This window comes from Phoenix dactylifera, unplaced genomic scaffold (genome assembly GCF_009389715.1).
Source record: "Phoenix dactylifera cultivar Barhee BC4 unplaced genomic scaffold, palm_55x_up_171113_PBpolish2nd_filt_p 000277F, whole genome shotgun sequence".
NCBI classification, from domain to species: Eukaryota; Viridiplantae; Streptophyta; class Magnoliopsida; order Arecales; family Arecaceae; genus Phoenix; species Phoenix dactylifera.
The window spans coordinates 102,425-174,513 of NW_024067762.1; the positions used below are offsets into that span (position 1 = coordinate 102,425).

Consider the following 72,089-nt stretch of genomic DNA (forward strand, 5'->3'; position numbering starts at 1 on the left):
TGTGACAATAGTTGTATACAAGGGATAGATATCATGCGATGTAACTATGATGGCTTGTTCCAATTATGGAAAGTCTAATGCTACTTGGATGTTACATGTATGTACATGAAAGTAATGGCTACTTTATATAACATAACATACATCTATTGGCTTGCATCTATTGATCTAATACTCATGCTTTAATTTCATTAAACTCTGTTAACAAAGTCAAAACAAGCATAGACCACTTTTATCTCTCGTCTCTAATAAAAATCAAAGCCTAAATTCGTTTGTTTATCACATGAACAATTTTGACATATGTTATTCTATTGTCTTGGTTAGTAAGATGCCACAAGTGTCATGCAATATATGCGATTTTCGACATGGCATGCAACCTGATTTGTTAGACCTTGACTTGATCATGAAAAATATTTTGACACTTTGATGTGTTAGGTATTATATACATACGTACTTGTCGGTGACTACCAACATAGAAAACGTGATACATTCAATGACATGCATGTGTTTAGAAGACATTCATTTCTCAACCTACTAAACATGCCATAGCTAGATGGAACTCTACTAGCTACATTGCTAGGTCTAGGCCACCTAAGTGGATTCATCTCCACTCATCCACAATCTTACATGTCTCTTTTCCAGCAAGAATCGATGAGCAAAATTGTTTGTTTCTCACAAGAAGTATTTGACAAGAAATCTTCGAAATTATGTTGTTGGTTAGATAGCAATTTTATACTTGCATGCAAATTAGTCATACCATACATAACCTAGCTAGTAATTGCTCGATCTAATCATGGAAAGTATTTTGACACTTTGATATAATGTGTCAAGCACAAACACATGCACCTAGAGATGGTTGTGATCGCAAATAACTTAATGCCTCTTTAGTAACATGCCCCGATCCAGAGGGCATGCAAGTCTCTCGACCTAACGGACTTGCTTTAAAACAATCAAACTGCAATAACTACATTGTTGGACCAAGACCACCATGTGGATCTATCTCTAATCTTTCACACCTCTACATTTTTTTTTTCCCAACAAGGATTAAAGTGTAAAATTGTTTGCTTCCACATATTTGTTAATAATCGAAAAGATCCAACTAAGAGAGATATTGTGTGGGCACTCCTCTCCTATCAAACGCAATGGCAAAATGGAAATTCTACGAGCGAATCTGTCCGTTTGCGAGACCGCCTCCGTAAGGTCTCAATCCGATTTCTGTCGAACGGGAAAGCAGCAGGCGCGGAAGTAAATGCGGGCGGTGCGTGTAATAACTCTGTACGAATATCCGTATCTAAATTCTATGCGTACAATAAAGAGCGAATTTTTAAATTAAAGTATAGGGAAAAAAAAAGGAAGCAAAAAACGTTATTCCTTCTACTTAAATAACTATAAAATAAAAGTGGCTCACATAATATCCATTTAGATCTATATTTTATCCAAAACTATCTAAATATGAATAAAAATTGAACATACGATATCTATAAAATAATAGATATGAATAGACAACTATCCGATCCTTATCTGAATATCCGATTTTATTTGTAATCCTATTTAATTTTATATAACAATCACAAATTTTTTTAAAAAATAAATAACCATATTGATATACTGTCAACTTAATTTGTCAACCATTTAGTAATATTTTTGATTATATGGTCATAAAGTTTAATTATTTAATTTATATTCATATTCATATCTATACTTTCCGTATTCAATTTGTATTAATATTTAATTTAAACTTTTATGGTAGCAGATATAATTTATTTTTTTCTGAATTTTTTGCTTTGTATCTCATCAAACGGTGAATTTAAAAATAATTGAAGACATAATCTATCTTTTGTGAATATAATTTCAGCGTTTTGTCCCATCAAATTAATGTGCATTATACCCGAAAATGGTATGGCCCATTTTTGAAATATCTATACAGAATTTTCTTGCTCATTTTTAATTTTACCGATCAAAATTACAATATTTTCATTATTTTCTCAGAATATTGTTACTTTGCTCAAAATAGAAATAATTCAAGAAAATAATAAAAACAATAAAATACATTCGATTCTGAGTTGAAGCAGGGTCTAAAGTATTTTTATTTATATAAAATAATAAAATAGAAAGGAAACTAAAGAGGGTTTTATGCCGGAAATAAAGTTATTCCAGTCTCCCTTGAAATAGTTATTCCAGAGATAAGAAAGTTTGACTGGAATTGTTCCCTTTTACTTATTCATCCTTAAAAAAAAAAAAACTCCAGGCGACTTTATCCCCCTTCAACTTATACACGCACAGAATTTAATATGCGAAAGGTTTTAGGATAACTCCTACTTCAACCTCGCCGGTTTCCGAGAGAGGGGAATCTTAGTGGCATATTGGGCAAATAAAGGCAACCACGGAGCCCTAATTGGAGAGCACGCTGACGTGGGAAAAGGTGGGGTCTTAGGAGTTAGAGCTATAGAGGCCACGCAGGGAGAGGCGAGAGAGGGGGCGGAAGGGGGGTGGCGGAGCTGGCCGGCGGCGACGCGGCGGCGTCGGCGGGGAATGGAAGGAGTGGCGGTGCTGAGGCAACTCGTCGGCCAGATCCAGGAGCTTTGGGAGCTCTACGGCTCGTTCTGTCCCGATCATCCCCACCTCAATCCAAGGCATGCCCCCTCTTCTCTCTTTCTATCTTTTGAGTTTTGATCGATTTGTTCTCATTTTGTGATGGATGCTTGGGTTGATGGGAGGACGTTTCTCGGGGGTTTCTCCGTTTGGTTTTGGGGGGAAGGACGAAGAGTGGATTCTTAGTGAAGTAGTTTGTGTACTATATTCTGGTTTGGGAATGGAAAAGTTGCTTAGGTTTCGGTTATCTTGAAGAAAGTGGAGAACTTGAAGGGATTTATTTTGTTTGGGTATATTTGACTGTGGAAATTTTCCATCCGGTCTTTGAAATTTGAGGGCTTCTTGCGGTCTCCGCCTGTTTGTTGGGGCATTTTGTTGCATGATTGCGGCATCTTTCTGTTTTATTGTCTGGATAAGTGTTTGATTTCAGATTTGTCTTTCTCTTCTTATTGTTCTTATTCTTCACGGATTTTGTCTCCCGATTTTGTGAATTAGAAAAATTATTTTTTTAGAGGCACCATCTTTTAAATATTAAGATTTATTGGAGGTTTTGAGTATATTTGTTTTGATCATACTGTTTAGTTGATTCTAGGTTCATTTAGCTCTTTGCTCTTCATGATTCTGAAGCTATCAAATTCTGATAGTTTATAGATTACTGCTGTAAAATTGTTCTCGAATTCTGTAGGAAAATTTTTGCATTTTGATATGCACCCCCCCCCCCCCCCCAAAAAAAAAAAAAAAAAAAAAAGAAGAAAAAAAAAGAAAAAGAAAATTCAAACATAACAGGCCCTCTCAAATTTTTGACTTACTGTTGTAAGGGAACTTTCTAGATGATTTCTGCACCTGTTGCTCATGTCATAAGAAGCTTTTGCTTTGACATGTGCTCATTGTAGTGTGGTCAACTCCATGAGTTTGATGTATGCGTGTTGTATCAACTGTTGACATTCACAGGGGAAGTTGTCAGTTGATCTGAAGGATAATATAACTTTTTTTTTTTTTTTTTGTATTGTAAGTTGATATCACAAAGAATAAGTTAATTAGATGCATTGCCCAGCTTTTTTTTGTTATTTAAATGCTGAAGCTCTTGTTCTTCACGATTCTTTGTGATGTTCAAATAGTGTAGCATGGTTGACCATTTGCTGAACCAAAGATGCGCATATTTGTCATGCTAATGCGGTACAAATTCATGATTGGTTGGCATACTTTAATGCAGCATCATTAATTTCCTTTCACATTTATGAGGCTCGTCCCTTAATGTGTAATGATCCTCCACTCTGCATAATTTTTTTGAAGTTTTTTTTTTTCGAACTCCACTTTTGTGTGATTATTTTTTTTTACCTTACTTGATTACAACTTCGTAGGTTCTGGATTGACATCCATGTAGTATAATATTTTACATAAGCATACTTTGAGGGCCTCTGCTTTGAAATGAGCAACTGAATGCATCAGTAACAAGTATACCAAGGTAAGGGCTTATAGTTATTGACAGTATATTGCCATTGAGAACTCCCTGATGTTTTGTTTCTATTATTATTAGAAGAAAATGTAAAAATGACCAAGATGATGAAGAATAAGTAGGAAGGTAGTGGTTTCAACCAAACCACTTAACTGGTGATAAGCGGGGAAAGAAGAAAGTACCCAAAAAAAGAGGCTCCTGACAAATTTTCTTTATTAAAATTATGCATTCCATTGCCTTTCATAATCATGAGCATGCTTTGTTCTTGGTGTCACTTGTCATTGTGTTGGAATCTATCTTTGCAGAAACTCTTCTCTTCCTCTCCTTTCATATCTCCCACCAAAAGGTATGCAAGAAGATATTTCATAGCTTTCCTTCATTAATACTTGAATTATTGGATGTTACTGAGCTATCCTCTGGCTCCAGCAAACCATGTCTCTTTCAATGGGAAAGAAAAGCCAATGCTGCAAAAAGCAGCTATCTTGGCCATCTTGATGGTCTGCTAGGTGCAGCTGTCTGGATGCCTTATCAGGTTCTGTTGTGTTCAAATGAGAGGATGATTGATTTATAAATTACTATAGGGTATCTCCAAGTTGATAGTTGCCATAGCTTGCAAGTTTTTATATAATAAGTTATGTTTCATTTATAAGATCTAGCTTTCTTTTTGGAACTCTCTTCATGTTATTTTTATATTTTAAACTTATATTTTGGATTTCCTTTTCCTCAAGGTGTCCACCTAGGCACTCATTAAGCACCCAGGCTCTGGGTGCCCCCCTAAAGGCCCATCTGTCACCTAGATTCTTTTTCAAATATTGAGAATAGCTAAATTTTTGAGAGAAATTTAAACTAACGATCCCAATGAAAATTCGTGGTGTTAAAAGAAATGAGAAACTTCTTTCTTTCACCTCAAACAATTTATCCTTTGCACTTGGATATGTAACAAGTGTATGTACAATATGCAATTTGATGATATGATGAGCCCCCATTACGTCTAAGACCCATACAGACACATCACAACTTACATGAGCCATAATGCAATAGGCAAGTGCTGGCTGGTCATTATTTTAACAGTGATGTGAGGATGGAAGAGGTTTGTATGATTTTGGTGGAATAGTGGAGATAAGGAAGTTTATAATGATTGTTATTGAATGAGGACTTTCAGAAAAATGCTTTCAATGAATTTACTTACATACCACATGCAATTTGGATAGATGGAAACATGTTGCAAAGAATCAAAATGGATGGTGATATTTAAGATATGATAAAATAATGGTGGAAACTTGATTATTTCAGTTAGCTTATTCTATGAAAAACAAGTGTGCAATGGATGGAGAAGTCTCAAACTCTCAATTGTTTACAATTTACACCAATAATTGTGGAATCAAATTTAAAGGTGCAATTGTTCATAGTATGAAAAAATTCATGGAAGACAATGTTGTAAGAAAAGTTAAAAAAATGATGATAATCTTTCAAACCCAATTTAAGTAATATGCTTGACCTTGAAAGTCATCTACCTTAGGCAATTGATGATGTAATTGATGCAGTTAAGAAAGGCATAACGTTTAGAAATAAATCCTGGGGTGTTAAGCAAGTTTCAATATGCTAGAGTTATTATGTTTGCATTTTAGCTCGCATATTTCCATTAAAATCTAGAATTTAATTTGGTCATGGCTTAAAGACTTGGTTTCAGCTGAGCCAAATGAGGTTAGCTTTGGCATTTGCAGTCAATAATTTCACTTGTCCATAGCAAATAACTATACAGACTTAGCCTTGTTTTGTCCGCACTTGTGCCTATTTTATACATACTTGTGCCTGCTTTCTACACACTTATACCTTGTTTTCTGCATTGGCCAGGGAATAAAAGATGAATGGCCATCGGAACACGGGATTTGAAAGTACATTTATGGCCAACAGGCTCTGATTGTTAATTTGCAGTCAAAATAGGGGCTGAAAATTAGCTCCCTTAAGATAAATCGGGAATAATGAATGAGACATTATTTCAAACTATCATATATCATTATATCTTTTAGGACCTTTAGTTGTATTGTTTTTTGGGTTGTGCATCGAAACAATTCAAAAGTCATGTTTAGAAGATACTATGTTATTGGCAATAAAACATATGTTAGCAAAACTTTCGAGGAAGTTAGAGATTTAAGATGGAGAAAGCTTTGTCAAATAAAGTATATTTCCTCTAATAGAATCTTATGTCAGAATGTTCCCAATTTTCTCAGAAGCTGCAAACTTCAACTGAATTCTATAGAAAATGCTTCCTAACATCCAAACGAATGAATAAATGCAAATAACTAGAATAAATAACCTACATAGCACATTTACATTACATTTGGCATCTTTTGTCAATGCTGGCTGATGCTTTGTAACTGATCCCATTTTCGTATGAATTTATGATAAAATTGGAACATCTGGTTCAGAGCTTCATGAAAAACTTCAAATAATGATTTATGCCCATTTTATTGATTGGGTTCAGTGGTCTTGGATAGTGTATTGGATAAAGTCCAGCTATGCACGTGGCAAATTTAAGGGAAAACTTGAGCAAAGGAACTAAGATAGCGTCAGATGTCAAGATAAAGAGTGGAGGATCGACGGCATTGATCCTACATATAAGCAAAAACAACTATGCTTGTCATACCATTTTTCATCTACCACATGGATTTATCTAGAATGCCTCTACACAAATTGATAAATATTTTTTCCACTCCTCAAGTTTTATATGGGAACTCTTAATTAGCTGACAGAAAGGGTTTATTAAGGATTAATTGCTGGATATGGAATCCTCCTTTGTGCCCAATAAACATCATTATTTTCCCTCCATCTATAACAGTTTTTCAGTGGATATAGCAATTAATGTGAATACAGATTATATTGTTAACAATAGATTCCGAATTCAACTTATCTTTGTCAACCTATTAGCGGTCCATAATATTTAACCTTTGATGTTTCAAAAGGAAAAGAGGATAATAGCAGCTAAAAGGCAATACATCTAGTGCAGTGGATATGAAAAAAATGGGGGTGTGCTTATCAAGAATGAAAGGTCCTTGATGGAGTTTTGATCCCATCAACGAGGAATCATTGAACAATTCTGCAATCCCTTCAATTGGTGGAGTGTCACATATTCGTTGCAGGTCATGGTTCTATGAGAATGCTTCAGATCTATGCTAGAATTTCCTTGGAAAAAATTTAAATTTCATGGCACTGTGATTGTAGGACTGGAAGAGGTTCAGGTCGGCTCTGGATGACCACAAATCCAAGAATTCAATCCAAATCTGAGACATTCACTTTTAGTTTAGATCATTGTCTATAATAGATCAAGTTCTAAAACTAGTGTCTGTTGGGTCCAAATGGAACCACTTGGTCTAGATTTGATTATGTGCAATCGATGCCTAACTGAACTCATATTCTATTTTGTCTGGATTGGATCTCCCCTTTTAGGTCCTTTCCAAATTGTAGAAGCTAGACCTGGACATGTGTGCGTGCGTGTGCGTCCATTTGATGTAAGAATTTTACCCCATCTGACCCATTAACCACCTTTTGTTCGGTGCAATTTGGTCCATTCGAACCTTATGGTGGTGGTTCCAATTCGACAAGTTAGAAGGCCCAACCTGATTGGATTTTGGGTCTTTATTTGAAATCTGCACTCAACTGCTATGAACTTTTGTAGCTAAGAATTCTATTAGTGATAATGCAATGCATCACCATAGTATCACGTAACATTATGATAAGGCGCAACCATTTTTTAGAATAGCTCCAAAATAATTTAAAACACATCAGGTGCATGTTTTTATATTTTTGTTGGTATATCACATGATTAGTTTCATTTTTTTAGTTAGTGCGACTTTTTCTTATAGTTTGCCTCTACTTAGTTAAAATTGTATTTATCTTTTAAATGCATATGCACATAGGATTTTACTAATGCAATAATTACAATTTTCATTTCTTGTTCTAGCAAACAAATAGTCATCAAGTCCTCCTCTTTTTGTACAACATATACAAAGAAACCCATCAACTGTGAAATTTTTAGCGAACCTCTGAATGATAGATGTTTTATTTATGATTAGTCCCTTTTTTTCCTATCCCCCATAAATCTATTTTTTTAGTTATTCATTAGAGCAATATGATACTGAAGTTGACCTGAGGCAATTTTTTGGATCTATTATGACAACAATTAAGTGCCCCATGGACCCTTCTTTTATCTTGGAAAACCCTTTACTGGCTGACAAAAACATTTTTTTTGTGCAATCTAGTGCATTTATATCTGAATGTATAAGTGCCCATATGGATCAACTTCCTCGGAACATGATATCTTATTACTTTTAATTTCAAATCACAGGATAATTCATTACAATTAATAAGATCAGTTTTGATGTCTTATAGTGGTTTGAAAGTGTCTGTTATTAGCTTTGTTTAGTTATATTCAATACAGATAATATTGCTAAGGATCACTGTGACCCCATCAATCTTGACTTTTTGGAGCTGGTCTATTAAGCACTCCCTTTTTTATGTACTTTTTCTATATGCATGTAGGTACATACTTATGTATATAACATCCATATATCTATATCTGTCTATATTTATGTATGCATGTGTACACATTTGTATTCATGTATCTAGGTATTTATGTATGATTGGAGGTCCACCACAAGTATTATCATTATATAATATAGTTCTTTTTAATGAGAGTTTAGGTTTAGGATGTAGGATTAGATGTATGTATGTACATACACGGGGTTTGAGCTCCACCATGAGTCGTAGGATTATATGATTAGGTTTTGCCTTTTAAATGAGAATTTAGATTTTGGTTTAATGACATCATCAATTGATGGCTGCGGCATTTGAGATAGGTCATGTCTACAGATGTCTAGATCACACCTCTTTTGATCGTGTGGGGCCTGCATGGCTGCATCAAGTGCTTGTGGGTGCAGCACACTAAGGGGAATGGCTCTATTCTCATCACATGGATATGCCTCATTGCAAGGTCCGACGTACCGGTACCGGTCGGCGTACCGGTACCGGTCGGCGTACCGGTACCGGTCGGCGTACCGGTAGCGGCCCGGACCGGTACGTACTGGTTCCATACCGATCCCGTACCGGTCTGTATTTGTTTTCTACGGGTTCTCCAACGATAAGTTACCGGTACCGGATTCCACACTGATCTGGTACCGGTTCCAGGCCGGACCGGTACGTACCGGCCCGTACCAAAGAGAAGGTGACTCTTAGTTTGCTAGTGGATCGTTGGTAATTATATTTTTGGCTGCTGAGATCTATTATCTTGCAGCTTACTGGCTTTGTATTTGTTTTAACATCTTACAGCATCCTTCTTTTTAGTTGCCCTCGTTTGTGAGAAGTTAGCATGGTAGGTTTCTGGAACACTTGCTTGATGTTGTGCTGGTGTCACTGTTGGGAGTTACAAGAATTTCATTGGTTGGACAATAATATTTCTAAGTTGTTATAATAGTTTTTGCACAAGAATTTCATTTGTTTTTTTTTTTTTTGTTCAAACGGTTCCTTTTATAGTATTCTTCTTTCAGATTCTCAAGAACCCTTATGTTTGTTATTTCTTTTCTCTTCTACTTTTCCTAGTCGCATAAATTGTTTACATCCTTTAAGTAATAGATATGCAGCTATTTTTTTGTTGCAGTGGCAAATATTATTTTGCTGGCACAACTGAATATTGGGTTCAAGTCCTCTCGAGCAAATAGCATTAAGGTTTTTGATCTATTTGGCGACAGCTGACACACAACTTAATATGTTCTTTGGTGGAAAGTTAAAATGGATAGCATTATCGACATTTTGGTAACCTTTGTTGTAGCCAACTAGAAATTCTGAGATAGATTGTTTTAAGTTGTTTCACAGAGAAGTTTAAGAAAAATTTTTCCATGAAATTATTGCTCCTACATTTTGATATTAAAGAAAAGTAAATGGAATATGGCCAAAATGCATATAAGCATGCGATATTTGTGAAGTAAGTACTTTAGCTTAGTGGGTATTTGTTATCCTTAAAACTAATTCTAGATGCAGAATTCCTGTACTATGAATGTCTGGGTCTTTAACTGTGGACTGTCACATAATTTCTAAGATTAAAAGCATCCTAGTCTTTAAAGTCTAGGCAACACTGCTGACATTCGTTAATGATCAAGATTTTGAGATTTGTATGTGTTATCCACTATAGGATTAGTACAAAGACTCATGTAATGATTTATGAATGTGGGTAAAATGAGATGCTATGACACAGCATTTGCAATAGATAATAATCTCTATCAATCTCTTAATTCTACTTTTTTCATCAGCCTCTCAAGTAGTATCTTCTCTGACTGCCTATTGATGTCCAAGGCTTAAAGACTGTATAGCTCTTCCTTGTAATTATCTGGTGAAATCTTCAGAAGTTTAATACTTGTTCTCCCAATACTCTGTATTTCTTGTCCATCATTTTGGGTGTTTCACCACCTGTAAACAAATCAAGTCTATTATAGCATGTACTTAACCTATTTTGGATGGTGTGCAAAGTCTGATTAATGTTATGTTCTGATCCATACCTTCCAAGCAATGATACAGAAGTAACTAAAAATTTCATATTACACAGATTGATAGAACTAAGGATTCTGGAAATATGGATTATTATTTTGATTTAGAGTTGTTTTATGAAATGTAATGCAGGCCATAGTTAAGAAGTCTGCCTTCTCTACCTTGAGCTAATCATATATTGAAAGATAAGAGCAGAGGTTAATTATTCTACAAAAAAAATGATATTATAATTATGTCTTATTGGGAAGTTCATCAGAAGATATTTCTGTTGATTTCATTCAGATCTTCATTAGAATTGTCACCGTACTAATTGTTGCCGTTGCTGTTGGTGTTGTTGTTTTCATTGTTGTTATTATTGCTCTTATTGTGATAGTTATGTTGTTGATTTTGTTTACATTATCCTTTGGTGCAACTTTTTTCACCATTTGAAGGCATGAAGGCATTATGCATCTGTATTGACTAATGTCTTAATTCACAAACTTGCCTTTATATGTGCTATTTTTATTTTTCATTTATCTTCTTGAATAAGTTATAGATGTTATTGATTCCTGAGGTTGTTTATGGTATATGTATGTTTTTGCTTTCTTGCCAGAATGCAATCAATTTATTCAATTGATTATACTACATCTTTAGCACTTTACTTCAGGAACTTAGCATAGTTACTATCTATTAATTTTGTCTTTTTTCCTTGTTGTTTTGGTTTACTATAATGATTATCCTGTACTTCACTAATCTGGGAGTCTCCATGTATTGTTTCTTTTTTTTCCTGTTGATTTGAAATATTTGAGCACAGCTTGGTTTTGGCCCGGAGTCATGAGAAACAGTCTAAAGCTATATTAGGTGCACTTATGCTTCTTCATATGTTTATCAGTTTTTACTTTTGTAACAGTTGGCTGTATAGGTATTCAATCATCAGTTAATATACTGTTGCAATAGGAAGAAACAAAATAACTGATCTGAGTATCTGTTGAACACTGATTTTGAACAGATGGTATTTACTTGATCTTGATAACAGCTCAGTGGAGGATGATTATTGTGGTCTTATAATGGGAGAGAAGTCTGAGTACCTAAAGATGTTGGAAACTAACAAATCTCCACCTTGCAAGAGATCTCGAAGAGAAAAAAATCGTGAAAAGTCACTTGTTTCAAGTTCAACTGCGATGGAACAACAAATATGGAAAGAATTTCCTGAAGATCTTTATGAAGGTGTTATTGCAAGACTTCCGATAGCCACATTTTTTCGCTTTCGCTCTGTTTGCCGAAAATGGAACTCTTTATTGACCTCAAACAGCTTCTCCCAGCACTTCGCTGAAGTTCCTCGTGTGCATCCATGGTTCTATACAATAACTCATGAAGATGTGAACAGTGGAGCCATGTATGATCCTTCTATGAGAAAATGGCACCACCCTTCCATCCCATTTCTGCCTGCAAAAATGATTATTCTTCCTGTGGCCTCAGCTGGTGGTCTTGTCTGTTTCTTGGATATAGGCCACAGGAACTTTTATATTTGCAACCCACTAACCGACTCTTTCAGAGAACTTCCACCAAGGTCTGTCCGGGTGTGGTCACGAGTGGCAGTTGGGATGATACTAAATGGGAATACAGCCAGCAGTGGCTACAAAATAGTATGGTTGGGATGTAATGGTGATCATGAGATCTATGATTCGGTACAGAACAGCTGGACACGTCCTGGAATTGTTCCACCAAGCATCAAGCTCCCGCTTTCATTAAATTTTAGGTCACAAACTGTATCAATTGGTACCACACTCTACTTTATGCGTGCTGAACCAGATGGCATTTTGTCATATGATGTGGCCACTGGTGTTTGGAAGCAGTTTATCATCCCATCACCGCTGCACCTAACTGACCACACACTTGCAGAGCATAAGGGGCAGGTTATGCTTGTGGGTTTGCTGTCTAAGAATGCTGCCACATGTGTCTGCATATGGGAGTTACAGAAAATGACTCTCTTGTGGAAGGAGGTGGACAGAATGCCAAACATCTGGTGCTTAGAGTTTTATGGTAAGCACGTGAGGATGACATGCTTGGGCAATCGAGGGTTGCTCATGCTCTCACTGCGGTCAAGGCGGATGAACCGTCTAATTACATATGACATGTCAGACAAGCAATGGCAGAAGGTGCCGGACTGCATGCTTCCTCGTGGCAGGAAAAGGCAGTGGATTGCATGTGGCACTGCATTTCATCCATGTCCCACTGCTTTGGCTTAACTGCTTTCTCTGACTCTGGCGATAGGTACAAATTATAGCCTTCTAGTGTGTGCATTACTCCTGCTGATTGTTTTACTGGAAATTTTTTCTCTTTTCGCTGATGCTCTAGATATTGAGTGGTTACAATAACCTCTTCTTTGGTGGCTGCACAAACGAAACTGACATGTTAGCATGTTCACATGGTTAACTAGCTGTCTTATCTTTCCCCATATCCATTTTTCTGGTTCCTCAGAATTTTCATGTCTGAGAAAAGGTTGCTGCAGTTTCAGTAATAAAAGAGCACCAATCTTATCCATCTTGAATATGCCGTGCCATTTAAACTATGTCTTCTCAGGGAAGCTTAATATATTGATACAGTATGTTCCTTAAATCTTTTAAATATGCATCCATAGTAGAAATGCAGTATTTTGAACTATGCTAGGATGACTGCAGTTCAGATTATAGTTTTTTCGGTATGTGCAGAATGGTCGCTTCAAAGAGATAAGAATTTATTCGCTATAATGTTAAATAATAATAATAATAATAAATAAAATTGCCTTGCATAGTATATAGTATTATTATCAATAGTAATATACATTATTAATTAATATTTCAATAATATCAAATCGATAATATTATTCTTATTGTATGAAAATTAATATATCATGTCATAATATATAATAATGTACTAATATATTATATGATATTTCCATATTTCTATTAATATAATAAAAATATCATCATTTTTATATATTATAACATTTTCATCATATGATACATAATATAATAATTGTAAATGTAATTATGTTCTATCAGTAAAATAATGGTATCATACAATATGTGATATAACATGTTAAAATGGGTTTTTCTGCATATTTGTCTCCATATTTTTTTGTAATTGAATATTAATCCCTGAAAACTTTATATTTGCATATTAATCCCTGCAATCTATTTTGTTGTGCATATTAGTTTCTGCTAGTATTTATGAACCAACTTGTGCTTAAGGGTTACCAGAGTTTGGAAATGATGAAGAAAACCTTTCAAGAGGGTTGAAGGAGTTAGGTTGTTTTCCTAATGTTTCGATTTTCCCTCATCTCCTACTCATTTTTTTTTTTTTGAAAGTGTTCTCCTAGACTAAGTAAAGAGGTTATTTTACTAAGAAATAAAAGTTTATTCAACTATCCTGTAAGGCAAAACAGTCATTAAATCAAACTTGTTGATAAAGTAACACTGTTAGCGAATGAATAAGGAATATTCAGCTCAGGTCTAGTTTAGTTAATTTGAGGGACTTACGTGCAATGGGTTATAGGATTGCGGGGATTAATATGCAAGTATGAAGTTTGCAGCAATTAATTCACAAATATGAAATATCGTGGGAATAATATGCAACAAAAAAGACCCATATAATATATAATCTAATATATGTTATGATAATATAATTATATAATGTACACTACAATAATATAAAAATGTATCACATCACTATAATATAATATTAGATATGTAATACATTCTATACCTTCCATTGCTGGACTGCCCCTTTCAAGCTCCTTTGTAAAGGGACTTATTAGAATCTAATTGAATTGGAAGATAAAAGTGGAAAAGTAAAAAAGAACAATTGCTCCACAACATAAGAGGGAGGCTTTGGCATTTGAATCCTCGCTCTTCAGTGTATGGATAAATCCTAACCATCCATGCTTTCTTGCATATGCATCACATTAGCCAAATACTAGTTATAGCAATTATATTATAATAATAAACTATTATTTATTATAAATTGTTATGTAATATTAAATTATGAAATTCAAAAGTACAATTTTTCTGTCACGTCTAGTCAAACAATGTTTTTCCTTTTACTGCAAATGCACTCACAAACAGCTGTCAGGTAATTGAAAATGCAGTAATACTAAATACATGTAATGGTGACGTAGATATTCCCGAGTAGGGACTAGAGAGGCCCTTAGTCTCTCTAATTTCAAGGAATCACAGTAGATGTTGGAATACACTAATGTAAAATGCTTCAGAATATGGCTTCTGTTTTTATTGATTTTATTTGCCAGTATTCACAATTAGCATCTAGTGTTTGCTATATCAATGTCTTGTTTATTTTCAACTCATGCCTTAGAAAAGTGGGTGATTCCTCCGGAGGGCAAATATCACCTTAATATACACAGTCTTTAGATTTCTTGCATGAGTTCAAACTGCATAATCAATGAATAGTTGATTTTATTCCAATCTTCAAGTTACATGGGAAGTATCGCCACAAAGAATTGTAGGTGGCAGCTGGCTGTAAGATTATGTCAGACTTTAATGAATTAATCTGATTCATAAAGTCATCCATAGACATTGGATGCAACTTGCAGGTTTCGACAATATTTAGTGCCTTTATTGCATGGCGCATTTCCCCAATGGACATCTCATTCTTCAAGTTTTGGATCATATTCTCTATGCTTTCTGGTTCAAGTGGCAAGTGCTTTTTAAAATCTCCAATATGTTAGATGCTGCTGGTAGTTTTTTGATTCATTTTTTCACCCTAACAAGGTCATAAATTGTCTTCGTTGACATCTGACTTCTCTAAGAGTTTACTCAGAAAGAATATGTGGCCTATTTAAAGTGTTCTGAGTACATCACTTATTACAATTTGCAAGTCTTGTTTAGCTTTGATAACAGTCCTGTTGGATACATGCTAGTTCCATTGTCAGAAAGAATAAGGCTTTCATCCTGCATCTTAGCCTTTCAACAGTCGCTTTTTCTTTTGCTCCCTTTTCTATATGATGTATGTCAATTCATGTCTATTTTTGCCAAAGCGACTAGATCTGCAGAGAAACTACAATTGTCTTTGATTTTTGTGGATGATTTTTTGTTTTTATCAGTTTTGTTATAACGTGTTCTAGCTGCAGGTACGGTAGAGGTTTCTTTCCTTATATAAAACCAATTTTTATGCCAAACTAATGCTATCACTGGTCATACAGGTTTAATGATTCCAAGACTGCAAACACAAGCAATTCATGTTTTGCGGAGGGATTTGATCTTGCCAGCTTATTGTCAAATTTAATACATTCTTACTCAAAACTATGGTTAAACTCTGAGGTATACTTATTGCCGGGCCCTTGAGCTCATGCCTGGATTTACTTAATGTCCTAAGCAGAATAAATGGGTTAAATGAAGCTGACATGTCAAATGCTTCCAAGGACAATCTTTTCTTTTGTTGTAAATGCTGCTTTAAGACATCCAACTTTGTTTCCTAATAATGTCTGTTTCATAGTTTCCTTGAGTTTGGAACCATGATGGTAGAGCCTACTTTTATCTTCAGTTTGGCTGGTGCTCTTCCAAATTTCCTGCTGCAGTAGATGTTGCTTCATGGATCAGTTTCTGGTTAATTTTACTTTCTTGAGTCATGATGCTTGCATTTACAATTTGCCTTTTGAATTATATGCATTTTAACGGATGCTTGGTTAATGATTTTGACAATGACCCATTCTTGTCTGTGGAAGGTTGTAATCGCCTTTCAGCTTAATCACATTCTTCGCAAACTATGGTTATGATGGCTGTAATCACATTCTTTCTTGGTAATGATCCGTTTTAATGGTTTGGTAATCCAGCAGGATTTTGGATGGAGTTTTTTTGCTGGATTCGTGGACTGAGAAGTCTTGTTTGAGCATGTCTCGTATCAACCCAACACCCTCGCTTTTCTCAGCTCGAATCTTGTGGATGGGTAATTGCGGATAGGTAAATAGAATCCTCTTTTTTTTTTTTTGGGGGGGGGGGGGGGGCTTACAAACTAGTAAGTCCAGGTCCAAGATGGGATTTCGGCAGGCTTTTAGAAGATCCAGGTTGTGCTGGGAGTATAATTTCTGTGAAATATCCTAACAGGCTCTCAATATTATTATTTCCAAAGAACATTCCAAAGCTTCCTCGGGAGGAACACAGGTTTGCTAACCAAAGATAACTTAGAAATTAGTGGGCTTCCATAGGTCTTCCATGATTAATTCTTGCAGCCGGTCCAGACTTTCTGTAAGGTTATAAACCTGTTTCTCTGAAGAGACCACAACTCCTGTGGAGAATCTGCATGGCAGCTGCTCCTGTGGTCTGATTCGCCTATCTTAGCCACTCAAGGTACCATCTTGGATTCTGGCTTGTAAACTCCTATAGATTCTTCTGTCCAACTGTCCTAAGATTATGGTATTGAACTTTGGTAGAAGATTGGTAGTTGAAATTTTTTGTGGTCATACCACCTAATCTTGGTCTAGATGGTATAATTCATTTCTACTTTAGGTAGGGGGGAAGCATTCGATTCTAAAAGGCATAGGAAGTTTGTTTTGACTATGATTTATACCTAGGTCCTGGTTTTCCGAGCTTGGGTGAAGAGAGATGGGTATGGAGTGGTGGGTGGAGAATAGCCCTTCTCAGTCTCAAAAAATAAAACAAAATAAAACTTGATAATGGTGTGATGGAGGACTCCCAACTCTGTTATACATATCTGCAGCAGCTGTGCAAGAATGTTAATGTATGTGCCCCCTAAATCCATCGTCTCAAAGTCTACGGTCGGTATTCCAAACTAATTCATTCCGAATTAGCTCTCGTTTTGTCTTGTAGATGTTCAAGTCTCTTTAAGATTTGAGTCAATAATAACTTGTCTCTTCCTCTTTTCAGCCTGATTGTCTGAGAAACATTCAGTGTCTGTATCATACTAACTCATCGATCACATGATAGTTGTATAATTGAAATGGCCCTTCAATATGATAGCCATGATTTCAACAATCAGACGTAGAAGTAAAATATAATGAAAAGAATAACCAGAACTGAAAACTTTATCGTCGCCATCGGAGAAAATAGCGATTGGCTTTACATTATCACTATAGTCAAGCCTCGATAACATGAATACATGACAAGGCCTATTATGGACCTAGACTACTATATCATCACCATTATAAGAGATGAGGAACTGATGAACCGAAGACATGATAATGTAATTAGTATGGATTCAACATTTACCTAGAAATGCATCGTAGCTGGCCTTCGTATTAACCACAAAGAAGGTTTTCAATGTGACTTTGTTTCCATAGTCTCTTCCTCTCCAGTGAATTTACTGATTGTCAACTTTGTATTTTACCTAAATTCTTAATAACAGAAAAAGATAATAGATTAGATATGGAGTCATTATCGACCAATACACGGTTACTGATCAACCATCCAAATATATGTTTCACATACGAAGGCTTTAGATGTTTTGCTAAATTTACATGGGGTTTTTTTTAAGTACAATTTTATTGGGTCCTAATGAAGATTCCAATCAGTCAGACTAGATAAACTGCACTTATGGCCTTTCTGTGGGCTATATTTGAAATGGAGCTTACCGGCCTTGTAGTACTTCTTCAATTTACACGGGCCCGGCCCTCCTGAGACGACAAAAGCATGTTGGTCATGAAGGATTTTTTACAGCCTTACAATGACTGGTACTCCCTCCATCTAATTCTTCTTCATCATCCTCTTCCACAAGAAAAGTAGGACAAGGGTCGGCATCCGTAGCTTTCTTCAAATTCCCCATAAAAACTTTACCCAACTTGCTGGATTCTTCTTCGATAACGTATGCTTTCTCTGCATGCATCTTGCTCTTCCTTTCTGCTGATTTGGTCCTAGGATAGCCTTCAAACAATAATGTAAGGATATGTACGGGCGTATGTTTAATTCCACCTCGGCTATGCACTGGGCGGATCTTAGGTACTTATACAGGGTCAGAATCTAAATAATACCTTCTTCGCTAGACTTTTCATATGAGATTTTAAGTAGTGACAAATTGTATTAAAGTAAACCCAATCTTTGACGTATATGGTCTAGGAGATATTGCACTATGGGTCCATTAGAGCTGACCATGGGTTGATCATGGAGTTTGTGATTAGATTTGATTATATTTTGACCCTTAACCTGGAGAGGACGCTAGGGCTTAAATGGAAGGAGTATGTGAGAATTTGTGCAGATGTAGGCCGACATCAACTATCTTCTTGGCTAGCCTTTTCGTATGAGGTCTTGTGTTGTGAAAAATAACTAGTAATTTCCAATTTAATAGCAGCCACCTGACAAAAAAACCCTTCTTTTCCGGGCCCATTTTATTTCTAGCTTCATCCATTCATACAAATTTAAGGGCGATGGGTGTTGTTAAGAACTTGGGTTATCCATGAATGAGGTTACCTAATCTAGATCTACATCATCATCCCCAGAGACCATACAGCATCACTAGATCTTCATGCTCTTGAAATGATGGCCAATTCCTGTATGAGTCATGAACAATTGGCTTCTTTTCTTATGTTGCTAAAAGCCTTGCTAGATGAATTGGTCATGTCATGTTTTCCTTTTTTTTAGGTTCCTCATTCTTCCCCTCCTCTTGGATTGGGTTCCTGAGGTCGTTAGGGTTTACTGATGCTATATTGACTGCTAGAGTCTTAGGGAATGGATCACTCTCTACTCCGAGTACTTCTTTATCTTTCTCGGCCTTAGAAAGTTTCAATAATTCTCACTGGATATTGCCCTCTCTATCACATTTCCAAAGATGACACAATTGTTAGTCAAATGGATATATGAATTGTGCCACTCAGGATATTCTCTTCCTGCTAATTATTCTACAGTAGGGTATTGTGTGGTTTCTAGGTAGGCAGATGAATTGATGATCTAAAACATAGTCGAATGCCTAATTTGCTCTTGGTTATATCGAAAGTATAACATCGCCTGGATTTGTACAGAGATTTCTTTCTCCCAGGATGCTACAATAGCATCAGACTTGGCCCTTGACAGACCATCACAGCTATAAGACTTTTTCCTATTACCTCTGCTGCATCGACTTTGATAAAATCGAACTCACAAGTTGTCCTTAAAATAGGCCCCGTATGATGCATTTTTTTCCTTCACATTTCCTGCTGAAGCAATGCTTCATATCGAGAAGCACCGGTCGATAACTAGGTCACTGAATTGAACCAGCTTGTAACTTATAATTGAGCCTGGCTTGCGCATCTACAAGGACTCACATTCAGCCAAAGTTAAGCAAAATCTTTGTCTGAATTTCTTAAACTTGGCTATAAAATCTTAAGCAGATTCTCTGTCATTGATATAATTTACTCTGAAGCCACACAGATATCTGAGTTATTCCTATAAAATTGAGATGGAACTCTTCTTTCATTTCCTGCTAGGTATAAATTAAGTTTTACTGAAGGATATACATACCACTGACAAGTGGCCACGGCTAATGAACTAGGAAGTAATTGTAACTTGCTAAAATTATATCCACTAAGTTCACCATATCGAACAGCCAATCGAGCAATATGCTCAATGATCGACTACTTCCATCGCTAGTAAACTTGGTGAAGTCAGGGATTTTATAGTTCCTAGGATATTCATATATCCTTTAATATTTATTAGGATATGGCTGTTTAAAAACTGGCTAATCTAGCCTTCTGAGAGCATGCCCAATAAATTCAAGTAATAACTAAATCATTTGTTCCTTATTCAACCCTTCAGCGGGTGGAATATCATACAACAAATTTCAGTTTAAGAGCCATATTTGACCTGTTTTCTAGCAGTCTTTGTTTCTCACAAGTCTTGTTATGCCCTCGCAGGATAATCGATCTCTTTCTCATCAAGATCAAAACTATCAAAATTCTGCCTTTTGGGCACAGGTCGAGAAGGCCTCCTAATCTCATTTATATTGATTTCAAGAGTTGGTTGCTAAGAAGCACAAGAAATTCAATTAATGCTTCTCTCTATAAAACCAAATCTTCTAATTTGGTTACATTCATGGCCTTGTGATCAAGAAACTTCTATAAGTTGCAAGTCCTTTCCTTGCCATTTTTTGTCAATGACCATAAAATCATCCTGGTTGAGATGATACTGATGCATCATTAATTGAAGGGTCAACAAGTTCCATATGATCATTCTCTCGTGAAGTTTCAATTGGCTTATTTCTTAGAGTTTCTTTGGCATTCTATCTTACGATGTCCCACCCGGCATACCAAAAAATGTTTTCTAGGAAAATAAACTATGGTCGATTTGGCCTCTGGCGTGCCAGATTGAGCAGATGATCAATGGATTTAGTCTATCAGGAAATAAGGTTTGGTTTTGTGGACCTCGCAATTTCCAACAGAAGAAGATTTACACAAAGAAAAAGAGCAAAAATGAAAATTATAACTCACAGGTAAGAGAAAGAGGCTAGCAAGACTGATTAACACAAGGATGATTGGGTATAAGTCGAACAATTTCTCAGGATGGAATGATCATCATGCCAAAAAGGAGACAGTTGTTGAAGTGTTTAAGATGTCCTTTGATCATGGTTTCATTGACTTTTAAACTCATTAACTGCAACATTTTAATCTCAAACAGCTGCCCCAAAATCGTTGAATCTAGGTAACATCCCGAACTGCAGTCAGTTCTTGGAATTGTTTCATTGCTCGTGCTAGTCCTTTGATCACTTGTTTATTTGCCTTGAAATGATTACTGGATTAATAATCAATCAATCATAGGGTTTCCAGAGAGGGTCAATTTGTGCTAAAACTTGGCTTTAGAACTTAGGGTGAACAGTTAGAAGGAACAAGAAAGCAAAGCTGAAAGATAGATTTATTGGTGAAATAGTTTTGAATATGCCTTCTTGGAGGACTGACTTCATGGATCAAGGTAGCATATATTGAAGCTGGAGAACATTTTATATCCTATAATTTTTTGTTACAGGTAGCCTGAGTTGGATTGGGGATTGGAACACGAGAAATTCAATTCATAAGCATTGCATATTGTATAAGAACATAATAACTAAATATCTAAAACAGTTGAGCAATCCATTCCATGTAGGATTGGTTGCCAAACAAATATGACTTGTAATAAAACCGAACAAATAAATAGTTAACTACATAAAATTTATCACTAGAACCAAATTGATTTAATAAATTCAAAGGGGAATACGAGACGTACAATATTTATTTCAAGTTGATTTGGTTCAGACCAGGGCAATTAGTGATACATATCCGATCCCTTATGAAATATTATCATATTTTTGTATACGAGACTGGTCCAAAGAACTGTGGTGGAAATAGGATATGGATATGTTTTGGGTCGGTTCTAGATTGGAAGGAAATCAATTCAATCCTTCTGTAGAACTAATAAATTGGCAAAGTTTCTCTGAGGCATGGTATGATTCTAGGACAAAAAAATGAGAGACAATTCCCAAACACAAATTATGAGCCAGAGATTAACAAATTGACAAGTTTTTTTCAAAAATGCCCTAGATTAGATTTTCCTTTAAAAAAAACACTAGATTAGAATCTTTTCACCATTGCAAGAGTACAACAGGCAAGCATGGGATAATGGCAGACATTATACAGCATTCAACAACTAGTAAAACTAGCAGTCTTTCACATTACAAAAAAGCTATGCCCACTGCCATCATCTATATAACACCTATTAAGATTCGCCAGAGTAGATTTCTTCACAAGAAAAAAAAAAATCAACTGGGTACCATGTGAACTTTTTTAAGAGGTAATGATGCCATAAAACTTCTCAGGTTGCAACTCGAGCTCATTCTAGTTAGAAGCTAAACGGCTGAGATAGCAGTCTTCAAAGGAGAGGCTAGGCCGACAGCAAGGATCAAGTGTCATATGGAGAAAGGATTTAGAATCATTTCTCAGAGTCTTTCAGATATATCTCTGGAGCTTGATCAGATAACCAAATGATAGAATAGCAAGCACAGGACATGAAGCTCGATCAACTAATAATAACAGCTAGAAAGTCAGATACTAAGAGGCTTCCAAGTATTCTTTTACAGGTATAAATAGGGGCAACGATTTGATAATCTGGTAGTTGAAATGGTAAAGAGATGATAAAGGACATAAAAACGGATTCAGGAAATGAACTCAGGCAATCAAAGGATGTGAAAGATGATATGTATAATGCTTCAGATAATGCTATCTTGGATGGGGAGGCCTACAAGTTTGCTGGAATTTACATAATTGTGGTATTTGAAAGTTGGGCTTTTTTTCTTCTTCCCTGAGAAATAAAAGCAAATCATGTTATCTTCATGTATCAGGCAAAGGAGTATGAACCAAAAAATGGGAACAGGGAATTTAAAGGTTGTTTTATTAATATGAGATGAGAAATCCAACCAAAACAAGAGAAATCGACAAGAATAAGATAGACTCTCTTCCCACACAATTTATATTTATGGCATATTTATCAGAAAAAAACGACTGGATTTTCTATAAACAGGGCATAGTAAAACAAACAGCTTCTCATATTCTGCATACATAATCAATAGCCATAACCATCAAGCCCGGTCTCGATTATCTGAGACCAGCTGCATCTCCACCACTAATTCTTACTGTATAACATGCACTTCATGATCATGATAAAATTTGTATAACAACATCCTAATGAAACTTGCATAGTTTTTCAAGTTATGACTTACAAGAAGACTTAAGAGTCTCAACCACTGCCATTTTCTGCATGCTTACAGACAGGAGGGACTGAGCCCACTAGTATTATACCGACCATTGACCAAGATGACAAGGTCCAACATTCTGCTATATTAAAAGTTCATATAGAATTAAAAGGTAAACTAGAAATATAGAAAACTGTAAATATATAATCCAGCTACAGGCCCTATGATTTTAATCTCCAGACATTCAGATAGAACACCATTGTCAGAGCTCTTAGCTTGTACTATCAACTCCCCACAAGGCAGAAAACAGCACAGGCCAACAGGCATTCCCTGGAATTTTCCTTCCATCTATAGCAGCTTCAGCTGTTCAAATAAGCCAAATAATAATAATTAGCACAGAAAACACCTTGGCGAGAGCATAATTAAACTTTGACAAAGCACGTCTTGCAAAATCTAAATAGTGATGTCCCTCTGTTTGGATTTAATCTAATTTGAATACCAGAAAAGGGAAACAATTAGCAACCCTAACAGAAGTAACAAGTGTATAATCAGAAAAAAAAGTAAAAATAACAAGAGCAATTAATTAGGTAAAATGTTTATAAATAATTACAAAGCAATTGCCCATCATAGTCCTATGAGAATGGAAGTTCATCAAAGATAATTGGAGAGTCCAGAGTATGCGTTCCACTCAGCTTACCAAATCTCAAACTTATAACAGTTGAACAGCAAAAACAATAACCACAAATACAATTCAAAGTGTACCTATGTATCCAGGTTAAGATGCTCAAGCTGTATGGTGCCTCTATCAAGGTTAAAATTCCCATCACAAATGCTTGTGATCACACAATTTTGCTTGAACTTCCCTGCTGTGGGCTTGTTTATACAGTCAATGACACTACTCTTCCATCAATGCTAGCCAGATTAATGGCTTGGATTTAATTTCAGTGCAGAAATTTGCCTCCAAATGGTGCAGGTTGTTTCAATCAGTGCCCGTGAACCAGTCAATACATGACAATTTGAATTGAAACATTTACTCTTCTATTATACATGTAAATACAATTTTTTGTCAAAAATCATGAACCTGATCGCATATTAAATGAAGACTTAAGCCATTAAGTCATAAAACTAACTTAATAAGTTTTTTAATAAATATTTTCAAACAATAAAATTAGAAAAAATAAATTTTCATTGGAGAATATCTAGATATATAAAATGTTCATATTAGTGAAGTGGGCAGATATAACATTCAAAATAGTTTTGTATCTATTATAGAACAATTCTACTATCTTATACCTATTTTCCTTTTATTTCTGTAATAAAAATGCATGCAAATGGTTACGAGAAAGAATTGAAAAATGCAAATATGTTAAATCATCCATAGTACATATCTAAAATTTAACAACTCTTAAAGAAGAGTTCTATTAATGACATATAAATGTCCCTTTTTTTGTGACTAGCTTCACATGTGAGAATTCATCAATTTGATGTGCCTCAATAGTTGAGACTATCCTTGAGTTTCTATGCATGCTTTGATGATACAAAATTTCTAGCTTGCATCCCAAAGTTGTCTTATAATCTCAAAATGTTAGTTGTTCCAACCAAGGAATGCCGTGCTGGTCGATACCAACTGTACCAATACGGGAGCATACCAACTGAACCGGTACACCTGCTAGGGGGCGTACTAAACTGGTACGCCTGGTACAAAATCCAGTTGGGCATACTGACATAGCAATAGATTGGTACTGGTACAGGGCCCGATACTAAGATGGCATCCCTTCGTTCCAACACTGTAGCAATTTAATTTTAACAATTTTCAACATCTCACTGTAGTCATTTAATTTTAATGTTTTCACTCAATATCACACATGATTGATTGGAACGGGCATACCGAACCTTTACTCCCGATAATGGGCCAATTGGGCATACCAACATAGTAATAGATTAGTAGTAGTATGGGGTCCAATACCGAGATGGCATACATTGGTTCCAACACTGTACTAATTTAATTTTAACATTTTTCGACATCACACTATAGTCATTTAATTTTAACATTTTCACTCAACATTACACATGATTGATTGATGTAAATTTATCCATGACAAGAGTTGCTGAAATTGTGGGTTACAAGAGGGCCATGGTTTAGTATGTTTAGTGCCAACATCATGCAAGTCTGAGACACTTGCAATGTATGATTTAACTGAAACAAACATGTTCAGATGCTCCAAAGCCAACTCTAGATCATAACTAAATTAATAACATTCAATATACTTAAACTATTCCTAGTCTACTTGTGCATACACATGATAACCTTAACAAGGTAATATTCAGAGTGGACCGTGCCTCAATTGGCAACCCACAACCAGGTAAGAATTTTGCAAGCATGCAGACCAGCCTACCCATGTTCCAATAAGTTTCAAAGTTATGTCGCATCAATTAACCCATAAAAACAAGCTACTTTATCAAGCCATAAAATGTTAAAGAACTGCTGTGACTAAGAGGTGGAAACAGCTAAAGTTAAACTAAACTAAAGACAACAGTTTCTACTTTATTAGTTTACCAGTTTATGATATTGTTACCATCAATCTTGAAGCAATCAACACATGTTCAAGTTGATAAACAAATCATACATCATATACCATCTTTAGATACATAAAACAAGCATAATGCACCAAACTGCAACTCTAAACCACAAACTAACATCAAATATAGACTACTTCTAAATGGTAGCTTTCTTCATCTTTCTTATTGGTAAAATATATGAAATATATCAAACTATCTCGTATTTTATTAAATTTTACTCACTGTTCCACACCAATGGTATCAATTATTCTTACAAGATAAATATCAACAAATTAAGGTTTTCAGTGCACTACTGCTTAGTATATACAAATTACCAACTAAATGATAATTCTATTAGATATCTGAAGCACAAGAATGCATGGGCACAAGAAGCCAAAGGGGTGGGAAAGATAGTTCTTTTTTGTACTGCACTGATAACTTCTAAAAAGAAAATGGTCTAGCATAGCAGGAGAAACACTAATATACAAGGAGAAAAAGCGAATATGCTAACTAAAAAGTCTTGATTTTGTTTTAGATACATTTTAGGTTATACATAATTGACTATTTAAATCTCGACTCAGTCTGGATTTTTTATAGTTCATTGGATTTTATAACAATTACAGGGGATTATTAAGATTCCTTAAATAATAAGGTGTAATTACTTTAAGTTTCCATATTTAGATCTGTTCATTTGGAGAGATCATGAAGAGATAATTTACAATTTCTGTATTAATAATTCAACTTTTCAAATAAGTTGTGAAAGTCTATCTGTTTCTTCTAGGGTTCTCATTGTAGGAAGGTACCGGTGCTGCTAAGAGATTTACAGTGAGAATATTAAGACCAGTTAAGAAGAATGGAAAGGACCTATTTCAAATTAGTCGGAAATTTGTGCCATGAAAGACTGCTGCTTGGAGACATGCAATTGTGAAAACGATTATTCACTACATTCTAAATTGCCCTTGCAAGGAAGTGATTAATTATAAAGATCACAGACTAACAGTAGTCCTCAAAATAGGAACCCTTTCCATTTGTTGAAACATGATGTGCTTATTATGTTCCATGGAGTAGGCCTTTTAATCCAGTTAGACAGTAGCAGAAACCTTCTTTATTTTCCTGGTTCTAACATAATCTTGTTCACAGGCCTTCTAGTCAATTCATGTTTTGCCATTGTGATTGAAAAGCATAGCAACATGTATTGTCAATTATTTGAAGATGAGAATAAGATAGTCAATTACTTGCATAAAAGGCAATTGAACACATGTTTGCAGACCAAAACTTTATTCTGACAGTTATAGTAGGAGTGCTCCTTCACATACGCACATTAAAGCTACTAGTACCTAATTAACCCTCATATTGCTACAAATTAAAATCATTGTGATCGATATGTTAACCAGCTACCTGCCTATTTTGACGTATTCACCAACATGATACCTTGGACCAATACTATAACAAAAAGGGAAAAAAAATATCGTACTGTTTATCAATATGAACATCAGAACAAGAATAGCAAGAAAAGACTTTTCCTTTTTAAGTGATGTTCTCAAACTAAAATTTTGCACTAGCTGCAATTGTTTAAAAAATTTCCCACAAAATTGAATGGGAACATGATACACACATAAAGGTCGCATGTGGATCAGATTAGCACAAGGAAATAATTCATAATCCATTTAGACAAACAAACATGTAGGAATTTTGACAGTATTTAATCGATCTTCACATTGTTATAAAATTAATGATTAATACTTTCAGTGTATGAATTTTCAAGGATTAACACGTTCACATGTTTAGGCCTGTACGTGTCTGAATCTTAATTTTATGAACTCACTCAAGAGTCCATTAACACTGAAAATCAACATTCATTGTCAAGCATTAGATGCCTAGAATTTCCAGAGCCTCAATTCAAAATGACTTTTGTCATTTGCATATGATAATATTAACAAAATATCAGTAAGCTAACCTGAGAAAATACACCTTATCAGAACAAACCTTTTAAATGCAATGTTTACTTTTTGGCCAAAGTTGGTCCATTTTGGCTGAATCTAATCGGTTTCAGCCAAGACCAAACCAAAACTGACCCCCAATCTCATGTTTTGGTCAGTTTCAGCCAAAGCTGACAAGTATCAGTCCAGCTTCAGCAAGTTTTGGCAAAAACTGATTGAAACTTGCTAGAAGCATTTTTCTAAAGCTTTCTTTAGATGTTTTCTATCATATATTTGTCATTTTTTTTTTTAATTTTAAGTACATAACTATGTAATACCAATTTCCAAATGGATTTTTTTTCTCTAGTTAAAAAACGATACATAATAAATATAATTCTTGATGGCCAAGAATTCTAATGATCCTTGTCCTAGTACTTCACAAAGTTATTCTAAACAAGTAAATACAATACATCGCAAAACTAATAAGTTTTATATACAATAAATAAAATATTTCATAACTTCTTGGATGGGTAGGAAGTCATCTCATGGTTATCCTCATCTCTATTAATACTTCCACTCACATTGTAATGATGATGACCGCTATTATTTGTGGGACTCACCTTGCAATAGCATGTGGTGTAGAATAGGTAAACCTAATTTATTTTATACTCCTGTGTACTTGTCTTGTTAGTTAATGCTCGATTTATTAATATTTGGTATCTTACTTGAGGGATTGGTATAATCATATAATATGTTTAATGCAGATTCAACATAGTTTTGTTTCAGTTTGAAACTATCCAAAATTCCAAATTATATAAGTTATGATCCTGGATAACTTAAAACACAATGATTTGCCTATAACTTCAGCCAGAAACTACCCGACCTATATTATGAACCTAGATAACTTAAAATAACCAGACTAATCATAAACCATAGCAGCCCATAGCACTTCAATATGTTGGTAACAGCATGTTTTGGGTGTTCTCACACTTGTAAAGATGAATTCAAAAGCTGAAATAGGCATTAAACCTCCTGATATGACCCTTATATGATTTATAATTATATCTCGAATTATAGTTAAATCAAATCTCAGATCTGGAAGTCCCACCTAAAAGCTAGTCACATCAACTTGCCCTCAATCCACATTTTACCTTTCAAATCTTGTTGGTTTCGATAATTCCAAACATCCCAGCCTTCCTTCTCCAAGATCTAAAGGCAGAAACCAGCCTAAGGATATCGTACAACAGGACAACCAAGTCCTAAACTTTGGCTAATTCAATCAACAACTTTGGTGCACCCAATTGGCTCTATGGAGAAGTGCATTGATGCATCAAAATACTAGGCTATCACAAGCCCGTACTTTAACATGATCATCAAACTTAAATTTACTTCAAAGGTTACTGATCGCAATAATTGACCATACTTCACTTTTAGATCTTCAATTGGATGAGTGCATCATCAATTATTGGATCAGTTCCAATGTGGAAGGATGGAAAGCAATGTACGCCATCTCGATACCGATCCCCGTACTAGTGCCATCCTGTTATTGTGTCAGTATGCCTAGTATGGGGACCAATTTGATGTTCCGAGTGTCAATACGCCCCCCTAGCATATTCTAGTTCGGTACCAATATAGTACAGTACGTCTCGTACTGTCCGGTACAGTAATGTATGCCGTATCTTGACGGAAAGAGTGTACAACAATTATGTCCTCAATATTTTCCCAAAAGCTTGAAAAACTCATTTATCCTCAATAACCCAAAGACAATAAATATATTAATAAATGGTTTTAAATAAATAGAAAATAGAAATGTAAGGGCACTATGTGTTCAGAAGGCAAAGCATGTGCTTTAAGCATTAAATACATTTCCATGTATTGTTATATAACCTTCCAAAATAATCTAGTTTTTCGACCAACCTTCATATAGCAATTTATTAGTATATCCTCAAGGGACTTTGTATTTTGTCTTCAATACTTAGTCAAAAGCTTGAAAAGCTTATTTATCCTCGATAACTGAAAAAACAGTAAATGTATCCATATGTATTTATAAATGATTTTAAATAAATAAATAAATAAAAGAAATGCAAGTATATTATGTGTTCAAAGGGCAAAGCATGTCATTTAAGCATTAATACATATCCATGTATTGTTATATAACCTTCCAAAAAAAATCAGAATTTCCTAGCAATATTCAATTATTCATGAATAATTGTATTACATATTGTCGAGGCTACATATAGTTTCATGCCAAAAAATACTAACAGAAGGCATGATTTGACGTGGTGTAATTGGCCAATCCTAGTAATCATACCAGATCCAGTTTTATTCTGCAACAACTCAAAAACCCAAACCTATTGATGGACAAATTATAAGTCAAGTCAAACCAAGCCCAAAATGAAGCCCAATCCAAATATGCCTAAAATAGCTTGTCGAGAGTCTCAGGCTTGGGATAATTTAAACCAACTCCAAGTCCCATCTGAATGAGCCTTTTTAAGGCTCAAAGTCCCACGTTAGGATAATTATCTACCCTTCCCTCTTTGATTACACCAGGGCTTGAACTAATTAGGCATAGACAACTTGCTAAAGCTTGAGGCACAAAGAGACAAGAGAGAGGAGGGAAAGGGGGGAAAGAATAGATACATCAACCACATCAACTAAACCTATAAATAATATGAAATGGATCTACCCTTTCTTCACCTATTTTTTATGCTGCATTCTAGTTCCTTGTTTCTAAAACTTAAATCTGTCACCTTAATGTGGTTTGATAAGTTGAGCCAGGTTGTTCTGAGCTATGGATGTGTGCTGACCATCCCTTTAGTATACATAGTGCACATTGTTTTTGCAATATATGCTGATAGCATATAATCATAACTGGTTTAGCTCGAGGCATATGGGTGCCAGAAAACCCAATGCAGAATCCAATGCCTCCAAATCACACCATTCCTAGATTGACATGTGGGGTGAATGTGCATTCATGGGGTCATTGGATTTCGCTCCAAGCACCAGTGGCACATGTTTGCCTCCTGAAGCAAGGCAAGACGAACATAATGATCAAAAAATAGTGTTAAAAGCTATGTGCGAGAATGAAGCATTGCTAAAACAACAATTTCCATTCATTTCCTTTTTTAAAATGAAAAAGATCTAGTATAGGAGGAAGACCACGCAAAATCAGATGAGGCGGGATTTGAACCTGGGTCACTAGTATCAACATCAAGTGCCTTTACCAACTGAGCAAGTTACCCTCATCGCTGAGCCAAAAAAACAGTTTCAAAAAAAAAAAAATGGGAAGTTTGCCTTGTTATCAATCTAATTTAAAGAAAAGATGTTTCATTTACTGGATGAAACAGAAATGTCAAGTATTAAATTGATATCCTAATAAATACAAATGTTAAGCTCATGGCAAATATAGGGAAAGTACATATTATCCAAAGACATGAATTGAGTTTATTGACAAAATGATTGTTTAATTGTAACCAGAACAATATCGCATGAACTAAAGACAAGGAGATAATGTGTGTTAACTACAAACTGATTGTTTGGCCAACTACACTATACATTGTCTGTGGTGTTAGTGTTCACGTATAACCTAATTTTGGTACAAAAATAAAAGTTTAGAAGATAGCTTAGGCAACTCCTAGAAAGAACAAAAAGTCATGACCATTTACAAGTTGAAATAATAAGGCCTAAGTCATGGCCAGGTACGCCATCTTGGTGCCCCATACCAATGCTACCTTGTTACTATGTTGGTACACTTGGTATGAAGGCTGATTCAGCATATCGAGTGTTGGTAAGCCATCGCATACAAGTGCCGAACCATTATAGTATAGTACGCCTCATAACATCCAGTTCAGTACGCCCCGTAACATCCGGTTCAATACAATATAGACTTTTGACTTGTTTATAAATAAGTCGGGTTCAGATTGATAGATTTTTGATCATATCTTATATCTGACCAAACTCGTATCTAGTTTGACTGACCCGATTGACACCCCTAATATGAAGCAACCAAAAATATCAACATAAACTACACGTTGTTGTTGACATGTAATAAAGCTCTTGCCAACCATATAAAACCTATCTTTTATTCTTTCATGAAATCATGACACCAAATTGCGAGCACTGACTTTCCTTGTCTTAACTCACATTTCATGTGTCCTTATAGCTATTCCTTATTGCTGCATGGATGAGGTCCAATATCAAAGGTTTGGTGTAAACAGGTAATAAATCACATATGAACGGGATCAAGGTCCGCAATCTCGATACCGAGTACCATATCGATATCATACCGGTTCAATACGGTATGATCAATACAGTATGGTACAATCAATATAGTACGATACGCATTCCGAACCAAAATAACCCTCTAACCATTTTTCACACTTTTTTATCTCGGTACATCTCGGTACAAAGCGATACAGAGCCTGTGTCGATCCAAACTTGAGTTTTGTACTAGTTCCCACCCGATACCGTACAGTACACCTTGTACCGAGCAATAGCGGCAGTATGATAGTCCATGCACAGGATAATATTCCTTCCACTTCCATATATGACTATAAAAGTAGAGTGATCAACTAACACCTGTCATGCATTTCTCTCCCAGCCCGTCCCTCAAGAGATCTTTCGTAGGAAACTAGAATCCCATAACCCAAAATCAAATGTTGAAGGCACATTGTCCATAGCCTATACTTGCAAAGAACCTTCCAGTCAAGGTCGGCCGAACCAGACCGAATCGCCCAATTTGGCCCATACCGAGCCGACCTGGTAGGGGAGCGGGTCAGTTCGACTATTAAATTCGCAAACCGGTTCAGTACGGTATGACCAATAAAGTACGGCACGATCAATACAATATCGGTATGTATGTTGTACTTTAAATATATATAATTTGTATTATTTTATATTTTTCATCTTACTAGTTGATTTTAGGATATTTCATGTTGCTTCTTGTAGCATGGAACGTCTCACCAATCATTTTATTTTAAAACAAGAAGATGCATCAGTTAAGTTAAACCGAGATCATAGACACATCAAAAAATATTAAAAAAACCATCAAATTAGACTTAAAATTATTGAAAAAGTTGAAAATGATTGATTATCAATTAATTAAATTTGAAAAACTCAAAAAAAGGCATGCCCCAAAACCGGCACGCCCAAGCGTACCGTGTGTCGGTATGGTACCGAACCGGTACCGTACCGACTCGCCCGCTAACTCATACGGTTCCGATACCGATTCGCCGGATCTTGCTTCCAATTCTCCCAAATATTTTGCAATTCATCAACTTTCATTTTAAATGAATATAGATAAAAGTTTGATTAATCAACTTGATCATTCCATGATATCAGAAACTTCCGGTGCTTGTGCTTCGTTCTTTCCATTTTTGCCACAAACGGCCATTAAGACATTTAAAAGACCCGCAACTCAATTAACAGCATTGTCAACCTCGAAAATGAAGATTATCATTTCATATTTACTTTGCAACCACATGACAAAGAAGTGCTTGATCATTTGACCCTCCTACTAAATTTGAGGGAACAAGAATAGAAAAATTTGGTGTCATGTCTAATACTCCAACAAGCATGACCATGTCATGGGACATCTGTTACGTCACTAATATATTCAAGTACATAACCACTACCATACCCAAGTAGTACAAATCCCAACCCATCTAATATGGGACACTAATGCATGCAGATAGATCATGGACACGGATACATGAAGTCCATGTGGCTTCAAGAGCACAATGACCACAAAATTTCTTTCCTTTTTACTTTTTGGGTCATAACATGCACATCTGTGTGCTGATTCTAATAAGCATGTCAAGACAATTGAAAGTGAAAAAAGCTGCAAATACATAGGGATTCTTGTGAGCTCCAACCTAGAGATCTCTTGCCAAGCATTGATGTTACAGTAAAAATTTTGAGGTCTAGCCTCTACACCCTAGTGCAACTCCATGCCTAGGAAGCCATGCAGAAAGAGGGGCGCATCACGTGGGTCAGTCAACTCTGTTCTTGTGCAACTCATCCAACAGATACAATTGGGGAAGCGAGAGATCGAGCAAATTCCACACACTAAGTTTTCCACCCAAGTTGGACATTCCATCCCAAGAAAATTCATAAGCCATAAATAAATGCCTGATGGTGCGAAAGAGACTATTGCAGCAAACAGATGACACCTTACAAAATATCGGATTGTCAGCCAAATATTAAAATTTTACCATAAAATAGGAGGGAGAGACCACCAGAATTGCATAACGGCTCTACATCTATTCTTTTGGATTCTTTGCGTCCCTTGTTACCCTAGTTCCTCTAAATGTTTCCCCAAAGAAAGACACGTGCAAGCACACACATAAGCACGCACAGTTTACCCATGAAACAGGATGGAGAGACCAACCAGGCTTGGGCAATGGGCTCCATGTTTTACAACCATTGTTGCCCTAGTTCCTATAAATGTTTACCCAAAAAAGACGCATGCAACCGTGCAGGAAGCACTCACATACATGCACGCAGACACATTTTATCCATAAAAAAGGAGGGTGAGACCAATCAGGATTGGAGAACGGGCTCCATACCTCTGTTCTTTTGTGTCATTGTTCCCTAGTTGCCATAAATGTGCCCCCAAAAAGGGCAAGCATGCAAGCACGCATGTGGGCAGATTTACACAGGTATGTGCACACAATAACTATTATCTTTGGAAATACTGCAACCTTTTAATCAGTAAATCCATCTTGGCTTTTAAATGGAGAGAAACAAGAGAAGTACAACAGCAAAAAGAAAGTGCATTAATCAAGTTACATTAAGAATGAAAAGAATCTTTATATTAGACAGGTAAATCATAGCCATCTGCGCCTCTTCTAATGTGCACCGCAGGCACCCAAAACTAGATTAGCATAACTAATAGCCTTAATTAGAAAAAACAGGTACTGCTCAGCTTAGATAATGAACTTCATGTTTACACATGTAATAGCAGGCTTAATTCAAGTGCCCCTTTATAACAACAACAATAGAATATGTAAAATTAAATTTTAATAAGAGGAGAAGGTAATAAATACTAGCATTCTTGTACATAAGGTAGCCAAGAAAAATGTTCAAAAGGAAAGGAGTACTATCCATCAATGAGAAACATGAAAGGGAAGTCTTAGACTTTTTAACAAAATAGAGCGCAGATAAAATATTGTAAACATACAACCAATCCAATATACAAAATAAGTAAACCATTTTTAGCATTAAAAGCTATTATTGCAAACAGAAGACCTATGTCCATATAAAGTATAAACGACACAAGTTTCGACCAAATTGTTGACCGAGTTATAGACCGGAACCTTAAAACTTCTACAACAAAATAATTCATAACATCTCACCTCATCCTTCGTGCTTAACTACCCATTAATGTGATGGTAGAGAATTTAAGGAACAGTACAAATTCTAATAAAGTAATACAACCTTAAAGAACCACTGAAGGAACAAATTTAAATATTACAGTCAGTAATGTGCTTTGATGTTGTATATGAAATCAAGAAGTATGACTTAAATTTAAACATACAAAGCAAAAGGATGAAACTCTTTAAAAAAGTGCAAAGAATTTAAGCAATAGGATACATGAGGAAATATATACAGCTTCGATGTAATGCAACTGAATAGCTACAATAAATACAGCAGTCAACTTACCAATCATAAAAAGCTCCATCACCAGAAGAAACACCATCACAAGCTCTGCCATCAGTGTTTAATTCCACCATATGGATTCTATGAACTATGCAAACCTAAGCTATCTTTGTATCATAGAGAAAATTTGGGGTTAGAGACACCTATTGAAAACTGTCACAGGTGACTGCACATAGACAGCTCATCCTGGCACATATTCCCAGTAACCAGCCAAAAAAAGTCGAAGAAGCTATACAGCTCTGAAAAACCAATGAATGTAGGAATGCTTGCAGTATGAATTGATGCTAGAAGGTCAATAAATGGACCTAGATAATCCAGTATTAACTGACTGGTTTTTCCACAGATTACATAACCTTATCTTCTTGAGTTTCTGTAATTACCTGAAGAAGTTCCAAAGGAGTTGCTGCTGGGTCAAGCTCATGACAACCCTTTGGTGCATTTTGACCTTCCTCACCTGTCAGCACATATGAAGGTACCTGATGTGAGAAACGAAACATTTCTTCTCTAGGGACCCTCTTTGCTTCTCTTGGGTCCACGTGCCGACAGAATACTGTTTTAAATCCAGCAACTTTGACCAAAGGGATGACAGATACACCTTGTTCCTCATTGTAGTCATCAAGTACCTCTACCATGTCGTATTGGTGGATGACTCCATCAGGAGTGTTCTCATCCCAATCAGCAGACCAGTTTCTGTAGAGGGCCCAGATCTCCCCTTTCCTTGGAAGAATCTTAATCAAGCCACGTGGGCCTTTCTCAAATTTAACTCTATGTGAGAAAATATTGATTGTATCATTGGTTTCATACCTTCCTACCCTAAAATCCCCACAAGATTTGGTAAAACCTGAATCAACCCAATTAAGCGGCCCAAATTCTCTATTGGCCCTTGAAGTTAGAAAGCTCAGGCGGGTTTGAAAAGGCTTCAAAGAGGTGACTTTCTGAACCATCACGTAAAAGCGGGGCATTCCATCGTCATCATCATAGGTTGCCCATATCTGGTCACCTTCAATAGATTTTTCTGTTCGATCTTTATCAAAATCATGAAAATCTGGATCAGGAACATGAATTGTTACTGATTCACCAACCCCCTTGCCTGAATCAGCATTTAAGTCATTCGAGGAATCCTTCTTGCCAGTAGCTGGTTTACCCTTGCTCCCAAAGTCAACCAAGACATCTTGATTGGCATTACCATAAACGACATCCTTAATCTTTTCTTCATCATTTTCGTTTAGTTTTTGTTTCTTCTTTGCTTTTTCTTTTTCTTCCTTTTTTGCTGCTGCAGCAGAATTCCACTCTTCTAACTTTTTACGGATTGTAACCTTGGTTTTCTCAATCAATATATTCCGAATATCGAGTTGGGAAAACTCCCTCGCTAAGTTGAACTGCCTGGAATTAGTTCTGGATTTGAAAAAATCTCCAGTGCCTCCATCAACCCTTTCCATTTCAGAAGCACCCACTCGTCCTGTCTGGGCCCCTCCATTATCATTCCCAGCATCCTCACCAATCCCTCTTCGTTTCCTTGTAGGCACACTGTCATTTGACCCTGTATAAAGATTTCCAGACCCACTAGCATTCCTCTTGGAGGCATAGTGCTTCCTGCGAAGAGCCTCTTCCTTTCTAGCAGCTGCTTGTGCCTCTTCACGTTCTCTTCTTACTTTCTCATATGTCTGATGGACCACGTTTGCAGCCTGTGCAGCAGCAGCTGATGATGCAGTCGCACTTGCAGCCCCCGCTGTTCTAGAGAATGGGCCCCACTGGAAGTTTACGTTATTGTATGAATCAAGATGAACTCCAACTCCATGCTGGAAACCACTGGCTCCCATTCCTGGGGTGGAGGTACTTTTCCCAGGACCATAAACATTTTTTCTTGTAGAATTATGTTTGGAATTCTGCTGACGCTGCTGCGAAGCCGACCAAGAAGTGGAAGAGTTTGGTCCATTGGTTGGAAACCCAGTTTCTGAAGCTAAGAAAGGCTCACGGCAGTTAGGACAGAGGAGATTGTGATTAAGGTATACTCTGAGGTACTCATACTGCATCTTACAACGGTTGCATGAAGTCCAGAAGGTATTGGGCTTTGTTGGCCGAGGAGGAGGCGGATTAGCAGTCGGTGCTGGACCAGAGGTGCCCTTCTGAGCTCTTGCCATGGATGTAGCACTGTTAGCAAAATTGTAAAAGCCATTGCTATCTTTATTACCCAGAGAAGTCTTCTGCTGGAATCCTTTTACATTTCTCTTCTGGTCATACAATAATCTCTTAGTCTTATCAGATAGTACATTCCATGCCTCGGAAATAAGCTGGAAGGCACCTTCAGCACCAACAGATTTGTTCTTATCAGGGTGAAGCTGGAGAGCTAACTTCCTGTATTGTTTCTTCAGTGTCTCATCATCGGCTAAAGCATTGACACACATAATCGCATACCAATCCTTTTCACCAGGAACTTTCACTTCTGAAGCAAGATAGACATCTAGTGTTGCGATCAACTGGCTGATGCCCTCAAGTGATGGAAAGAGATTCTGCGCCTTCAAGGCAAATTTTTTCGCACCTGCTACGTCCTTTTCTAGGAACTTCTTTTCAGCGATCTCTTTTGCCCTAAGGGCCTCATCTTTATTGCATTCCATTCTTTAACCTCTTTCTGGCTCTAGAGCTTACAATAGTACTGCCTCCCAAAAATGCACCACTTACAATCAACTAGAGCTCAACTTAGAAGAGGGTACCAGCAGTGATATCAGTAGATGAAACCAAGCAGTGCCAATGGTGCCATCAAAACCTTAATTTGAGAAACAAAACAAAATAGGAAAAACACTCATTAGAAGCACAAAAATTGGATCTCTATGAGTACCAAAGAGACGAAGAATACATCAAAATTCAATCTAGCTCCTGCCCAAATTCATCAAAATCCTAATTCTGCGAGGATGAAATCAAAATTCTAAAGCTCCTGAAACCAGGACCAGCCAACGAAATACTCAAGGTTTGAATTTTTTTTAATCAATTAATCGCTACGATAACGCATGCATGAACTCGAAACGACTAACATTATGGAAACTAGAAAGAACTCGAAGGTGCTACAAAATGAAAAGCAAATCAACGAATCCTCGTCATATCCACGAACCAAAACCGAAATTTTCAAAAGATTTTGAGTTTTAGAGCACAGGAATGTTAGAAAACGGAAAACCTAGGCAAGAACAAGGAAGGAAAGCGAAGAGAAAGCAGTGTGAACTCCTCAGAAATAGACAAAAAGCTCAAAGAACATCATGCAGAAGATTCCAAGCTGTGGAGCTTAGAGTTTCGAAAGGCACTCACAACTCCACGCACCGAAAAATTCCAGATTCTGGAGACAAGACATTGAAACCCTAGACGGCCGGATCTCGGCTCTCCGGCCACCGCCGGCGGCGAAAGTACACTCCGTAGAAAGCAGGAAGGAAGTAGATGCGATCAAGATATTACCTGTTTAGAGAGAATCCACACCGTCGGAGGAATTTGAATCGCCAGGCCGCCATGAGAAGAGCTCCATCTCCAAAGATTTTCCCCCCAAATCTGAAATTAGGGAAAAAAAGAAAATAAAACCCTCCTCACTCCTCTGGCCTAAACACAAGAAATTCTCCAAATACCAAAATACCCCAGGAAGAAGAAATGGGAGGAATGTGGTGACAGTGGGGTTTGCCTTCTGATTTTTAAAGCATTTTTTCTAAACCTGACCAACCCTAAAAACCCTAACTAGGGTTAATTTTTAACCCTAGGAGTGGGTCCCACTTATTGCCAAATATAGTAATTTATTTTGCAATAAAAAGTTTCAAAAAAAATGATAATGTATTTGTCTTCATTTTTAAATGTATGCATACTTCTTTTTAAAATATAATATAATATTATTGGGATGCAACTTGTGGTTATTGGTTATATTATAATTATTATACAATTTATTGCATATAAACATTTCTTTAAACCTTTCTAAGAAAAATGTATATATCACAAAATCTTATGTGAGGGATTTTTTTTCAATTTATAACTGGGAGTAAATATCCATGTGGGACCCACATCAATGAGGTGGTTCAACTGTAGGGAAGTTCTAAACACATGTAGGAATAAGGTGAGGCTTAGGTTCTTAAATCACCATTGTTAGGGTTAGCGCTGTGGTTGGATTACCTAGGATATGAGGTTAAGGTACTCACCTATGTGGGTTAGGCTAACTTGGGTTGGAGGAGAATTATGTGGACCATCCAAAAAGATGCCCCACCCCACCATGAGGGGTGCCCATGTGTGAGCTTATTGTGCATGGGACCCACCCCTTTTTTCACTTGCTTCAAGAAGTCTCTATATTTTCACATTATAAATTATTTATTATTTTTTATTAGTAGATATATGCACCTTAATTATGGCCTTCTATATACATTATCAATTTGTGCATGAATTTAATGTTTTACCTATTAGAACATGACACCATATTTTTATGAATATAGTTGATATCATTTTATGAGATATAGTTGAAATACTTCATGAGATATATTTAAGATACTTTTGTAATTTTCCTCTATCGATAATAATGGGTGATAAGCATAAGCTTTTGATATGACCAACAAAACCGTAGTATGTTGCTAGCATAACTTATTTTCAAGATATCTAGATTAATCATACTACATATATATGACGTGTCGAGCTGCATGAACTAGTATCAACTAAACCTTCTGTATCCTGTTATAAAATGGACACATGTTATACATTCAAAAGGTTACTAGGCCACATGTCGTCGAGACGACAGATAGCAGCATTATGTTCTTATCCTAACTATATCTACCTCTCGCAGAAGATGTGATGCATTGTGATATTCATTTTTGTAGTACTAATAGATGAAGATGAATATTGTATGAGTTTTACACAAGTTATTCTAATATAATGCAATACATAAAAAAGTATGTTGAATTGCATTTACGTTTAAAAATATTATGCAAATTTCTTAAAACACAAAATACTAGAAAGTTATTTTAATGCCTGGATTAATAGCTTGACATTGATAACATGTTGAAGAGTTTAATGAACAATGCAGGTTTATACAATAACCCCTCAAGCTTATTGTGTTAGTAGCTCAAGAGCTGAATGTTGATTTATTTGAGAAGACAAGCTGAAGTTGGTCCAAATTTAGATTCATTTACTGGCAGATTTTCATATGATGGGAGTCTCCACTTTACCACTACTATAGGCATATGTAATTACTTCACTCAGTAGTATTGCAAGTGAACCTAGCAAGTGCAAGCTTGGTGTCACAGATGCACTTGAAACCACTGCAGGTGAGATTGCCTGTCATTTGTTGCCCACTAAAGCAACAAATGCTATTGCTACTTTATGAAGACTAAGATGGTTTTCATTTTTTGTGACTGCTCTTATTCTATCATAGTGAAGTGTGAAGGTGGAAGTCTAAAACCAGCCTTGTCCAATGATAGATCTCTGGCCTACTTCCAACAAATATTCTATTGCAATGTGCTTCTGCTCTTGTTTACATCACTACATGCATGGTACATAGTTTTGCAATATAAAATAGCAGCATCCAGCTTGAAATCATTTTTTTCAGGCCATTGAAGCATAATGGCACCGGCTTCCAAGCCTATGGCTGGAGCATTCCACTTTAATGAACTCTTCTAGTTGGTGAATAGGCATTTCTACTTAGAAATTAGTATAACATTGATCAACAAAATTTTCTTCACCCAATGTTTACTTTTTTATATTGCTTGACCATACTGCCTGACTTCTTATGTTTTATTTCAAAGAAATTTCATTCAGAAATATTATCGAGCATGTTTATGATTCAAGTTCGGTTATTCCATAGCACTCGTGACATCGTGTATTTTCTAGTTAGCAAGCATCAATAACAAATGAGAGTTGAGATAGCTAGTCTCATTGAAGGATGCTCCCAGATAATACAACATTCTGAAAAATTCTGGTTGAATGCCAGAGAGGAAAACAGGAAGGCGTGCCATTTCGAATTGCAGTTATCATTGCATTCGATCGCCTTTATAATGCAAGCTGATCAAGGAAAATCAAAGAAAAAAGTAGTGGAACATGACACTTATGATCTTTATAGCTAGCATCTAACTTATGAAGGAGGATCAAATTGACCAAGGGACAAAAGTATATCAATGTTGACATGACTTTACCATATAATGATTCTACTTTCTTCAAACAAATGGACTTGATCGGCTTGGGGAATTGATGGCAGCAACGGTTGGTGATCTTATGACTCAACACTCAGCAAGCCAGAATTATCACTCAAGTGGAGTGAGTCAATAGTGATTACTGTCTGTATGATCCTGATAACCAATATTAGTCGCCGTAAGATAAAATTAGCAATGGCTGCTCCTACCCCCATTAAACTGAGCACAATAAACCTGGAAATCTTCTAATGCATTCAGAAAGTTTGATCAGATATATCAAATATACTTGATAGGCAAAAGCCTAAGCATAAGATGCAGAAAAGAATATTAAATGATTCATGTTCCACTCAAAAGCTGTAGCACAGGTTACACATGAACAAATAATCCCAAACACTGAAAAACAGAGACCTTACATGTGGAGGTACTGGCTCCATAGCATCAAAAAGAACTAATAATACATAAATTGGATTAAACCTCAGGACTTTGTAGAATAATGGATGAAAAGCAATAGAGAAGGTCACATTGTAGTCTCAATTGATCTCTTCTTCAAGATAATATTCACTGAACGAAGGCCCCCAAACATATGAGCTTGGGCTGAAGAAATAGTTACTTCCATATATAAGTTTTCAATCATTGCCAATATAGAAAAATCATAATCTCAAACACGAGATTGCGTGCTTCACAATAAAGAGAGCTCATGTGAGAGGTTTCTGATAGAGGTGAGCATAGACGATCTTGGTCCTATAAACAAGGATCATGCTCAAGATAACTGCAACTATGCAAAATCCTGACATTATCAAGGAAGAAAGGAAAAAACATACAGCCCCCTCACATTTTAGTGGCTCTTCATCATGAAGTTGTACTCCCAAAAGCATTCTCCAAAATGTGGATCTTGTGTTATGGTGCATGTGTGCTTGTTTTTCAGCTTCTTGATCATAAATACCACTAGCAATTAGACCCGAGAATACCAATGAACCAGCAGGGTTAGCCACTGTGAGGAAATTGTACAAGGCTCCAAAACTTTTCAAGCCAAACAACTCAGAGGCAGCAGCTGGCACAATAGCCCAATGAAATCCATATCCAAGTCCAATCAGCAATGTTGCAATGTATATTGTTCCAGGCCAACCCATTGCAAAGAGGAAGTGTCCAAATGCCATTAAAACCTGAGCCACTGCCAAAGCCACTGGCCTTGGATATGCATGTTCTCTGGAAAAGACACCAGGAAAACTATCAATTATGAGTTGAGCAGGCTTTATGTTGAGTCTCAATATTCAGAATGTTAAAAATTACAAGAAAAATTATAAGAGTTTTAGGTCATTCAGCATGAGTGAGTGAAGGTTCCTTTCAAGCTCAAACCTTCACCTAGTGCTGACCAGCATTCCTCCTTTCAGCTTTCACTTTCTACAATTTTAAAATTTCTAAATAGAAATTAAAAAAAGAACTATTTGACCATATTGCTTTTCAACCAATTTAATTTAAGTTGTTTTATGTTAACAATGTTCAAACTTCAAAACCTCTTTTAGGTTTCCAATGGTATACTTGTGCAACAAGAAAGGACCAGCCCACCCAGGCTGATTTTTTCCAGACTCGGACTAGGGTTCTCAGCCCATTAGAGCAAGTCCTAGGCAGGTATTTTAGGCCTGATATAAAATCTGGCTGGGCTTGGGCTTGAGCTTCGCATTGTTTAACCTGGCCCGAGTGGAGGTATAATATAATCATTTTATATATCTTTTATAGCTTATATAAATCTTTTCAACATATATAATGTACACTATATTATATTATCTTATCAATTCCTCCCTCCCCATCCCCCACCTGGCCTCCTCTCTCTTTACCCCCATCCCCTAATCAGCCTCTTCTTTCTCTGGTCAGGACAAGCCAGGTCTAGTTCGACTTTCCTCGAGTCAAGCGACCTAGTTTCACTTTCCTCTGATTAGATGGATTAGGCCGGGGCTTCTATAAGTTGACCTTGGCCAGGCCTGGGCTCCAAATTCCAGGCTTCAGGCTGGGTCAGGGTGAGATCAAGCCTGGCATATTCGATACTAGACCTAAACCCGACCTGACCAAGCAAATGCTCAGGTCTATCCAGTGGTCACCTCCTATACAGAAGAGATGCTACTTTTGAAAGGCTTTCTTAACCATTAGACTTTAATTGATCACCTACTTCTATCCAACCACAAACCTCGACCTTTTATTGCAGTTATCTTTTCCCAATTTGTGTCTGTTTGGAGTAGGAAACTTTTCTTCGATAGCTATAAATAAGGGTTGAATGTTTGGAAAGCCAAAACAACACTTAATGGCTAAATACAATATAATTTTCAATCTCTTAATAAAGTAGATATTGATTTTCACAAGAAAGGCAATGATTTTCTTATCATTAATTAGTTGCAAAAGGAAATGAAGTTTGATCAGCTTTCTCCTCTTGGTTTTTTTTTTTTTTTTTTTTTGCTTCCTCTATATTCATATACGTAGGCTATCGTGAGGGTGCCGGATCAAAGTTGCACCGTCCATTACACATGTACACAAATCAGTAAGTACTGGGTTATGACTACATCTTGAGAGTAGGGACTAACTCTACAAAAAGGACAATGTCAATGATGTGCACCTCAACACAGGCTGCTTTCGAATCATGTTTGTTATTTGTTTTAGTTTCCTAATTAATTTGATATACAATAAATCCTAAAAACCCTGAAAAAACCATTATGTTTGACATTCTTAGCCCAACTCAGCCCACAAACCAGACTAAAGTTGCACCAAGTTTGAGCCTGACATATTGAAGCCCATCTTACGCTGGGCCTGGTCCTGATAATTTCATTGCCAGGCAAAGACCTGGGCCCACCCCCGTGATGGTGGGAAAGAAAAGGAGATGTGCAACTCTATCATTTGCTATGGAGGCAGGGAACCATGAAGGAGTTTTGAGTTTATTCTAGTGCTCGTAAAGTTAATTCATGTTGGCAAGTTAAGACAAAAAAATTCAGTATTGACTTTTTTGCAAATAATAACATAGCATTTTAGCATATTTTTCTCAAAAAAGAATACTAAAACATTTTACAACTGAGTTGCAAGTAGATAAGCAAAAGTATTTTAGAGACACAAGCAATTCAAGAGCTAATCTGGATTTTCAGTCTTTTTGTAAAACAAACAATAATTCATCTTTATGTTAATGCAGGTTGATTTAAAAATGCTGGAACAAGCTATGTTTTATGATTATGGAAACATCCTACGATACACTCAGAGTTCATATATCTGGCCTAATTTGGTGAAGTGACAATCATACCTTGCAATAATCTCAGAAATATAGCCTCCACCGATGCGGCCAAGAAAGTTCCAAATGCTAATCATGGATACGAAAATATGAGTCTCACTGTAACCCAAAGATTGGCTCATTTGACCCAAATTGTCAATCACTGCTAAACCGGACCCTGATCCCAACAGTAGAGAGAAAAAAAGAAGCCAAAAATCTGCCTTAATTAGTGCCTGCATCAGGGTGAAATCTTCTCCTCTATGAGGACCTCTCCTCCTTTTCACCCTCACAGCTCCTACAGCTGCAGCTTGAAACAGTCTTGCTTGCAACTGTGCAATTCTCTTCTGCCTCTCTGATGCAGGAAGTAAGTCAACTTCCTTGGGCTTTTCATCTTCAACCTCACTCAAAATAACCTCATGTTGTTCTGTAGATTCTCTTGATTTACCTGTCTCTTCTTTCTGAGGCACAGGTAAAAGAGACTCTTGAGCAGGACAAATGTCATCGAAATAGCATGTTAATAGCAAAGGTATTACAATTGGAACTAGCAGAAGAAAGAATAACACCACTGTGCACAAGGTAGTCACAGTTTCACTCAAGCCAACTAAATCTTCAAGAAGCATGACACCCATCAAATAAGCAGCCAGGAGCAAGCACACACTGTAAACAAACACAAAACTGGAGTTATCCAAAGGTCGCACTTGTCTATGGCCTCCAACAGGCCTGATTATGAACATCAAAGCAATGACTACCATCGTAGGTCCAACTGCAACCATAAAGATGAGAGCTGCATGATCTGGTTTATGAATCATGGCGTAAATTTGAGTCAAAATAGCACCACTTAGACCAGCAAATCCCTTTAGGATACCCACTACAGGTCCCCGGCTCTTGGGGAAGTTCTGCACGCATGAAACCAGTGCAGCTGTGTTGAAGTAGGTTTCTCCATTATTGCCGACAAAGATAAGAATGCACATCTGCAAAAGATGCATCAACTTAACATCAACAAACCAAATAGAGCTCAAGATGAATACATGAGGAAGAGGAACTGCCAGACTCCAAAACGAACACAAATCCTAAGTAGCATTTGGAGGTTTGAGAGATACAGTTTCTGATGGAGAATGCCTTTGTCAACTAAATAGCTCATTATAAAGTCAACAAACATAGAAAGGCTAATATATTTAAAAGATATAAGTGCAATAAACTTCATGAATTTTTCTGAAGGAGTCCATAATAAATAACTCTAAGATACAAGTAACAGGAAAGGTATTAAATTCTGAATATAAAGACAACCAAACTAGAACTTTATTGACACACAAGAAAATATCCATATTTAGCTCCAAGGACTTGCGGGGAAAGAAAAGGACTGAGAGATATCACAGTTGATAAGGAAAATAGAAACTAACTACTTGCCCAAGAAGCATCCATATGTACAGACCAACCTATGTTAACATGAGTGAAAAACCAACGAGCCAACGACCTTATGTTAAGCAAGATTTTGTTGAATGAGTTGTTTTAGCAATATATAGACAAGTTTTCAGACAGAGATATACAGGTCGCAAGCATGAGCTAAATTGGCAACATTAAGCATGGATTATGACAAGAAAATGGGACACAAATTGTTTCAAGGGTGTCTTCTCAGAAAAAAGTTGTTACAGGAGGGGCAATGGAATGATGATATGCAGAAAGAGCTTTAGAAACAAAATCAACAGTACATATACTGAAGAGAGTCCTCAATACAATTAGCAAAAAGAGAGAGAGTACTTGATGTATATAATCAGTATAAATGATGATTGTTGTTCCATCACCAAATATGCAGATGATCATATAGCTTATTGTCTCATTATCAGCAACACACATGAAAGGTCCATGCAGAACAGCAAATAATCTAGTCCATAATCCCGACAATGCACAAAAAGGAAAAACAATCGCTGTTGCAGGGCTAGGAATCAAATGAAGGCAGTAATAGTATTGTTCAATAAATGGTAATTGATATAGAGCAGACAAGACTTGGTGATGCAAGCTTATACAAAAACTAGACGGAATATTGATTTCTCAAACAATATCCTTAAGATTAATAATGAATAGCAATAATATCCACCAAATCAGCAATACAACACAGAATCTTTCAGCTAAGAAGAATCTGAAAAAATCGAGAGTGCTTCAAGTACTTGGAGTAAATGATTCTGGCTGTTGGCCAAGTGGCCTAGTTCTACCATGAAGAAGACACTCAACAATGTATTTTATGAAATTCATGAAATGTAATAGATACATGAACTGCAACTCGATCGTCAGCGCAAATAATTCCATAGTAAGTGAATCAGGTTATGCATGACAGCAGGACTATAAGTACAATATGGATTATCCAAGGATTGATGTGCCGGTACCGGTTGTCTGGTGGCACAGTTCGATAAGATACTGTGCTGTTCCATGCCAGACTCGTACCGACACAGTAAAGCAAGGGGAGAGTGAGGGAGAGGGAGAAGGATAGAGAGGAAAGAGAGATAGAGAGAGAGAGGAAGGGCGGGAGAGGGAGGAAGGGGGGGAGAAAGAGGGAGAGGGAGGGTGATGGCCAAAGGAGGCCGGAGAAGGGCCGGGGAGGGGCAGAGGAAGGGCTCTGCCGTCCTGTTCCCCTATTTCATTCGAAAAAAGCCCCAGGGGGCCCTTTTTTATTTTGAAAACTTTAAATAAATTTTAAAGTTACATTATGGGTTGAATATAAAACTTCATTCAAGATTTGCACCTTCATGGAACCCTCCTTAGTCAAGTTACATGTTTCATTTTATTATGTATTAGAGCTACACTACTAAAAGGGCCTCTCCATGCATGTATATTTTTGTCTAGGGTTTGCTGACTATCTCTTGTTTTGGGGCTTTCATGTGCTAGGAAAATTGAGAGCTTTATATTGGGGATTCTCTCCTCCTTTGTACTCTTCAAATGTTTATAAGCTTTCTCTGATCCTCTCCACCCATGGATGTAGACCATATTTTGAACCACATAAATCCATGACTCTGTGTGTTTCCTCTGTTTGCACTACTAACTCTATATCTAACTTCTCTGCATAACACTACCAAACAACACCAGGCTCTTTTATCTTCTCTACAGAACTTCCCCATTTAAGTCATACAATCAACCATTCTGACAAAGCCAACTAGGGCATAAAGAGAAGAAAACATACTTATGGGACCATCTATCAGTTTTCTGTCAATTATCACGTCCCAAGAGTCAGAGTGGCTCCCTGAGGTTGGAGGATTTTAGCTTAAGAGATGAAGCAAGAATTTGATGGACAAACAAAGAAAGATTTGATCATGCCTACCATTTCAGAAGAATCAGATAAAAACAAAAGCATATGGCAAATTATGACTACCATAACCAACCACAAATTATATCACTTCTCAGTGCAACACTTAAGCTCCGGAATATACAATTATTCCAACATTACTGAATTTTTCCACACTCCCCACCCAATATCCTCTTTAAGATCACATTCATTCTTTGTTAATCTTATTATTATGTTCTGCACCACTGAAATACATATAAATAGGAAGTTTTGTCTAATGAAGATTTCTTTCATGCTTCAATATGCAATGTGTAAGGACCCATACGAGCGTGTGTTTAGTCCCACATAGATTATTCGCTGGGTAGATTTTGGATACTTATACAGGATCAACGAACGCAAATAATAACTTCCGGCTAGCTTTTTTGAGTAAGATCCTGAGTTGTTACAAATGGTATCAGAGCGGACCCGGCCCATAGCCTGTATGGACTAGGAGACACTGCAGCACGGATTCATTGGGGCTAACTACGGGCCGATCGTAATGCTTATAATTAGATTTGAATGGATTTAAACCCTTAATCTGACGAGAATGTCAGGATTTAAATAGAAAAGGTATGTGAGGATCCGTACGGACGTGTGTTTAGTCCCACATTGATTATTCACTGGGTAGATTTTGGGTACTTATATAGGATCAAGGAATCCAAATAATAACTTTTGTCTAGCTTTTTTGGGTGAGGTCCTAGATTGTTACAAATGAAAATAGTAATAAGCGACACCAAAATGAAAATATAAATTATTAAACTTTTTTTCAAACATCCAATATAACTCAATTAAACCAACAAATATTTGGATACACATGCATTAAATATCCAGCTTATCAAAAGAGACAAATCACGACATACCAATAAAACCTTTTATTCAGTATTGGTTTTATGTGTCTCATCAACTATTTCTCATTATCCCAATTTCAGGTTCCATAACAATAATTTTTCCGCCTTTGGACTAACCAAGATCACGACCCAATCCAAACTACTAAACAAAATTTTATGCGTAAGCCCGTGGAGGCTATCCCACGCATAAGCTAGGCTATCCCACGTGTAATCCCGCGAAAGCCATCCTATGCATAAGCTCGTGGAGGCCATCCCACGCATAAGCCCGAGGAGGCCATCCCATGCGTAAGCCCGTGAAGGTCGTCCCATGCGTAAGCTCCTAGAGGCTATCCCATGACGAGGTTAGTCCAAACTATATCTTATTTGTTTGGTTTGCATGTTATTTTTATCAAATCACTTTCTATTTACACAATGTATTTTTCATAAATTTCAGGTATTATTGTTCATCTAATCATGTTTTCAATATCTAATACATATAATGATTGTACAAGTATGTTCGTACTAGAAATCATATAAAACATACCATCTCATACCAAACCAAATCCATCAATATAAATCTCGCAATGCAAATCTCATGATGCAAAACCAACGGTATAGATTAACAAACATGTTATATATATTGATGATCAAGTATAGAAATTCTTACCTCTACCAAAGACTGACTAAACACAATAATTATGTGAGAGCCCGTGCGGGCGTGTGTGTTTAGTCCGACATTGATTATTCGCTGAGTAGATCTTGGATACTTATATAGGATCAAAAAATCCAAATAATAACTTTCGGCTAGCTTTTTTGGGTTTGGTCCTGGGTTGTTACAATAATATCAAAGCGAGTCTGACCCATAACCTATGTGGAATAGGAAACACTGTAGCACGGATCCATTGAAGCCGATCATGGGCTGATCGTGATGCTTGTGATTAAATTTGAATGAATTTAAACTCTTATTCTGACGAAGACGTTAGGGCTTAAATAGAAAAAGTATGTAAGAACCCATGCGGGCGTGTGTTTAGTCTCACATTGATTATTCGCTAGGTAAATCTTGGGTACTTATATAAGATCAAAAAACCCAAATAATAACTTCCAGCTAGCTTTTTTGGGTGAGGTTCTGGATTATTACACAATGACCATACATTGCACTGGATTTATTACCATTTCCATGTGGCTAGCTCAAAATCTAATAGAAACAACCTCTTATATCTCTATATAGTTTATGCTTTGGTTAAATTCCAAAATAGTGATTTTCCGATGTTTCTTTGCCACTAGGTTGGATCAAATTTTTCATTCCATATCTATTTTGATACAAATTACCAATCACCACTAGAATAGAAAATGGACAAAATACTTTCTAAATATCAAAAAGGGAGCAAACAGGACAAGTAAATTGCAGGATGGAGTTACTTCAACAAGCAACTGAACCAATCATATAAAAATTTCTTTGGCACAGAACTTTCAAACAGCAAAAAATTATGGGGACACAAGAGGCAAAAAATGCAATAATAGACCAATTTCTCCAGCAAATCTACAACATTCAACAATATTGAAAGCAAAAAAATTGGTTAGGCTCAACTAAGAAACTTAGTTATAGGTGAAAACCTTATGGAAAACAACTATTGATGAAAGATTATCCAGATGTACCAAAAAAGAAAATAAAAAATTAAACGGAACAGCACCAATCATAGCAGAGAAAATTTCAGTGTCTATATGAACATATGGGGGGGGGGACCAGAAAGAATGCAAACCCTTTTTCCTTAAGAAATAAGAATATAAACATGAAAAATAGTGGAAAAAGACTTCCATATTACAATTAAAACAAATTCAAAACCAGTGAATGTCTTTGCCTTTTGGTATCCATGCACATCACAAAATTTCTTTCTTATGTAGCTCAATAAAAGTCGTCAAATAGCCAATGACAACAAATCGGCATTCAACCTTAAACTAATTTTTTTTAGCACCACACTGCATTGCAGCTTCCCAATTTGAATCAGCTTTCTATTTTTGGAAAAAAATTAAAGAATTTTTAAATCAAGACCAGAATTTATTTACCCAGACAAAGCCCCACTAATTGAAACAAAAGAAAGGTCATAAAGAAATAATTCTATCTACGGGGAAAATCTGCAAGTGCCAAAACCATATTAAGATATATAGAAACTACTCGGAAGTCCAAAAAATGAAATTTCTATTCTTTCTTGAGAAGAGAAAAAATAAAATCTAAGAAAGATGCTAATGTAATACAACAATTAACAATGCACAATTCAACAGATTAAAAGATCATTAAGAAAAGCTGCCACTTCCATTAATTGATGAGCAACATTATACCACATGAGAAAAATCAAATTACTTTACTCAAATTCAATTAAAAAAAGGAAAAGAACAAACACTTTCCAATAGCAGAGCATCCAACAAATAACCGAAGTAAATATTAATTTACCCAGAAGAAAATCATAACTCCTCATATTCATGTGCACAAAAAGAGCATATCAATCTATCAGGAGAATTCCATCGAATCCAATAACACAAATTTTACTTAAGGTGGAAAATTGCAGTAAAAGAAAATAAGTAGCAACCAAAATATGAAGACTGAATGAGAAACCATTTAAATAGTTAATGGATATAAAAATCATCCATTTCCACTCACCACCCAGAGAGGCAAAACAGGAACTCTCCCAGTGACGATGAGCCAAACCCATCCATAACCGATCAAATTCTGCAACGCCCCCATGAGCAGCGCCGCCCAGAGGGGCAGGATCTCACAGAGGGTGCCGGCAAGGAACCCGAGGCTGTCGCCGAGGTCCTTGGCCACGCCGAGGCTGGCGAGCTGCCGCTGGTTGTAGCCGAGAGAGCTCTTGATCACCGGCGAGATACTCCCGAACAAGTAGCCGATGCCGGCGCAGGACTGCATCCACATTGCCGCCACAAACACCAGCCATCGGTTGTTCAGGAACGACCGCAGCTTCCCCTGGAGCGTAATCATTGGTTCTCGGAGTGGAGGGCACCAAATATTGAGCAAAGATTAGATCTTTCGATTCTTTTGGAGCTCCTTCGATTCGAAAGAGGGGAGGAAAGGGCCCAAGTCGGATCCTTTCCTCCTTCTTTGAGCTTTGGAAGGATTTTCGCACTCCTCGAATAAAAAGGAGAGGCCTTTTGGGAGGTGACTACCTAGATATTAATAGAGGCAAGACAGAAGGACAAGAGGTTGTTGGGATTTAAGCGAATATTAAAACAAAATAAAGGAGATATGGCAAAGAGAGTTCTTCTCCTTCACATATCTGCAAACCAGAGTTCGAGCTTCAACCAGATGGAGGATTTGGTAGGTTTAATGGAAGAAATCAGGAGTTTCTTGGGGGACAAATAGGAGTAGAAAAGTGGGGAAGCAGAAGCAACAGCTAGGAGAGGAGGGATAATGGATGGTTTCAACTGTAGGTACAAATAACATCCCTTGAAACGGAGAAACAGTAGAATTATCGAGAGAGAGAGAGAGAGAGAGGGTGGGTGTTTACAAATGGGATAAAAAAAGGATTTTACAAATAACCCCCTTAACATATTTTTATAAGTTTTTAGTCTTCTTCCTACTTGCGCACATGGAAAACACCACGCCATGGGCACTTTTAAGCAAACAGGAAGGAACATTAATAACTTATTGCCACCGTAGTGCAGGCATAATGATAAATAGGGATGGCAAAACTTGAGCAGACCAACAAACTTGCATGAACCCGCTCCAAATAAATAAATATAGGTTAGGAGTTTTTCAATTCAATTTTGAAATAGGTTAACTAAAATTGACCCGTTTATAAAATGGCCAGTTTAGGTTTAGCTTTTGAACTGGATTAGTCAAGTTAGTTGAAATACATCAGGAGGATATCACATTTTTTAAGTATAGTAAAGATAGCAACATTACATGCATTAAGGTATTATTTACATCATATCAAAATCACTAATTGTGATCTGAAAGCCGATACATAGGGAAGGTGCAGCCCGATGCATCAAGGATGCAGGCTGAGTGACTGCAGTGTAGATTGAAAAAGCGAAAGTTATCAACCTAGGATGAGACCTCTTATAGAGTGGAACTAAGGAGTGGCTAAGCAGAAGTTATCACTACTCAATACATAGATAAACAACAGTGTTATCTAGAATATGATAGTAGTAGAAGAGAAATGATTGTCATGCATAGTGGTCCACGTAGCACAAGCCATCGAGTATTAAAACTGAGCATTTACGTCTATTTTGCCACTATCCAGAATATGGAAAAGCAAAACAATTATCTAAAATATAAAAGCAGTAAAAAGAACATAATTACCACGTACAACAATAATAGCCCATGTGATACATATCAAAAAGTACAAGTGTTAAAAGTTAAGTAGTGATACATATCTGAATAGTTAGCAGGATCCCTTTATAAAATTTAACATAGATCATTTGCTTAAAAAAATAAAAATATTCTTTTCAATTTGGATAATTAGATGTTTCTCCTATTGCAAAATCACCTTTTCATTGTTGACTTTTACCTCTACAGTGTTAGCAAAAAGTAAATAAATTATTTGTTCATCTTATTTACTTGCATAATTCAACAAGCATAATGTAGGTGCTCTAAGAAAGATTGCTTTCTTTGCGACATTCCTTCTTCCTATGTTGAGATATCAAGTCCTTTCTTATTACTTCATTCCTTTTCATAAATTAATCATTTATATATTTAATATAATCTCATTTTAATGAAACCTAACAATCAAATATTAAAAGTATTTTTTATTAAAAATATAGTTTTCAAAAATGCTTCGGTTTTGGATTTGTAATTTCTTTTTAAAAAAATGACCCACTTTGAACTTTATCATCATAAGAATCATGTCTCTTTACTCAAATGGATGCATTTATATATATAAAAAAAGTTCTCCCATCTTTCAAGAAAAGTTGATTTTCATTGAAAAATTTCCAATTCCGTATGCACACGATTCTTCCCATGATTGTTGCCTATTTTTCAAGTAATCTATTTTTAGCTATATAGGTCCATCGCACCTCTGTTAGTTTGTGTTAGCCATTCAAATTACTTAATTGTCGCTAGTTATCAGGTTTTCTCTTTCTAACTCTAAACTATATTTCATGTCAAAGATAGTTTATATTCTTTCTAACAAATTTGCCTTATATATTGCTTTTCAACTTAACTTGTTTCTAAATTGGCCATGACTTCATTCCATTAAAAATGCTATTTTGTTCTATTTCAAATTAATTTTGTCTCACAATAATATTCATTACTTCAATATAAGTATATGTTCCAAGTTAGAGTCCTCCATTCATAGTGAAACTTTGTAAAGTTTATCTCTAGATTATAAATCAACGTTGAACCAAGCCAATATAAGTATGAACATTGGTTGCTTCGATTGTCCTACCTTGTTGTTTAGCAACTAGAGATTTTAGATTTGACTCGTGATGATGTATTCTAAAATACTGGGAGTAGATAATTATAGTGCGGGTGAGGTCAATATTCCACTATCAAAACTAAAACTGATTCAAAAGACTAGATAAGGCTTAGGGAACTTTTCCATAAATTTAAATCTTAAGTAGACTTGTAATAGAAAAAAAAAAAAGGACTTGCTGCACCTAGAGGTGGCAATTGGATCCGGTCAAGTTTGAGACGGGTCGGATCAGACGCAGTTCAGATCAAAAATTCATCAGCTCAAATCCTACCTATTTATTAAAGAAATCAAAATTTTAGATCTGAATCCGACTAATTTATTAAATAGGTAAACTGATCTGATCCATATAACTTATTTATTAAACAGGGCAAGTCAGGTTAATTGGATTTTTAACAGATTAAATGGATTTAAATAGGTTAACCAAGTCGGGTTAAACAGGTCAGAAACAGGTCAAGCAGGTTTTAAATAAGTTAAAGAGATTTTAAACAAGTTAAATGGGTCGGGGCGTGACCCGACTCAATTATTAAACAAATTAAAATAGATTAAATGGATCAAAGTCCAAACATAAACCTAATCTTTTTAATAAATAGGTCTAAAACGAGCCGATCCATTTATGGTCTAAATCCGTTTATGTCAAATCTAAATCTACTTAAAATAGATCATTTGTGGGTCGATTGATGGGTCGGATCATAAATTATTACTTTAGCTGCAGCAATGGTCATGGTCATGGAGATATAGAATTACAGTTAAAGAGAAGGATAAGCCCTATTGGACCATTTTATAAATTTAAACCTTAAATATACTTGTATGCTTAAAAGACCTGGTCATAAATATACAAAATGGTCCCTAATTTGGTTCCGATTAGAAGGTTACAACTTTGAATACATTATTCTTTGTGTACCCCAAAAAAAATTGTGGCCACACATGTGCGGCACGTGGTGTTTGCCGGAAATAAAAAATAAAAGATATCGCTGTCGGAGAGCCGTCGGCCTTGACGGTGATGCGAAGTCTAATTTCTCGCCCATCATCTCCCCCCCGCCCCCCCTCCTCTGAATAAGATAAAATATCCAAGATTTTCACTTGGCCTACGTGGCCTCCATGTCTGTGTCGGGTGGGACCCACACACAAAGCTGTTCCAACTTTGCTTGAAGACTCTTTCTCCACCACTAGATTGTGCCTTGTACGTAGAGTGCATGAGTTCTTGCGGCCACGTCACAAGGTGGTGTATTTGAGCAACGTGAAGTCACCACAATATTCACGTGTACGTGGCATTTCACATGATTACTCAAACGGAAGGTTAGGAAGGAGCTTTATGATTGTAAAAATGGTATTTTTCATGAAATAATTTTGGCTGGCTTTAGCGTACAAGTTTGACAAATATAATTATTTCTATGTTATGCTTTACTTTTTTTTTTAATTTTATGAAAAGATGGTTGCCTATCAATATTCAGTAAGGGAATGAATTACAGCAGTCATAGGTTATGGCATACTCTTATTTCATGAAAGATGTACGTGAAGTGAACTATTCTTTCACATGATGACATTATTTATATTTAGTATTAATTTTTATGGAGAAAAATACTTGCACTCGATAATAATTTCAAAAATTATAGCTGAATAAAATTAGAATAATTTAAGATATAATTATTTTAATAAATATAGTTTTTGATGTTTCTGATTTTCTTATTCCAAACCAAGCATACTTTATTTCTTTTAGTGGACTTTGCATATAAAAATCTTTTAATTATCGACTTTGCAACAAAATATTCTTTTGCAAAATGGTACATATTTACGACGATGAAACAATGTAATTTAGAGAAAATACAACAACATCCTTTCAGATTTGGACGAGAAATCACATTGATCTTAAAAGTTTAATAATTTTTAATTAACTTCTAAAAGTTATTTTTTTGTATCAATGTGACTCGGTCATCTATCTCTATTAGAAAAATGCTACTACGTGATCATCAAATGATAATTTAATATCTCTGTTATTCCTAAAATACCCTTCTCTCTGTTGACAAATGAATTGTATTTAGGTATCATCAAGCCATTTATTTCTCTTCTCTCATATTCCACCATCCATTCTTCAAGTTTGTATTTTCTTCAATCTTTCTTTTCCATTTCATAATATCTTTCATTTCTTAATGCACGCTTTCGCATTTAAAACCTATTTTGTTTCCTTCAATATTCTCTTCTTAAAAGCCATTTATTTCTCCTCTCAATATCTACCATTCAGTCTTCAAGTTTTTATTTTTTTAGTCTTTCTTTTCCATGTCCTAATCTCTTTCATTTTCTAATACACACATCCTCTTAATATATTTTTTGAAGCCATTTAGTATCAATTATTACAGTAAAGCAGAATGATTTTAGCTTTTTATCTCACTTATTGACCAGTTACAAAATTCAATTTTAAAACTTCTGTCATTAAAGTAGAACGATTTCGATTTTATATTTTTAAAATCTCATTCATTTGCCTGTTACAAATTTAAAAGAAAAATATTACACATTAAAACTTGTTAAATATGTTGGAAATTTTGAAAAATTTCTATTTTAAAAGAATTAATTTTTAAAAGGATCCTTATCCCCTTCTCTTTTTTTTGTTATTTCAAAAACTTTAAACTACTTTCTTTTTTCAGTCCCACGTTGGAAATCCATCGATAAGAAATGTTAAGCCTATCAAGTGCTTAAACTTTTATCCAGTATAACCTTATAATTTTTATACAAAACTCTAACCAGACGAATGTAAGAGATCCTTGCATAACCAGCCAACCTTCTTTCACATGACATCCTCTGTATGCTGTATCAGAGAAGCACTTGTTCACTATTAGGTTCAACAAGGGTTTGTGATTATCACTCGAGAGCCTTATCTGGCTCTAGTAATTCAGAAGGTTGAATTAAAGTTTTGTGAAGTTGCTTTAATAGTATGTTCTCTACCCATGAATTCTCGCAAAAGCGAGTCCCCTTCTAAACTCTAAAAGTGACTATGTTCTAAAACGGGCCAAGCGATTTACAAATCTCTCTCCAAATCAAGAAGTGAAAGCCAAAAAAGCCAAGACACCTAAATCTAGATCCTATTCTTCCATGAGAATAACAACTTATTCAAACAACCTGCTTCTTCGTTAGCTAAGAACTTATATGTCTACTTGGATAACAAAAAACTAATAAAATCATCGAGTTTTTGTTATCCCTAATCCAACTTTCCCCTTAGCTTTGAATGAAGTTCTAGCCGACAAGATAGCCTTTTTTCCTTTCCTTTTCATAAAAAAGCTTAGTGAAGTTCATCGATTTCGGAGATGACCCATTTTGGAACTTTGAAGTCTGCCATAAAATAAGATCATAAGGATGTATCTTTTTGCCAAATTCAAAATGCATGATTGAAAGAACCAAAATCTTGGAGCTGTTCTCTCCTTCTTCATGGTGGGTTATTGTTATCTAATTCAAATGCTCCAATGCAAACTCTATTTGCGTGTCCAAGATTCTTTGCTCGTTGTTTTTAAATTGATATAAAGAAAAGAGCATGTGAACGTTTCCTTTATGAAAAAGGCGGACAGCAACGCGTTTGACCATTCAAATAGGACAACTACGATGACTCAGCGGCATATCAAAATTTGGGCCCCACATTTTGTTAACTAATGACTCATCTTTGTTTAAAAGGTCCACACACAGTCCCATCAATATATAGTAGCGTGAGTTGGTGGCCCACAGAAGGGAAAGCTGTGTAGAATAAGCTAGTTCATGCGTATTTTTTTCCAGGACAGATTGGAAAAAAACAGGATTGCTTTGTGATTGTAAGTATTGGAAACAAGCGTTCATTATATTACTAGTCCATGCACATATTTAGACCATGATATTTTATTCCAACTATGAGTTTTTCATGGTTTCATAAAATCTCAATTGCAGAGTATTTAATATATATTGGAATGGTCCTACTTGTGGAATACATGCTCTCAAAGTAATGAAGCCATTGATCACATTGCTAGCTACTTGACCAGGATGGGAGTTGTACTCATTACTGCATTATTTGGTTGGAAAGCACATTTTTGCTCTTCTCTGTTATAAAAAAGGTTTTGCATATATAGTTTTTCTATTTGTTTCTTGTCTCTGGGGACCTGTTCACTCTTCTCATTTTGATCTTTTCCCTTTTCTTTTTTGTCCCTTTGTACATTCTAGTTATTTTTTTTTGGTGAATGTACTTTTTAGCTATTACTTGATTAATTTCACTAGGCTCAGGCTAATTTGCTAGATAAAACAAGAAAAGTCATAAGAAAAATCTACATTTATATTAACAAAATCTGCACTAAAGATGAAAGCTGTTAAGCTCATCTTTGTGTGCTGTCTTGACTCCTCTCTATATTTTTCTTTAATGGTTGGAGGGTTACTCCCTGCCCTCTACCTCTATCCACCCACTACACCAAGCCCTCTACCTCTACTTTTGGGACTGAGTATTACTGTAATCAAGGGTCAATGCAAGGGCAGATGCCCTGTAGGATTGAAACCCCGCCCCTTGCCTAAATGGCCAAGGGTCATGCCATCCAATATAGAAATTTTATCTTAATTAACAGACTAGGAAATAGAACATCTCTTCTCTATATGATGTGTTCCATTTCCTCTATCTAGCTTTCTTCTTAAATCAATGCACCTCACTTCCTGAAGACAAACAAGAGAATTCCTCCTCTTGAAATTTGCGGTTCATATTTCACAAAAAAAGTTGTATTATATATACATATATATAATTTAAAATTTTAATTAGAGAATAATTAAAGTCCACAGATCCTTTCATATGGATATAGTTTAGGTTTATTATACAGTGGAAGTTGAGCTCCACTTCCGACTCACATATAATAATGCACAACAAACTTCAAAATTTGGACAAGCTGGTGATGAGCATGTATATGTAGCACAGATCATATAAGTGAGCTTGATGTAAAATAGTTTCCACTTTCTAGCATCCATAAAGGGCACTCTTTTACATTTGTCTATGTAGGGCTAAATATAACCTTGCACATAATAGTAACAAAAAAAGGTCCACCAATGCCATATTCTATTTTCCCTTCTCCTTCCATTCCCCCCTATAACCATCATTAAGAAGCATATTAATCATTTTTCTTTTAATCTACTTAATTTAGAGAAATTTAAAAGTGAATTTATGAAAAGCTAGGGCATCATTATTAAATTACATGAATTTATACTAGATACATACATACATACCAGATATAGTAGGGAGATCACAAACACATGCTTCCACCTTGTATAAAATGGAATTATCCTAAACTTGATTCTTGTTTTTTTTTTGCTTTTGTTTTTTTTTGGTCCATTATAGGGTTCAGCTGAACAAAAGTATAAAAAGTATACATCTCATACATCATAAGTTATGCACCAAGATAACAAAATAAGTAATTTGCATCTTGAATATTTCACACCATAGATTCTTTGTTTGTCGTTACTTTCAAGAAAGACTATAGAACGATTATGACACCAACACCACTCTATAGCCAACCTCTTCCTCTCCACTTGGCCGAGGTCCACAACTCTGAGCAAATTTAGCCTAAACTTGTAGAACATGGTACTAAATAGTAGAGGCTGAAATGAGGGTCAACACTCTTCAGAATCGAACCTCCCTTTGCCTTAAGTGGAAGGGGTATTCTTAGACAATAAATATTGACAACGTAAAATGAAATGAACAAGTGAGGGATCTTTAGAGGTTTTGAATATAAAAGTATATTAACTCTGTTAGAGCACATGTAATATTTTGAATAAGCTTAACTTGAAGTTGGCTCAAAAAATACAACACGAAGCTTGCTAATCCTAAATCTGATGTTTCTAGCATGCATACTGCTATTTTCATTCGAACAATGTTAGTGTTTTATATATGGAAGTAAGTGCCTATGTGATGGTCAATCTTATCAATTCAATGCTACGAAGAGTTGTGTATTCTCATTCTATTGAGAATTTTCCTTATAATCGGTTTATCAACACCGAGCACTCTAATTAAGAGATAGTTTCATAATTTGGATTGGCTTAGTTCTTGATTTATTTGATAAATTCCAGAGTTAGAGAGCTAGTATTTTTATATTATTTTTGTTATAGTATTTTTTTGCACATATACCTTATTATATATTTACCATTCAAAAATTATTACTATATATCCCTTAAATCATCCTGTTTTTGCAAATATAGTTGCCGGTCTCATTAGATTTTTGGTTGACATCATTAACAAAAAACTATTTTGAGTATCATTTGATACTATTATTCTTTTACCTCTGAAAAATTTAATATTTCATTGTACTGAAAAAAGAATTTTTTTATATAAATTTTTAAAAGGCACTAATGAAAAAGGGTGATAAAGTTATTTTGTACTTAGAAGAACGACCATCTGTGGATGACTAAAGGGAGAAAATTAAGGAGTTCTAGGGATAAATATTGAAAAGGACTATTGCCCTTTCTCAGCTAAGACATGCTGGCCTAATAATCCAACATCAATGCTCAAATGGTTTTGTTAGCAGCTTAGAAATTAAAATTCCCTATAGTGAAATACATGAAACCCTATGCCAGGATTACCCTATGGAGACCTAACTTTTTTTTTCAAAATCTCTAGTTATTCATGATTTCTGATCATGTATCTTCTTTGCTCCGACATATAGCAATACCAGAAAGCATTTACATCAAGTTCCTTTCGATTCGGAATTGGATACTTTCACTTAGTATAATAAATCAGGGCATTCTTACATCTTTAAATTTCATGACTATCCAAACTAGTTTCTAGCAAAACAATGTGATAACAGTGAGTGATGTTCATTCTCCAAAAATTAGTCATGTTAACTACTATTCTATTAAAAAGCCAAAAAACAATGATGCATGTAAAACAAGATATAATGTTGTTACTCTTGTTGATATGTCCAAGCCGAATCAAGTTGTTCTGGTCCAAATTACAGCATTTAAAGATATTGAAACAACACCAAAACCAAATTAAGTTGGATTCAGGATCTGATCAGATCTCCAAACATAACTTGTAAATTGCATGCAAAGTAGTGGGGTAGTCTATGAGCACAGCTTGGGCGTGTGATTGGACTAGATAAGAGCGGTGGCAACCATTGGAAGAGTGGCATAAGGAGAAGGCCCTATAAAGAAAAAAGCAGGAAGGAACATATTTCTTGCAAGTATGCCAGGAGGAAACAACCAAGGAGATGAGGGCCATTTGGTGGATACAAATGGCTTATATCCCCTTCTGTGATTTTTTTTTTTTTTTTTTTGTTAAGCTTGAGGAAAATATTCCTCCTTGACTGCTCCTTACCCTTTCTTCCTCCAAGCTGGTAGCTCGAGGTAGTATGATATGTATAAATTTATAAGGAAGCTTTACATTAAAAATAAATGTGAGACTACTCCTTAGCTTCCCCTGATCTCTTTCCATTCATATTTTTAATATGAATCGAAATCTTAGATTGATGTTCTAAAAATTTATATGAATCTATGAATTTATCCTTACTCTTCTTTGTGGACCACAACTGAAGCTGGTACCAAACTATTCTATATTTGAATAATGAACTTTTGGCACTCAATGCTTATCTAGTTTGAAGTTTGCTTGCTCAACTTATCAGACCATGTCAACCTATCTATCTAAATTGTCATCTTTATTAGCCGAAAGCCAAACATGAAGGAGGCTAGGACACTTATCTTGTGGTCAGATGAGAAAACTGATATTTGGTTGGTCTTCAGTGCAATTAATTAAACTGTAAAAGTAAGGTTGACTCAAATCTTAATCATGCATGGTTATTATCTAATCTATGTATTCATTTTTCTTTTCTTTTCCTTTTTTTTTGGGGGGGGGGGGGGGGGGGGGGTGAGGATTTCATTGTTATAGTATTTCTTGTTTAATATATACTAGTACATGAAAACATACAAATACTTGTTAGCAAACAAAAGGATCGAGATTTGTTGGCAGCAAAGATAATCAAGTGGAATTAATAAAATTTTTGAAAGAGATAAGATTGGTCAAAGATAAGTATGAAGAGTTTGTCAGGTAATTGGATATGAAGTATATGATATTTACACTGAGAAAAGTTTAAAATTGAAAATTCAGTAGTCATTTGAGTGCAAAAAAACATACTCGCTCCTTTTAATATATATCAGTAAGGTAATATATAGTCTGTTAGCTTGTCACATTAGATATCTTGCCCTTTCTTCCCTCAATATGGTTTGAGTTTTGCTACAAAATTTAGCATGCATGCATATCAACTTTCCACATTTGCTCGAAGTTTATATCTGATCAACAAAAGTACAACAATCCAAACACTCAATCTACAAAATTTTTGATGCCTTGCAAGATGATTGCTTGAAATTTTTGAACAAAGTTTGTGATACAGTTGATGGGATGACCATGAAATATAGCGTAAACAATGCATGATTTGTAAACATATCCAAGCCTAGATTCAGCGGGATCGTGCATAGAATAGATATAGCCATGGCAGTGTCATGTCGAGCTATCTTGTAATAGCTCGATACATAAGACTTAAAAATTAATTTTTTTGACCATTTAGCTCTAAGTTGGAAACTCGAAACATTAACAGTTATTTCTGTTGTAGTCACAAATATGACCATGAACTTACATGAAGAGCCACATGAGAGTTAAGTCACAGTTCCATGTATTTTTAGGGTCTCTTGCCGAGAGTTCTAGTTTGGCTTTAGATTACACAAGGAGCCATGAGAAGAGTGGCCTCATCAAGCCTAAAAATCTAGCAAGTAGTAGGCCTTTGGAAAGAACCTTGGTGGGAGCACAAGAAAGGGACTGTTAGGGGCTATGAGCTATTGTTTTTATAGTTGTTTTTGAGTTTCTCTATGGAATTGGTGCATAAAATGCATCTATCAACTCAATGAAAGATAACTATCAATTATTTTATGGCATCCAATGTCATCACTTCATTTGCAAATCTTTTTTTAGTATTCTGATCCACCTTAGATCTAGCCCATATTGTAAATGTTGGCATGGTGTCACTACAAGAAACTTGGACATTAGCGACGCTTTTTTTGGCTATTAGCGACGCTTTTAAGCATCGGTAGAAACCATCCCGACGCTTTCCAAAGCGTCGGTAAAGCGTCGCCTATGCTACAGTGGAAAAAATATTTTCCGACGCTTTTAAAAGCGTCGCTAATTCCAATTTAGCGACGCTTTTAAGCGTCGCGCTTTACCGACGCTTTAAAGCGTCGCTCTTTACCGACGCTTTAAAGCGTCGCGAATTACCAACGCTTTAAAGCGTCGCGAATTACCATTTGCCAAAAAAATAACCAATTGTGGTCTGCATCTTCTCCTCCCTTCAGAAATACAAACAACCTCCTCGATCAGTACCTTTATTTCATTTGTGCGGAGGGGTTGGGTTTGGCTATATAAACAGTTATTTTTTTTTCAGATCTGCCGATGTGGGACTAAAATAAGGTGATTTTTTGGATTCCGACGACGCTTTTAACGATGCTTTTAAGCGTCGTTATTTAACGACGCTACAAAGCGTCGTTATTTAACGACGCTACAAAGCGTCGTTAAAAGTTTGACGACGCTTTTAAGCGTCGTCATTAGCCGACGCTTTTAAAAAGCGTTGGCAAATGTTGACGGGGAAAATTTTTTGCCGACGCTTGGAATAAGCGTCGGCAAATAAGAGTCGCTAATGTCCAAGTTTCTTGTAGTGTGTGGGTCCTAAACCAAGATCCTTCACTCCAATGAAGTCTGGTAAAGATTTAGTACTAGTTGAATTGAACCATTGTTCAAACCTTAATTTGTCCAATTAAACATAGTGAAATTGGTCCAAGTCAGGATAGACTGCTAAACCTAAAGAATAATTTAGAGGCAATGAATATTAGTTCAAATGATAGGAAATCTAGTTGTTTAAATGAGTGGATGGGTTTGAATAAACTGGGCATCAACCTGCATTATTGGCAGGCCCCTATCCATTTCTCAGTCCTAAGCTCCTGCCTAGGCTGGCTAGGGGTTGGGTATGGGGATGGAATAACCCTAAGCTTCCTCTAGCTCGAAAAAGAAAACAAAAGTTTCAAAATTATGTTGCTATTAGGCATCTCACCAACATCTATGTTTGTAAACTATTATTTAGCTTTTGACAATATGTGCAGCGGTGGCAATAATAGTAACAACGGAAATAGTGGTGATGGAGGTGGCAGCAGAGCTTTGGTGGAGGAGGTAATAAACATAAATTTTTTATTTTAAAAGTATTGAAAATAAAAATTTCTTATTTTTATTTTTTAGAAATAATAAAAATTATAGCACCAACTATATTTTTATATGTCTAATATAATTAGTATTTTTGAAATTAAAAAAATATTTTGGACCAGTAATTATTCTAAAAGGTACTACTGATTCCGCAACAAAACCAGTTATTTCTGGTAATGCCATTGAGAAACTACTGAATATGGTGAATGTTTTTGTTAAAATAGGAAACAATAGACAAAGGTGATGCCAAAGAGGACCTTAGTTGCCAAGGATTCAACCAACAATTGCTATGATCTTTAATCAGGCCATTGCCATGATTTTCACCTTATTTTTTTACAGTTGGACTTTTCTAGATATATTTTACAGTATCTTTAAACAAGATTTTAAATTACCTGAGCTGGACATGGATCTGGGCTAACTGCTCTTTTGTTTCACTTTTCTCTTCATCTTTTGGTTCTGCTTTTATACCTCCTTAATAAAATGCTTTGTGTAAATCTTTGGATACATTTGTCTCCCTTATAACTGCATTAGTATTTCACCTTAAATAGTTGGATACATTTGTCTCTCTTATACATTAGTATTTCACCTTCCCAAATAGTTGGGACATCTGCTTTATTTTACACAACCCTAATTTGATTTGATAATCATACGACTTGAAGGGTAAGGATCGGAAAAGTTAGCCAACTTCTCCATGAAGTTTTTTTTTGTCACCTTTTTAGTTTTATTATAAAAAATAAAAATAGAAGATAAGATTATTTAATTATTTGGCAACTCCATACTTACGATCAAAAGCCTTGCCACGAGTGAGAAGCCAGTGGCGAATCTAGGTACAGATGGAGATCCGCGGAGCCATTTATGGAAGAAAGTTATTGAGAGAAGAAACCTAGAGGCTTATTTTTCATATTAGGAGTAGTTTGGTTTAAAGAAAGAAGGAAAGTGGAGTCAATGAGAAAATGGAGAAATACTTCATTTTTTGTTGGACTTTTTGAAGGAAAGAGATAGAAAAATAATTTTTTCATGAAATAAGATCTATATTTCATGGGAAAGAAAAACTTATATGGGACATGGAAAAGTCCAATTCCTATAAGTTGAAAATTAGGGTATTTTTTTTAATGGTGCTTTCAAGCTTTTAGATAGAATGGAGTAAGGTTTTTTTCTTTACACAAGTATAACAGGTACTCTAGAATGTGCCACTTTTCCACGGTCAATTAAATATGTAAAAATTATTTTTTCAAGCATCATATATCCAGATATCAGTCTCTTATAAAAAATATTTTAGTAAGACTTTTTTTTTTTTAATGAACCAAACAAGTTCTTATAGTTTCCTTTTTCTTTTGTGTGGAATGTAAGGTGCATGGCATGAACTGCTATAAAGAATGTACTTGTGATGGAGTTTTTTTTCTTTACCATTAAATGACTTGAAAGCCTTGCAAGAAAATAGGTTTGGCTAATGTCGGGATGCATCTACTATAATGGGGACATGCTACTATATGAACATGCTACTTGGAATCGAATTAAAATACCAAATCAAGTCAGCTCGGTATTGCCAAAACTGAACGATTTGGCCTGGTTCGGCAGACCCTACAAGCCTCTCACAACTTACAAACCTAACAATACAGAAAGCAACTCTCTTGCTCTTGCTGCACTGCGAGCTAATTGTGGATGTAAACAACCATCTGTCAGTGTTTATTCTTAGGTCGGATCAGGGTTGGTGTCACAAGAGACCATGTTCTGGTATTGTAGCGAGCCTCGCAACCTTCCTTCAAAACCCGTAGTTGATCTCTTCGAAACCTAACCTTCCTGCCCCCAACACCACTAGTTTCTTATATCTGTTACCGATCCTTATAATCCACAAACAAACTTTTATTTCTAGCCAAAAAGGTAGTTGATTTCTTTGCTATGTTTTATTACCCTAAACTTGATACTGATTAGCTAGAATTTCTAGCAATCTATAAGTTTAAGCCTTGCTTCCCTAGACATTATAGACCCAACTGTCTAGACCGTCATACATCACATGGTTGCCTAACTTCCCTTAAAACTGTACCTCTTTTTTCTATATTTCCCTCACTAGTCAACACATTAAAATGCTTATCCATGTTTTTAAGATAATACAAGTGCATATTTGCTTGGAGAACAAATATTTGACTTGAGAAACAGATCTTCTGTGGAGAGGAATGCGAGTCTACTTTCTGTTGGGGTATGTGGAGACCTTTGGTGATGAAGAGAATTGAAGGAAAATCAATTCTGCATAGTTTTCTGTCTGGCGGACTGTCGGAGTCGACTCGAGCTTCAGTCGAGTCGACTCGGGAACAGTCGAGTCGACTCGAGGTCTGTCGAGTCGACCCGAGAGGAGAAAGCCGCAAAAACCATGTTTCTGTCTGGACTGTCAGAGTCGACTCGAACTACAGTCGAGTCGACTCGGAGCATCGTCGAGTCGACTCGAGATACAGTGGAGTCGACTCGAGATCGTGCCAGTTAAACTGGAAGTTGTTCAGACGTGCCAGAGTCGACTCGGACTTCAGCCGAGTCGACTCGGGCTCGCGAAAAATCGTACGGACGATTTTCTTTTGGTGTTTTTGGTGGCGTTTCGACGGCTATGATCATCTGAAGGTCTTGAGACTATATATAGGACTCATGAGAGCCCTAGGGTAAGGTTATTGGCCGTATATTTGAGAGAGACTCTTGTTTGTGAGGCTAGGGTTCTAGAGAAGAAGAGGATTGGGATCCTACTTCTTGTGCAAAGGGAATTCTGTGTGAATCTCTTGTAGATCGATCGCTTGTGATCGTTCGGGTGTGTGCTATCTCTGTAATCAGTTCATCCTTATTGAGATTTGGAGCGGTGGAGGACGTAGGCTATTTGTAGCCGAACCTCGTTACATTTTTGTGTTTGATTTGCTATTTTCTTCCTTCTTCTTCCTTTGATCTTTGATAATCCGTTGCGGTGCTCAAGTGTTTTATCCTACTGATACCACGGGGTAATCTTTTGCCCTTCGTAGGCGGAGCGAAGAGGTGATCCTTGAGTCCGGAGTCGAGGGAGCGAGAGAGTGCTTATCCGTTTGTATCTCTCTTGCTTGTCCGACGTCGGTGGCGGCACTGGTGTGAGTGGGTTCCGGTGCGGGGCGCCGACAACAATTGGTATCAGAGCTATTGGTTATTCTGCAATGGCGGATGAAGGGAAGTTGCGAATTGAGAAGTTCAATGGCACGAACTTCGGGTTTTGGAAGATGCAAATAGAAGATTACCTTTACCAGAAGGATCTCTATTTACCTCTTGGAGGTAGAGCAAAGAAACCAGAGAAGATGTCCAATGAAGACTGGGAGGTCCTCGATCGGAAGACGCTCGGCACCATCAGATTGTCACTTGCATCCCAAGTGGCATTCAACATCAAAAACGAGAAGACGAGATGGAGTTGATGGCAACATTGTCGCGGATGTACGAGAAACCCTCAGCATCAAACAAGGTATTTCTCATGAAGAGGTTGTTTAATCTTCGTATGAAAAATGGCGGCAGCGTAGCAGAATACCTCAACGAGTTCAATGGACTCACGGCCCAGTTGGAGTCAGTGGAGATTAGTTTTGACGATGAGATTCGGGCATTGCTAATCCTCTCCGGATTGCCTGATAGCTGGGAGGGCCTGGTGATGGCGGTGAGCAACTCTTCGGCAACGGGGAAGTTGATTTTTGATGACGTTGTGGGAGTACTTCTGAGTGAAGAAGCAAGAAGGAAATCTTCTGGAGCTACGGAGTCGTCTGGAAGTGCACTAAACACCTCTGACCGGGGAAGACAAAAGAAGGACGGTCGATTTCGAAGCGACTCGAAGTCGAGATCCAGCAGGTCTCGAGCACCTCAGAACAAGGGAGCGAAGTGCTGGAACTGCGGGAAGACGGGGCACTTTAGGAGGGATTGCAAATCTCCTAAAGGGAAGCAAGGCGACCACACCGAAGGAGTCAGCAAGGATCTGGCAAATCTTGCTGAAGACGGTGATATGGATGCCCTCGTTCTATCTTTGTCTACCTGTGACGAGTCTTGGGTGATAGACTCGGGCGCGTCTTTCCATGCTACATCCCAACGGAAGCTTCTTGAAGGATATGAGAAGGGAGACTTTGGCAAAGTCTACCTAGGGGATGGAGAGCCTTGCACCATACAAGGAAGGGGAAGCGCGGAAGTGAAGTTGGTTTCTGGATCTTCACTTGAGCTTGAGGACGTACGGCACGTACCTCAACTGCAGAGGAATCTGATTTCTGTTGGACAGTTGGCGAGCTAGGGGTACAAGGCTACTTTCACAGCTGATCAGTGGAAGATATCCAGAGGTTCGTTGACGGTGGCTAGTGGCAAGAAGGTTGGGACACTTTATGTCACCAACGGCACGGAGAACTCTATTGGAGTTGTTGCAGCAGATGTGGACACCAAGTTATGGCATTGTAGACTTGGGCACATGAGTTATCAGGGACTGGAGGTGATGCACCAGTTGGGAAAGCTGCAGGGTCTCAGGAGTGTTGAGATGGACTTCTGTGAGGATTGTGTTCTCGGAAAGCAGAAGCGTGTTTCATTCAACAAAGAAGGTAAACCTCGGAAGCAAGAAAAGCTAGATCTCGTGTACACGGACGTGTGGGGGCCTGCACCAGTTTCTTCCATTGGTGGATCTCAGTACTATGTTACTTTTATTGATGATGCTACCAGGAAGCTTTGGGTGTTCTTCTTGAAGCACAAGTCAGAGGTATTTGGGGTCTTCAGGAGATGGCAGGTGATGGTAGAACTCGAGACAGGAAAGAGGTTGAAATGCCTGAGATCGGACAACGGTGGTGAGTATTGTAGCAGGGAGTTTGAGGACTACTGTGCAGATGCTGGGATCGTCAGGCAAAGGACAGTTCCAGGAACACCACAACAAAATGGAGTTGCTGAAAGGATGAACAGAACAATTAATGAGCGTGCCAGGAGTATGAGGATACATGCTGGATTGCCACAGCAGTTTTGGGCGGAAGCAGTTAACACTGCTGCCTACTTGATCAACAGAGAGCCATCAAAGAAACTTGAATTTGGGATTCCTGAGGAAGCATGGACAGCGAAGAAGATTGATTTGGCGCACTTACGAGTATTCGGTTGTACCAGTTATGTCCATGTTGATTCCAGTCAAAGAAGCAAACTAGACGCCAAATCAAAGAAGTGTATTTTCGTTGGATACGGAGGTCAACAGTTTGGGTACCGGCTTTGGGATCCCGAACACAAGAAGATCATTCGTAGTAATGATGTGGTATTCAATGAGAAAATGCAGCAGAGCACTGAATCAGAAACAAAACCTGTTGAGCCGTGTTTTGTGGATCCTGAAGAGGAGTCTACAAATTCTGGTCAGAAGACTCAGTCAGAGCAAGAACCTGAAGCATTGGCACCCCCTCCACAACTAAGAAGGTCCACTCGTAGTACTCATGGGAAGCCTCCTCAAAGGTATGATGGGACTCTTAGTTATTTGCTGCTCACAGATAATGGCGAACCTGAATGCTTCACGGAGGCATTGGAGGTTGATACCAGGAAGGAGTGGGAGTTGGCCATGGATAATGAGATGAAGTCATTGGAGCAGAATCAAACGTGGGATTTGGTGGATCTGCCCAAGGGGAAGAAAGCACTGTCAAACAAATGGGTTTACAGGCTGAAGGAAGAGCAAGGCGGGAAGAAGCGATACAAGGCCAGGCTGGTTGTAAAAGGATTTCAGCAGAGAGCAGGTATCGACTTCACAGAGATCTTTTCTCCTGTAGTCAAGATGAGTACTATTCGAGCGGTGCTGAGCATGGTGGCAGTAGAGGATCTTCACTTAGAGCAGCTTGATGTGAAGACGGCCTTTCTCCACGGAGATCTCGATGAGGAGATATATATGCAGCAGCCGGAGGGATACATTGCAGCTGGCACGGGTGACTTAGTCTGCAAACTAAAGAAAAGCCTCTATGGTTTGAAACAGGCACCCAGACAATGGTATCTCAAGTTCGATAGTTACATGCTTGAGATAGGATACAGAAGATGTCAGGAGGATCACTGTTGCTACTTCCGGGACTTCGGTACATCTTACATTATCTTGCTATTGTATGTTGATGACATGTTAGTTGCAGGAGCTAGCATGCATGAGATTGCAAAATTGAAGCTGAAGCTGTCAAGAAAATTTGCAATGAAGGATCTAGGAGCAGCAAAACAGATCCTTGGGATGCGGATCAGTAGAGATAGGTCTAAACATATCCTCAGACTATCTCAGGCGGAGTACATCAGCCGAGTACTCAGGAGATTCTGCATGGAGGGTGCCAAACCTGTTGGCACACCGCTGGGTGCCCATTTTAAGCTCTCAAAAGGGCAAAGTCCGAAGACGCGGGTGGAGGAGCTCAATATGTCAAAAATTCCGTATGCATCGGCAGTGGGGAGCTTGATGTACGCTATGGTGTGTACGAGACCAGACATTGCTCAAGCAGTGGGAGTTGTGAGTCGCTTCATGAGCTGCCCAGGCTTGAAGCATTGGCGCGCAGTCAAATGGATACTGAGGTATCTGAAAGGCACTGAGCACATGTCATTGTGCTATGGAGGTTCTGAGATCCGGTTACAGGGCTATGTGGACTCAGACATGGCAGGGGACTTGGACGGCAGGAGAAGCACGACAGGGTACTTGTTCACCTTGGGCAGTGGAGCCGTCAGTTGGATTTCCAGGTTGCAACCAGTTGTTGCATTGTCGACTACGGAGGCGGAGTATGTGGCAGCCACAGAGGCGTGCAAGGAACTAATATGGCTTCAAGTCTTGATGAAGGAGCTTGGGAAGGAACAGAAGGATTGCATGTTATATTCAGATAGTCAAAGTGCAATTCATCTGGCAAAGAATTCAGCTTTCCATTCAAGGACGAAGCATATTGACATACGGTACCACTTCGTGAGGTCATTGCTCGAGCAGGGACTCGTCAAGTTGGAGAAGATTCATACAAGTCAGAATCCTGCAGATATGTTGACGAAGGTCGTCACGGTGGAGAAGCTGAGGAGTTGTTCAGCTTCTGCTGGTCTTCATGCTTGAAGACGTTGAGGAGGCATCGTACCTATTTCACTAGGATGATTTAGTTTCAGTGGGAGCACAGAGGAGAGCCAAGTAACAAGAGGATATACCCAAGGTCTCCAAGTGGGAGATTGTTGGGGTATGTGGAGACCTTTGGTGATGAAGAGAATTGAAGAAAAATCAATTCTGCATAGTTTTCTGTCTGGCGGACTGTCGGAGTCGACTCGAGCTTCAGTCGAGTCGACTCGGGAACAGTCGAGTTGACTCGAGGTCTGTCGAGTCGACCCGAGAGGAGAAAGCCGCAAAAACCATGTTTCTGTCTGGACTGTCAGTGTCGACTCGAACTACAGTCGAGTCGACTCGGAGCATCGTCGAGTCGACTCGAGATACAGTGGAGTTGACTCGAGATCGTGCCAGTTAAACTGGAAGTTGTTCAGACGTGCCAGAGTCGACTCGGACTTCAGCCGAGTCGACTCGGGCTCGCAAAAAATCGTACGGACGATTTTCTTTTGGTGTTTTTGGTGGCGTTTCGACGGCTATGATCATCTGAAGGTCTTGAGACTATATATAGGACTCA

The 72,089-nt window shown here is 36.8% G+C and overlaps 3 protein-coding genes across 8 annotated transcripts; 1 reads left to right on the forward strand and 2 right to left on the reverse strand.

Moving 5' to 3' along the window:
- The first annotated feature begins 2,380 nt into the window (after positions 1–2,380).
- On the forward strand, positions 2,381–16,187 carry LOC103715715 (F-box only protein 6-like). 4 transcript variants are annotated; one of them, XM_039117828.1, is made up of 4 exons: positions 2,472–2,630; positions 9,699–9,766; positions 11,571–12,835; positions 15,762–16,187. In XM_039117828.1, exon 3 carries the CDS (start codon positions 11,629–11,631, stop codon positions 12,808–12,810), a length of 1,182 nt encoding a protein of 393 aa, XP_038973756.1. In that variant the 5' UTR covers positions 2,472–2,630; positions 9,699–9,766; positions 11,571–11,628; the 3' UTR covers positions 12,811–12,835; positions 15,762–16,187. The 4 variants fall into 4 exon arrangements, with proteins under 4 accessions (XP_008801671.1, XP_008801672.1, XP_038973756.1 ...); XM_008803449.4 differs by lacking the exon at positions 9,699–9,766 and having other exon boundaries at positions 2,381–2,630; XM_008803450.4 differs by lacking the exon at positions 9,699–9,766 and having other exon boundaries at positions 2,458–2,630; positions 11,598–12,835.
- Positions 16,188–23,141: 6,954 nt separating this feature from the next.
- On the reverse strand, positions 23,142–38,964 carry LOC103715714. Of its 3 annotated transcripts, XM_008803448.4 has the most exons (4): positions 38,779–38,964; positions 35,718–38,101; positions 35,341–35,444; positions 23,142–23,563 (listed from the first exon to the last, which is right to left on the reverse strand). In XM_008803448.4, exons 2-3 carry the CDS (start codon positions 37,950–37,952, stop codon positions 35,436–35,438), a joined length of 2,244 nt encoding a protein of 747 aa, XP_008801670.1. In that variant the 5' UTR covers positions 37,953–38,101; positions 38,779–38,964; the 3' UTR covers positions 23,142–23,563; positions 35,341–35,435. The 3 variants fall into 3 exon arrangements, with proteins under 3 accessions (XP_008801670.1, XP_026663745.1, XP_008801668.1); XM_026807944.2 differs by lacking the exon at positions 35,341–35,444; XM_008803446.4 differs by having other exon boundaries at positions 35,341–38,101.
- A 2,784-nt stretch (positions 38,965–41,748) lies between these two features.
- LOC103715713 (protein NUCLEAR FUSION DEFECTIVE 4-like) lies at positions 41,749–52,329 on the reverse strand. Its single transcript, XM_008803445.4, has 3 exons — positions 51,515–52,329; positions 44,752–45,689; positions 41,749–42,680 (listed from the first exon to the last, which is right to left on the reverse strand). Exons 1-3 carry the CDS (start codon positions 51,848–51,850, stop codon positions 42,170–42,172), a joined length of 1,785 nt encoding a protein of 594 aa, XP_008801667.2. The 5' UTR covers positions 51,851–52,329; the 3' UTR covers positions 41,749–42,169.
- Positions 52,330–72,089: the final 19,760 nt, after the last annotated feature.

Excerpts from the sequence above, each read along its gene's own strand:
- LOC103715715 (XM_008803449.4), top strand. The coding sequence starts at position 2,530 with ATGGAAGGAGTGGCGGTGCTGAGGCAACTCGTCGGCCAGATCCAGGAG. Across the intron at positions 2,631-11,570 it reads CATCCCCACCTCAATCCAAG|ATGGTATTTACTTGATCTTG; the intron begins GCATGCCCCCTC and ends GATTTTGAACAG.
- LOC103715714 (XM_008803446.4), bottom strand. The coding sequence starts at position 37,952 with ATGGAATGCAATAAAGATGAGGCCCTTAGGGCAAAAGAGATCGCTGAA.
- LOC103715713 (XM_008803445.4), bottom strand. The coding sequence starts at position 51,850 with ATGATTACGCTCCAGGGGAAGCTGCGGTCGTTCCTGAACAACCGATGG. Across the intron at positions 45,690-51,514 it reads CTGTTTTGCCTCTCTGGGTG|ATGTGCATTCTTATCTTTGT; the intron begins GTGAGTGGAAAT and ends CATCTTTTGCAG. Across the intron at positions 42,681-44,751 it reads ATTTCTGAGATTATTGCAAG|AGAACATGCATATCCAAGGC; the intron begins GTATGATTGTCA and ends TGTCTTTTCCAG.